Source organism: Neofelis nebulosa, chromosome 3, assembly GCF_028018385.1.
Source record: "Neofelis nebulosa isolate mNeoNeb1 chromosome 3, mNeoNeb1.pri, whole genome shotgun sequence".
Classification (NCBI taxonomy): Eukaryota; Metazoa; Chordata; class Mammalia; order Carnivora; family Felidae; genus Neofelis; species Neofelis nebulosa.
Genome location: NC_080784.1, coordinates 149,766,844 through 149,838,932, shown reverse-complemented (window position 1 = coordinate 149,838,932; position 72,089 = coordinate 149,766,844). Strand labels below are relative to the sequence as shown.

At 37.6% G+C, this 72,089-nt stretch overlaps 1 protein-coding gene across 4 annotated transcripts; it reads left to right on the top strand.

Moving 5' to 3' along the window:
• Window positions 1-17,269: 17,269 nt before the first annotated feature.
• MOB1B (MOB kinase activator 1B) lies at window positions 17,270-70,944 on the top strand. 4 transcript variants are annotated; one of them, XM_058722332.1, is made up of 6 exons: window positions 17,270-17,667; window positions 48,870-49,036; window positions 53,350-53,443; window positions 59,037-59,170; window positions 62,000-62,163; window positions 65,141-70,944. In XM_058722332.1, the coding sequence occupies exons 1-6, from the start codon at window positions 17,654-17,656 to the stop codon at window positions 65,216-65,218; spliced, it is 651 nt and encodes a 216-aa protein (XP_058578315.1). In that variant the 5' UTR covers window positions 17,270-17,653; the 3' UTR covers window positions 65,219-70,944. The 4 variants fall into 4 exon arrangements, with proteins under 4 accessions (XP_058578315.1, XP_058578314.1, XP_058578316.1 ...); XM_058722331.1 differs by lacking the exon at window positions 17,270-17,667 and adding an exon at window positions 35,312-35,403; XM_058722330.1 differs by lacking the exon at window positions 17,270-17,667 and adding an exon at window positions 43,215-43,328.
• Window positions 70,945-72,089: the final 1,145 nt, after the last annotated feature.

The window sequence follows — 72,089 nt, the reverse complement described above, 5'->3', positions numbered from 1 at the left end:
TTGATGTTTCCCCTTAGTAATTTTCCATCCACTGACCCTTGTCCTGTTCTTTGGTTGTAAATCCCCACTTGTCCATGTATTCAGAGTTAAGCCCAGTTCTATACCATATTATTTTCCTCTATTGCAATAGTCTTGAATAAAATCTGATTTTATCACTTTAACACAGCTATGGTGCTTTTTTTTTAAATTTTTTAATGTTTATTCATTTTTGAGATGAGAGAGAGACAGACAGACAGACAGACAAGAGCACAAGTGGGGTTGGGGCAGAGAGAGAGAGGGAGACACAGAATCCGAAGCAAACTCCAGGCCCTGAGCTATCATCACAGAGCCCAACAGAGGGCTCAAACCCATGAACCGCGAGATCATGACCTGATCCGAAGTCAGAGGCTTAACTGACTGAGCCACCCTGGCACCCCAGCTCCAATGTTTCTTTGACACTATGTTGTTACCCTGTATGGCAAAAAGGATTTCCAGATTATACTACATTAAGGATCCTGAGATAGGGAGATTATCCTGGGTTATCTGGGTAGATTCAATATAATCTTAAAGACCCTTAAAAGATGGGAGAAAGAGGCAGAAAAGTTAGACAATGAGATGTAATGATAGAAGCAACTGTTGGATTGGTAACAGGCCACAAACCAAGGATTCTGTGCAAACTCTGGAAGCTGGACAAAGCCAATAATTGGACTCTTCCCTAGATTCTCCAAAAGGAATATCCCTGATGCTACCTTGATTTCAGCCCAGTGAAACCCCTTTTGGACTTCTGATCTCCAGAAATGTAAGATCATAAATTTGTGGTAATTTGTTTTATAAATTGTTTTAATTTCTTTATAAAACAATAAAGAAATTAATAACATGGTCTTTTAAATAACTCCCCCTTTTTTTAAAGAAATGATAGACTACTACATTATTTTTCTGTACCTTTGCTTTTTTCTCTCTTACTAATATATCTGAAAGACCATTTCTTTTTCTTTTTTTTTTTTCTTTTTTACTTTTTTTCTTTTAGGTAATCTCTGTGGGCGTCAATTCACGACTCTGAGATCAAGGGTACCATGCTTTACTAAGTCAAGGAGATGCCCCTGAAAGATCATTTAAAATCAGTTAAGATAGATCTGCCACTTTTATCTAACAGCTGCAGAATATTCTCTTTACGTTTATTTCTCTGATTTTTAAAAGTTGTGTTGTGATCTTTTTCTTATTGAATTACAAGAACTGTTTATAAAGCAAAGAAATAAGCCCTATACCTGAAATATGTTGTAAATACTCCAATTTGTCAATCTAAAATTTTTGTTATTAATATTTTTCATTATTGGCAATTTCTTTCACATATCAAATTTACCAATATGTGCTATATCTGTGTGGATTTGGATTCTGGAGTTGTGTCAAGCTTGGAAAGGTTTTCTTCCTGATGAGATTATAAAAAATTCTTTAGTGTTTTTTCTAGCATTTTTATGGATTCAATTTTACTTTTAATCTTTGATCCACTTGAAATTCATTTATTTTTTTAAGTTTATTTTGTTTTGTTTTGTTTTTTTGAGAGAGTGAGAGAAAGTGCAAGCAGAGGAGGGGTAGAGAGAGAGTGAGAGACAGAATCTCCTCACTGTGAGCACGGAGCATGGAGCCCGATGCAGGGCTCCACATGAACTATGAGATCAGGACCTGTGCCCAAATCCAGAATTGGAAGCTTAACCAACTGAGCCACCCAGGTGCCCTGATCCACTTGAAATTTAATTTGGTATAAAAAATTAAGGTAGAGATCCAAGATTCTTCTGATGGCTATCCAGTTGTCCCTCACCATTTACTGAATAATCTACTTTTCTTGCAGTAATTTTATGTATTTTTTATCTATATCTTTTCTTTCTATTCTTTTCCATTGATCTAGCTTACTTTTCAAGATTTTAAACTTTGTATCTTTATAATGTTTTAATATCTGATAAACTGCCCCTGCCCCCACTATCTTTGTTTTTTAGAATTCCCCTGGCTAAACTTGTACACTTCAGTTTTTCTGGAAAATCCTATTTTTTTTTTTTTGAAATTTCCATCTTATTGGTATATTTGTTGGGTGGAGAATTGCATTAAATTTATAGTTTAATTAGAGCATTGATGTCTTCATATGACAGTGCCATCTTTTCATTTATTTAAATCTATTTTTAAATTTATTTAAATTGATTTGAGCAAGAACACATTGTGTAGTATGAAATGACATTCATTTAGGCTTTGAAAGACATTATTAACCATGGAAACTAAGAGCATTCTCCCCATAAGGTAGCTAGTGGCCTTTGATGTGGCCAGGGGTAAAGGGTATAGTCTAAACATTGATGAATTACTGACTAAGTCAGTCATCGCCCCCATCCTGGCAATTTGAATTACAAATGCAGAAATAATTTTCCAGTTGGGGGCAGGACAGAAGAAAGTAGAAACATTCATTATAACCAGTCCATATCAAATAAGGCCCATGAATTCTGCTGCTGAGTACTCCAGAGCTGTCTTGAGTCTAGAATCACTCACCAGTCTCCTTGAGACCTATGTGGCCCTATTAAGGCACCAGTTTTGAGGTTTCTTTGACATTCATCCTCCATTGTTCTTCTATGAGATTGTACAATAAACTCTACTATAAATGATCTAGTTGAGTAGATTTATAGTCTTAAAAAAAAAAAAAAAGACCTAAGAGCAGATACCTTACAATTACATGTCAGTTTACAAAGTGCTTTCACTTACATTATCTCATTTACTCTATCAACATCTCAGTAAACTAATGAACTTCAGAGATAGAGAAATTTTCAGGCATCGTATCATTAAAAGCAATTAACTTCCAAGGCAGAAAAATCCTACACTGACACTTTCAATAATCTGAGGCTGTCTCTGGATAACTTCTAGAGACAATTTTTTTTCAATGTCCTCTAAACATGGTTGGGTATGAATGTGAGGTCCCCAAATGCATAGCCAATTTACCACCAAGTTGAGGATGAAGTTGGCACACAGAGAAAGCCTGACTCAAGGGAACTGTAGAAAACTGGAGCTGGATCCACTGAATAAATGCCACCCTGAAAACTTCCAATCTTGAAACTTCATTTCTGTGAACCAACAAATATCCTTATTGTTTCAACCAAAGATAGTTTAGTTTTCTGCTGTGTGTAACTGATAGCATACTATCTGATTTGGCATCAATTACATTATTACATGCATTCAAAAAGCGGGAATAGGGCCTTGGGAGGAAGATAAGAGCACCCATGACTGGGGAGGGAGGGGTGTAAGAAGTCTGGACAAAGGATGTTGCCTCGTCAGTTCACAGGTGTGTGTAGAAGAGGGTCTATGGCAGCAGACGGATTGGAAGAGAAGAGAAGAAAAAAGAAGTAAAAGGAAAAAAAGGTAAAGATAACTTTCATGTACTTAGTAGCCCAGTTCCTTCTAAGTTGCTTGATACTTTTAGTTTTAAAAGGAAGCTTAGAGTATAGTTATAAATCTGCAAGTAAAAATAGTAATTTCTGCAAATTAAATTTTGAATAGCACTATAGTAGTGCAATGTTTCCCAAACTTCAGGTTTTCTCACAGCACATTTAGATATTTGTTATGTCTAAGTCATGTCATGTCTGAGTCATACTTTTACCTAATCCTTTCTTTTAAAACAGTAATGACCAAGGGTTATTTTGCCCCTGGGAGGGCACTTGGCAATGTCTGGAGACATTTTTGACATTTTGACCCTCCATAAATGGAGACCATTTATGACAAATGGGTGCTACTGGCATCTAGGACATAGAGGGCAGGGATACTATTAAAAATCCTATAATACACAGCATAGCCTCCCACAACAAAGAACTGTCTGGTCAGCAGTGCCAAAGATGAGAAACTCTGATTTAAATTAGCTTGTTTTTCTCCTAAATTTCGTAACAACTACCATTTATTGAGCAACAGTATTTTAAAAATATTGTTCTGCAAACTGAGGGTTGATGGGGGGTGGGAGGGAGGGGAGGGTGGGTGATGGGTATTGAGGAGGGCACCTTTTGGGATGAGCACTGGGTGTTGTATGGGAACCAATTTGACAATAAATTTCATATTTAAAATAAATAAAAATAATAAAAATAAAAATATTGTTCTAAGTGCTTCATGTGCAATATCTCATTGAATCCACACATTCATCTTATATATTAGTATTACCATTGAACTTATTTTACAAGTGAGGAAACTGAAGGCTACTTAATTTGTCCAAGGTCTAACAGCTAGCAAGTAGATGAACCTGAGTACTGTGATGCAGAGATTCTGAGCTTGACCAATAAGATCTACTTTACATCGCTACTGTAAATGAAAACCATTATCACATGCCTTATGTAATAGAAGATATAAATAAATTCAATAAGAGCACTATTTTATTAAGCTCTAGCTAAATATTGTTGCCTACTAAAGTCTCTGGGTCTAAAGCCTGTGGCTCTCTCTCTTAAAACTGGAGACTCTATGTTAAAGAGATGTTAAAGACATAGGCATCAAACCAAGACTTTCTCCTTCATATAATCAGAAGAAATAAAAATTAATTTAAAGGGGAATAACTTTCTTAATATGTGACTCAATGTTATATAAAGCTGTGTTTGTGTACTACTTATATTCCCAACCCTACAATAATACAAAGCCCTGGACATTTGATTCCCCATGAATTAGATAGTACCTGGGTTCAAATTGGGGGTCTCCTACTTACTCCTGGTGTTACATTAGATGTGATTTAATATCCTCACCCATAGAACTGGGACAGGGACATCTGCCTCAGTGGGTTGTGGTAAGAATTAAATGAGTATAGAACCTTGCAAGATTCCAGCAGAAAATTACACAGCCATAAAATAAATATTAGTTCCCCTCATTTCCTGAAAATTCTGTGGTCTCTTTCCAGTACTGGCTTAGATTCTCATATGCTCCCATGATTATACAAGCTCTCTAAGAGCCATGGCAGGATGGGCAGCCACAGTTGGCTCCAGAGTATTACCAGAAACAAAGAGCTGCTTTCAGTCCTATCCCAAGTAGCTACTAAGGCCTCTTGGGAGGCACAGCCTTTTGAGCCATGCTGCGTAGCCACCAACCACCCTTTCCCAACCCCCTGCCTCCTGTGATGGTTGTTGATGATCTGGGGAAGATTTATGGAAATTGTAAGCATGAAGGCCCTGTGACAGTGATTCTAATAGATGACACAGGTCCCTGGAGGTTGCCGGAGGCAGGAAAGAGTCAGGGGAGAAGGAGGAGGCTTTGTTCCTAGGAACAGAGTTGTGGTTCCATCTTAATGTCTTTGCACACACACACCTGCTCCAATTTTAGACCTGCCATTTGACCATGCAGTCACTGAGTTATGGCTAAAAGCTATACTTTAAATATTCACAGCACTTCCTATAGAACTAAATTTACAGTTCTGTGATATCAAGTAAAGCAGAGTTCAACTGAGCATTGGAACTATTGTCTGCTCGGTGGTCAGAACACCTTGTATCTTTATGCCATAACTCTTGAATTTCTTCCCTACTTGATTCTTGATACCTTTACTCCTCTAAAATATTGCTTTAATAAGTTGAGATTTCATGCCATAATTAGGGATAATGAATGAAAATGCAAATACAGCTAGAGTTAATGCATTGACAAATCCAAACTATCTCCCCCCAACTAGAATATAAACTTCTTGGGGTCAGGGACTTTGTTTTGTACCCTACTATATCCCCAAGTGCTAACATAAGTAACTAGTATATGGTTAGTACTAATAAATATTGTTGAATGAATGAGAATTTGTACTAAGGTAATTAGTTGTAGCAGTCAACATGTCCTTTGTCTACGTATGTATTTTCTTTTTTCATGCTTCAGAGCTTTACACATGTGGCATCATCTTTCTGTAATGCCATGTCTCTGCCTCTTACTCCTCTCTCACCCCTTCCTGATCTGGAGAAAGTCTATTAACCTTTTAAGTCTTGCTTCTTGAGACACCTGGGTGGCTCAGTCAGTTAAGCCTCTGGCTTCGGCTCAGGTCACAGTCTCACAGGTTTGTGAGTTTGAGCCCCATTATCAGGCTCTGTGCTGACAGCACGGGGCCTGGAGCCTGCTTCAGATTCTGTGTCTCCCTCTCTCTCTGCCCCTTCCCTGTTCACACTCTGTCTCTGTCTCTCTCTCTCTCTCAAAAGTAAGTAAACATAAAAAGCAGACAAACAAAAAAAGACTTGCTTCTTTTGGGGCATGTGGGTGGCTCAGTTGGTCAAGTATCTTGCCTATTGATTTCAGCTCAGGTCATTATTTCACAGTTCATGAGACAGAGTCCCAAATCAGGATCTGCCCTCACAGGGTGGAGCCTGCTTGGGATTCTCTCTCTCCTTCTTTCTCTGCCCCTCCCCTGCTCACACACACTCCCTCTCTCTCAAAAGTAAGTAAATAAGCAAGTAAGTAACTAAATAAATACATAAATAAATAAAAATAAAACAAAAAAATGCTTTATTTTGCACATGAAATCTTCCCGCCATTTTCATTCTAAAACTCTTCCCCTGTACTCAAATGGAATGATTGGTGTGGAAACACAGAGTAGAGCCTATAAATAAGGGATTTAGAAATAGTTGGTCAAGTTTCAAGGTGGGACGGATTAACCTGGGCTTCTTCTCTGCAGATTTTTCCTGGGGGTTCCTGGGTGGCTCAGTCAGTTAAGTGTCCGACTTCAGCTAAGATCATGATCTTGCAGTTCATGAGTTTGAGCCCAGCATCAGGCTCTGTGCTGATAGCTCAGAGCCTGGAGCCTGCCTTGGATTCTGTATCTCCCTCTCTCTCTGCCCCTCCTCTGTTCACATTCTATCTCTCTCTCTCTCTCAAAAAAAATAAGGAACAGTTTAAAAAAAAAAAAAAACTGGTCAAATCTGTAGATTCTTCCTGGTTACCCTGATGCTATACAAACCTTAAAAATAGTGCTATTTGGGGAGGGTTGAAATATTTCTCCCAAGGAAAAACTTGATTTGACTATCTGGGACCAGATTTCTATTGGTGAAGTGCAGGGGAATTATATTGTGTAAAGCAGTATCTCACATCTCTAGCTATAAGAGGATTGTGGCCTGTTCAGGTTGCTATGGTTGTGACCATGACAACTATGAAAAACATGAGAGGGATGCCAAGAAGAGGGAGTGGTAGTGGCCATAAGTGAGAGAGAACAAATGGCCAGGAGTAGGGACAGCCTAGGGTTCCTGGGGTCCAGTGGTTGTAAAGGCAGGGATTTAAGACCATATTGCAAGATCTGACTTCCACATCTCATTATTTACATTGATGCAAACCCTGAACCGCTCATAACTAATCTGTTTTATTCATCCATTCTGCTTTAAGTTACTCTGAGTAGGGGACTGGAGATGGGGGAGGCAACCTAAGAACAGAGGGCATAACCCAGAGGGCTGCAGCTCTTGAGAACAGGCACTAGCTTATTAAGCCAACTGTGAATTTGTGTGGGTGAAAGTAACAGCTGCTGATTCTTAGGATATTTTTAAGTTGCAGCCAGTTGGGATACTTTCTATGCCTATATATGGTCCTTCATGCTAAAGGGCCTCATGGAGATGGGTGGGCTAAAAACATAGACTCCTTGCAACTGCAGCATCATCTCTTGGTCTTTGGCACCACATAACCAGCTTGCTCTCTGGGAAACTTTAGCAAGGTTAAAAGTTAAGCAGCTCATCTGACATACACAGTAGTGACTTCTCCATCCCCTCCCCCCCCCCATTGTTGCTAGGTTTCTTTGAGATTAAAAGAGAGACTTATTTGTTTAGTCCCCATACACTTTCAAGCTGCTTAGCTACCACATCCTGTGCACAACATGTACTCCAGGCAAACAAACTTCTAAGGGTACGGCAGATTGAAGCAGTAAGCTAGCCTATCCAGAATGAGCCCCCCGGAGTCCATGTGCTATATGAAGCAATCCAAAACACAGCTGGTAGAGTTAATTTTAGGCTTTTTGACCTTGGCAATGTCCTATCAATTTGGGAAAAGCAGCTTTGAATAGGTTCAAAAAGGACCCTTTCTCCTCCTCCCCCCAATGCAGCTGCCTGGAAAAGTGTCTACAAGGTCTAAGTTTAGTGGGAAAAAACAATCAATTGTGGACAATAATAAACTTGACAGATAAAGACAGTCAACATTTATTGGGCAAGTGCATATAGTCCATGCAAGAAATCTTTTATGATTTTTGTGCTATGAACTAAGATTCTAAAAATTGTATACCAAAAGTAGCAGCTTCTAAAAAGTTCTAAGACTGGCTTCTTGAAAACAAAAAACAATTTCTATGTCATGGTGCTTCAAAACACCAAAACAGAGAAACTTAACAGAAGACCATGGGGGAATGGAAGGGGGAAAAATAGTTACAGAGAGGGAGGGAGGCAAACCATAAGAGACCCTTAAATACAGCGAACAAACTGAGGGTTGGTGGGGGGGTGGTGGAGGAGAGGGAAAAATGGGTGATGGATATTGAGGAGGGCACTTGTTGGGATGAGCACCGGGGGTTGTATGTAAGTGATGAGTCACGGGAATCTACCCCTAAACCAAGAGCACACTGTACACACTGTATGTTAGCCAACTTGACAATAAATTATATTTAAAAATAAATAAAATGTACATTGTAAAAATAATTAAAATTAAAATTAAAAAACCCACCAAAAGTGGGTTGGCAATGATGAGAGGGGAATAGAAGTTTTATTAATTTGTGCTGTTTAATGAAGCAACAGAAAGACAAATAAAGAAACTGATCCCATTCACAATTGCACGAAGAAGCATAAAATACCTAGGAATAAATCTAACCAAAGATGTAAAAGATCTGTATGCTGAAAACTATAGAAAGCTTATGCAGGTAATTGAAGAAGATATAAAGAAATGGAAAGACATTCCCTGCTCATGGATTGGAAGAATAAATATTGTGAAAATGTCAATACTACCCAAAGCTATCTACACATTCAATGCAATCCCAATCAAAATTGCACCAGCATTCTTCTCGAAACTAGAACAAGCAATCCTAAAATTCATATGGAACCACAAAAGGCCCCGAATAGCCAAAGTAATTTTGAAGAAGAAGACCAAAGCAGGAGGCATCACAATCCCAGACTTTAGCCTCTACTACAAAGCTGTCATCATCAAGACAGCATGGTATTGGCATAAAAACAGACACATAGACCAATGGAATCGAATAGAAACCCCAGAACTAGACCCACAAACGTATGGCCAACTCATTTTTGACAAAGCAGGAAAGAACATCCAATGGAAAAAAGACAGTCTCTTTAACAAATGGTGCTGGGAGAACTGGACAGCAACATGCAGAAAGTTGAAACTAGACCACTTTCTCACACCATTCACAAAAATAAACTCAAAATGGATAAAGGACCTGAATGTGAGACAGGAAACCATCAAAACCTTAGAGGAGAAAGCAGGAAAAGACCTCTCTGACCTCAGCCGTAGCAATCTCTTACTCGGCACATCCCCAAAGGCAAGGGAATTAAAAGCAAAAGTGAATTACTGGGACCTTATGAAGATAAAAAGCTTCTGCACAGCAAAGGAAACAACCAACAAAACTAAAAGGCAACCAACGGAATGGGAAAAGATATTTGCAAATGACACATCGGACAAAGGGCTAGTATCCAAAATTTATAAAGAGCTCATCAAACTCCACACCCGAAAAACAAATAACCCAGTGAAGAAATGGGCAGAAAACATGAATAGACACTTCTCTAAAGAAGACATCCGGATGGCCAACAGGCACATGAAAAGATGTTCAACGTCGCTCCTCATCAGGGAAATACAAATCAAAACCACACTCAGATACCACCTCACGCCAGTCAGAGTGGCCAAAATGAAGAAATCAGGAGACTATAGATGCTGGAGAGGATGTGGAGAGACGGGAACCCTCTTGCACTGTTGGTGGGAATGCAAATTGGTGCAGCCGCTCTGGAAAGCAGTGTGGAGGTTCCTCAAAAAATTAAAAATAGACCTACCCTATGACCCAGCAATAGCACTGCTAGGAATTTATCCAAGGGATACAGGAGTACTGATGCATAGGGGCACTTGTACCCCAATGTTTATAGCAGCACTCTCAACAATAGCCAAATTATGGAAAGAGCCTAAATGTCCATCAACTGATGAATGGATAAAGAAATTGTGGTTTATATACACAATGGAATACTACGTGGCAATGAGAAAGAATGAAATATGGCCTTTTGTAGCAACGTGGATGGAACTGGAGAGTGTGATGCTAAGTGAAATAAGCCATACAGAGAAAGACAGATACCATATGGTTTCACTCTTATGTGGATCCTGAGAAACGTAACAGAAACCCATGGGGGAGGGGAAGGGAGAAAAAAAAAAAAAAAAAAAAAAAAAAGAGGTTAGAGTGGGAGAGAGCCAAAGCATAAGAGACTGTTAAAAACTGAGAACAAACTGAGGGTTGATGGGGGGTGGGAGGGAGGGCAGGGTGGGTGATGGGTATTGAGGAGGGCACCTTTTGGGATGAGCACTGGGTGTTGTATGGAAACCAATTTGACAGTAAATTTCATATATTAAAAAATAAATAAATAAATAAATAAATAAATAAATAAAAAATAATTTGTGCTGTTTATAAATATAACAGGAATTTATATGCAAGGAGTAAATACATACCAGCTATTTCTCAATGCACAGGATCTAATTCTCTGACCAAAATAAGTGAGGTCCTGGGGCACCTGGGTGGCTTAGTCGGTTGGGCGTCTGACTTCAGCTCAGGTCATGATCTCACAGTTCATGAGTTTGAGCCCTGCATCAGGCTCTGTGCTGACAGCTCAGAGCCTGGAGCCTGCTTCAGATTATCTGTCTCCCTCTCTCTCTGTCCTTCCCTGACTTCTCTGTCCTTCCCTTGCTTGTGCTCTATCTCTCAAAATAATAAAAAAAGAAGGTGAGTTCCCTTTCATATATGCTCACATATAACATAGGCTTTTCCTTACTGAAACTTACACACTTTTTAATTTTGCTTTTGTCTGATTACTTGTATTTCCCAATGACCTATAGGACTCATGATGTTTTTTGCTTCCAGAGGCCCATAATAGACAGTAAATGCTTGTTGAGTGGACGAATGGTATGTACGTCATCATTCTCTTAAATCTAGCATTTTATTGCACAAACCTCACCTTTAAAAGAATGAACAGCTTGAATTGGAGGGAATTGGGTTAGGGTTGGGATCAATAGAAGATTTCTTCTTCCCTTGTTAACACATTAAATAAGCTTTGTGTTTTGATACTTTATGGCTTTTAGTGATAAATGATTGCACCCAGAGACACCAAGTTTCATGAACCAATTTTTTACACTTCTTTTTAAATTTTTTCAAAAGTTTGTTAATTTTGAGAGAGACAGAGAGAGCAAGTAGGGGAGGGGGAGAGAGAGAATCCAAGGAAGAGAGAGAATCCCAAGCAGGCTCTGCACCATTAGCGTGGAGCCCAACATGGGGCTTGAACCCATGAACTGTGAGATCATGACCTGAGCAGAAGATCATGACCTGAGCAGAAGTTGGATGCTTAATGGACTGAGCCACCCAGGTGCCCCACTTTCATTCTTTTCTATTATATCAGAATAATATGCCCTTGAGAAGCATTTATAACCATACACTGGTTTGTGTATAACTATACATGTTTGTCTTTAATGAAGCAAGGTATGGAATTAAGATCTAAAGGGCATTAATGAGGGTTAGGTTGAACTGCTAGCTATGTTAAGTGGGATTGTGTAGCATGCCAAAATTCATTTAGGATATATTCATTCTAATTTAGGTCATTATGGAAATGGGCAGAAGGAAATGGGATCTACTGAATTCAGCTTGTATGTACAGCTATGTGATTTTGAGCAAGTTACATACATAACCTCTCAGCATTAGTTTCCTAATCTATACATGGGGGGAATAACACCTAATACCAACCTTATGGGGTAGTGTAAGGAACAAATGACATGAGGATAAAATATATGAAAAGCTTAGCAGAGTGACTAGACCATGAGAAATAGTCAATACGAGGTAGCTAAAAAAACAATCTTATGCAATAAACCAATTAGATAGAATAATTACCACATCAATCTAGATGTTATGTAACCAAAACACTCTTGCACAACAGAATGCACTTGATCAGGTTACTAAAGATTTGTTGCCTAGGTGTACTTTTTCTATTGCTGTGCAGGTATCTATTCTTTCCCAGTCAGATCACATTTTAGAATCAGAAGGAATCAGCTACTTAAGAAATACTGAGGCCCAGATTTAGCCACGGGGTTTGAATTTGGCATTTCTTCTCCCTGGTATTAACTGCATTTCCTTTTAGTTTTATATATAAAAGAATATCTTTATATAGGCAGAAAAGGCTGGGTGATATGAGGGCAAGGAAAGAATGCTCTGGTCCAAAAAAAATCATTGTTCTTTTTTTTTTTTTTTAAGTTTTTTTTTTTTTAATGTTCATTTATTTTTGAGAGAGAGAGAGAGGGAGAGAGAGAATGGATAGGAGAGGGGCAGAGAGAGAGGGAGAGAGAATCTCAAGCAGGCTCCGTGCTATCAGTGCAGAGCCCCATGTGGGGCTCAAACTCACAAACTGTGAGATCATGACCTGAGCCAAAATCAAGATCTGACGCTTAACTAACTGAGCCATCTAGGCACCCCCAAAAATCATTGTTCTGTATCAGCAAATTTTAAATTCCCATCACTAATTAATACTTCTTCTAGGCCTTTACAAAAGGAGACCTGCTATTTATTTGTTTTTCTTTTTATTATGGAATATTTCAAAACTAAACAAAAGTAAATAGCACAGTTTAATGATTCTCATATTCTTATCACCTGGCTTTGACAATTATCAACTCACAGCCAATCTCATTTCATTTATACTCCTACTTCCCTCTTCCACATTTTTCTGAAGCAAATTCCAGGCATATTATTTCATCTGTAAGTATTTGGTACATATTTATAAAACATAAGGGCTCTTTAAAAAAACATAACTACAACATCATCACCACAATAATTAGTCCTTAATCATCAATTGCCCAGTGTTCAAAACTTTCGGATGTCCATAAATGACATAAATATTTGTTATTGTTCTTTTTCACATTGCTTGTTTGAATTAGGATGTAAGTGAAAGTACACCTGACAACTGGTGGGTATCTCTCTTATGTTTCTTTCAACCTCTAGGTTTCTCTTTCAGCTCTATTTTTCCTTTGTAATTCATTTGTTGAAGACATTGGGTCCTGTATCATTTCTCCACAGTTTGGATTTTGTTGATGAATCCATGTGGTGTCATTTAACATGTTCTTTACCATATTCTCCTGTTCCCTCTATTCCCTATAATTTAATATAGTTGATCTAGAGGCTTAACCAGATTCAAGTTCTCTTTTGTTGGCAAGACTTTTTCACAGGTGATGATACATTCTTCCATCAGGATGCATACAAAGTATGGTTTTCTCCCTGTGATACCAGCAGCCATGATTAATGCCTAGATCCAGTAATTTATTAGGGGTTGCAAAAATGGTGATATTCTAATAATAATTAAATCATTCCTACTGTTTTTTTAAATTTTCTTTTTTTAACGTTTATTCATTTTTGAGAGATAGAGACAGAGCGCGAGCTGGGGAGGGGCAGAGAGAGGGAGACACAGAATCTGAAGCAGGCTCCAGGCTCTGAGCTGTCAGCAGAAAGCCCGACATGGGACCTGAACTCACGAACCATGAGATCATGACCTGAGCCAAAGTCGGATGCTTAACCAACTGAGCCACCCAGGTGCCCCTGTTTTTGTTTTTTTGTTTTTTTAACTGAAATGTTTCTATAAGGAGAAATTTCCTCTTGCCCACTATTTGGAAACTTGGCTTTAATTAGTGTTATCTTACCTGGGAAGGGTAACATGTTAGTAAACACATTGGAAATGATTAATCTGATAAAAAGTATGATGAATCATCTCTAAGGTTGTAGAAACCATTACCTTGAGGGAAAAGGAGATTATAAATACACCTGAAGTAGGTAAGTGGTGATCAGAAACCAGAGATATCTGGGAAGAGAAGTAAAGAATAAACAGATGCTTACAGGTAATGCTCTGCTATGCCTATCCTTATCGGGAATATAAATTCCTATTTGCAAGTCCATCTTATGGTTTCAAATACTATTTACTTACTGAGGTCTGCATTCATGCCTGTAGTTTGGATCTCTCCCTCTGCTTTGCGCAGTAGTCAAAACTCTTCGAGACCTCACTACTTTGATGTCTAATAGACATCTCAAAGCTAACTAATCTAAAATAGAACTTTGTTTTACCACCAAATTATCACTCAGACCTTCCCTATTTCAATAAATAGCTATTTCCATCAGTTGCTAAAGCCAAAATAATAGGAATAATCTTTGACTCCTTTCTTTCCCCAACCTGCACAATCACCAAGTGCTGTTGGTTTTACCTTGAGATTATTAATTTCTCCTATTATTAATGACACTACCCTAAACCAAATCACAACTGAGAAACAAATGGACTATTACAATAGTCTTCTGGTTTCCCTTCTGACATGTGGGCCCCCTCTGGTCCATTCTCCACAACAAGGGAGAATGATCTTTCCAAAATGTTAATCACGGATCATGAGCTGATAATTGTTGAAGCTGTGTGATGGATTCATCATATTTCTTCCCCTCTATATATGTTTGAAATTTTCCAAATTAAAAAAAAATGAAATGTTATTCAGATTATTGTTTTACTTCTCTGCTGACTTCTTAATGTTCTCAGAATAAAATCCAAATGCCTTGCCTAAGCTTGTCAACCCCAGCCTGCCCTGTCTACATGTCCAGTCTTCTCTTATGCTATTCTTCTTCCTCACTCTGCCCAGGCCATAACCTTTCAACTCTAAGAACTCTTTAAGCTCTTTCTTATCTTAGAGCATTTTCACTTGTTGTTCCCTCTACCAGGAAATGCTCATCCCCTAGTTCTTTGCAAGGCTGGCTCCTTCTCTTGTCTCAGGTCTTAGCAAAAATGTCACCTCCTTGAGAGGACTTTATGAACCATTCAATCTAAATTAAATCCTCTTCGGGGCACCTGGGTGGCTCAGTTGGTTGAGCTTCCGACTCCGGCCCCGGTCATGATCTTAGGGTTTGTGGGTTTGAGCCCCACATTGGGCTCTGTGCTGACAGCTGGAGCCTGCTTCGGATTCTGTGTCTCCCTCTCTTCTGCCCACACTCTGTCTCTCTTTCTCGCTCAAAAACAAATAAACGTTTAGAAAAATTAAAAAATAAATAAATGAATTAGATCCTCTTCCTTCACCATTATTCTCTATGACATTATTCTGCTTATTTCCTATCTTACCAGAATGTATAACTATCTTGTTTGTTTATATTTATATATGTAAATATACTTATAAATTTGAATGGATCTGTAAAGATATTTGAAAGCATATACCTACACATGTTCTGTTGTATTCTATTCTATTCATGCTATAGTCTCAATTCTTTGAAAAACTGGTAAATACAAACTTTAATAATCTTTCATAAACAAAGATTTATAAACAAAATAAGTTTTTGACCAGGAGAGGAACTTCTTGAAATTTTAAGAGAAGAGTGATATGAAATATGGATTGGTGAAAGTGCAATTGCAATTAGAAATGTCCATTTGAATAAATCTCTATTTGGTTCTAAATTTCCCAGTGCTTTCGAAGCCGAATAATTTTAAGTGACAGCCATGGTTTGATTTAAATGTCTAACCTCTGGAATTATATTCCATATTATTAACATGACTATCATTTTTAAGACCAATATATTTAAGTTTTATCAGCTGTTAGTTTCAGGCAACTCTCCTTGTGGTATGAAAAGAACTCAGCAGGTACTTTAGCAGATTCTCTCCTCTGCCAATTGTTATCCTGATTCAGTGTCATAGGATTCATCTAAATTGTGTTTGAACAAAAGCAAAACTATGTAAGACAGCCTGCCAAATCAGGGAGCAGATGGGGACTGTCTGCCAGTCATTTGATGGATGTCCCTGACATGACAGACTTTTAGAACTGGAATATCTTAGAGATCATGAAATAATCCAAGACCCTCCTTTTCAAAGGTGTGAACTGTTGTTCTAATAGGTTAACTGATTTACTCTTCCCAAACATAATTTCCTAATCTGGTAATTCAAGTCTTACTTTCAGAAGACCCTTATGGAATTACATAATAAATTAGTACCAAATCAAGATCTGGGCTTTTGTTATAAATCCATTATTTTCACTATATTGAGATAAATCCTTTCCCCCCTTCTTTCCTGCATCTTTTGAGTATTTAAGTCTTCCCAAATTATTCCAGTGACCTCTGCCGTTCCCAAGATTATGTCAAGATTCCAATATTTTCTTCTGTATTTTTTAAACGGTTTGATTTACCAACATGCCAAACTAATAATGCACCAACTCAAAAGCATATAGTTCATATTGGTACTTCCTTCATGTCAGTTAGCCCAAAGTGGGTTAATAGCTGCACATTATTTAAGTTATGTTCAGGTTCTTTGAAAACTTACTTGTGGACTTGATGCATGTTTTAAGTAAAGAAGATGGACATCTCTTGTGTAAAATAAATGGGTACTTAAACTGATAATGTTGTGGTAGGTTGGTTATAGTGGCAATGCTGATTAAGCATTTATGGGGCCTAAGCCAATTATAACCATTCGGCACTCTGTTGCACAAAACATTCTAGAGGCTAGAATTGATTCAGTCCCCTTTATAGAGAGCCTTGCATTTCACAGTTAAGGGGTTCAGAGCCAGGCTTTATAATCCATTTAAGAATGCTCCACATTGAATATGTCACCACAGCAGTTTTCCCAACTGCTGATGACACCATAGCTTGCCTGTTGAGACAATAATGGATCCTGACCTCTCCTAGTTCAGGGTTTTAAAATACAACCATAAAACAACAGGGACCTTGAAAACCCATTTAGACCCTTTTCTCTCCTCTGGGGGAACCACACCCAACCCATTCCAAACACGTTAAACTTCCTCCTGTTTTTATATACTAGCAAAGAGACTCCATAACCTTTTACCATCCTGTGCCGAACACTTACAGAGGGCATAATTCTGGTGGCAATTCCATCCCTCACTGCAGAACATCCCGCAGCTGAAGCCCACTTCCTTCCTGACTGCTGAAACCCAGCTAAGCAGTTCGGAGCGCTTTGCCACGACCCGCAACTAGGTGGACAGTCCTTGACCAATCTGGTGGCCCCAGTGCACTCGCTGGGCGTGGTCCGGGGCTGCAAAGATGTCCAGAACTTGAGGGACCCGGGGCCACAGTGGGAGAGGGAGAGTCGGCGCCCGCCGCTCTCGCGAGAGTTCGCGGGGTGAGGGCGGTGAGGGACTGGAGACTAGGAGTAGGGGGAGGAGGAAGAAGAGGAATCGGAGGAGGGGGAGGCGCGACAAGCAGCTCAGCAGTCACGGCGGCTGTTCTTCGGAGAGCAGGCGTGTGGCCCTTTCCCCGCCTTCTTTCCCTTCCCCTCCCAGTGAGTGATTCAAGCCGTGCGCTTCCCACTTCCGCCCCCTCCGCCTGCCATTGGAACTAGCAAAGCCGAACAAGTTGGGGCCGTCGAACAGCTGGCGCTTCCCTTCCTCCTCCTCTCCTCTTCTTCTCTCCTTCCCTCTTCATCCCTGGCCGCCGCCGCCGCCGCCGCCCGGAGGCCTAGAAACCGCAAAGACCCCAGCCCACGCCGCGGCAGACATGAGCTTCTTGTTGTGAGTAGCCAGGCCCCGCGCGCGCCGGCTTTGTTCGGTCGACCAGGGCCGCGGGCCCCAGCTCGCCTTGCCCCGAGCTGCCCGGGCTAGGCGTTCCCACTGAGCAGGTCTCCGGTAGCCCTTCTGGTGCGCTGGCGCTGCCTGAGGGCCGTCGCCTCCCCAACCCGCTTCAAGCTCGCTTGGAGTCCTCCAGCCCCCACAGAGGCTCTTTCTCCCCGGACCCCGAGTCCCGACACACCCCGGTGCCTGGGTCTGCATTCTCCATCTCCCCATCTTTCCCTTCGTTCCACTCTTGGGTTTGTTGGTTTGCACGCTCTGCATAGATACCTCCCACTCCTCCGCATGACCTTTATGCGTCGCGTGCCAGGTGGTCTTTCTCCGTTTCGCTTGCCCATTGCTTTTTTCTGGATTCGAAGCACACAAGATCGGGCGTTGTGCTTTTCCCTGTCACCCCAGCACCTTTTAACTTCCCTCTTAGGTTTTAGGAGTGGAAAGTTGGAGTAACAAGTCCTGTGGATGTAACACATCCTTAATGAGGCGGCTTTAGGGTCAGGATCCCCAGGTGACAGCCCAGGGTCTTGGAGTGTGGAGCAGCTACTTGGTTCACCGAGGTGCCCTTCCTCCCAGTATGCTCCCCAGAAAAGTACGGGCTTTATCTTTTTAGACAGCCACCAAGCAGTCCGGTAGTGTGCTCTGGGTTGATTAGGTCCGCTGGGGAGTTATTTTGCAGATCATTTGTAAATGCCAACTTAACGTCACATTTAGTGCTGGTCGCTATTTCATTTACCTTTATTGCAGAAGAGTTTGGGGGGATGGACAGAAAGATGGGATGGCCAGATGGGGGTATGGAGGCAGCAGACAGCCCCAGGTCGTCTGAACACCCTTGGAATTCCGCGTTTGAAGGCTTCGTTGTGATTCACTTTTGTTTGATCTGTGGTTAGAAAGCTAATAAAAACTTGGAGGTTGAAACTAACATCATATACTCCTTTACTGTTGTGGACAGAATAGTATTTTTCTTCACAACAGTAGCAATAACAGTTCTGTTCCCATTCTCTTCTTTCCCCACCTGTAATTTTTAGTCATCACATTGGCACCTGGATCCTGAGAATTTAATTAACCCTTATTTTCACAGGCCCCTATGTAGAATATTAATTCTTTTTCGAGTGTTCAGGCAAAACTGAGTGACCACAGAAGGCTAACTGGCAGGCCAGCTTGCTAACATTTCTCATGTACACAGGAGGCCTGGCTTGTGTCATCCTGCCTAACACATGTGAGTTTGTGAAATCTCTTCCTTAGGCTCATCCTGGAAGTTGATTTTGAGTTTGTCATGTAGGTAGTGATAGGAGGATTGGGGGACTTCATGAAAGTCCTTGTTTCCCATGTTAGCTTGAAACGAGATTTCCAGGTATCTCAGCTTGAAGCTTCTCATCTTGAGTGTATTTTTACACTGCTGATGTTTGATTTCTTCAAGAATTAAAAGCTGTCTTCAAAATAGCAATGTAGATGATGTCTGTAACTGCTGCTAATGGACTTGTGTCTCTTGGAACTCTGAGCTAAATTGGTTGAGGCAGGGAAAAACCATATTTGGCTGAAACTAGGGATGGAGAAAGTTTTGGTGGTATTTTCTGAATACACCTAGAATAGTATCCTATTTATACAATGCTCAGTATGTAATAGTTACAGAAATGAAGTGGATAAGTTTATTCTGAAGCATATTAGTTACATAAGAAAAGTCTTGCCATAACTGATGTATGTAAATATATGGCACATTAGAGGGTTTGTACTATTTGGGGTACAATTTTTCAGTCAGGTCTCATGTAGCAGTTAATATATTCCCAACATTGGATTGTGTTTGACAATCCAAAAAAGTTAATCCAACACTTTTGGTTTTGGTTTTTGTCCACTAGTAGTTCCAACGCTAAATTGAAGATCTCATAGATATAAATAATTATTCTCAGAAATGAAAGAACAAAGTTTTGGTTATTTCATCTATATGTTATTTGGTATAGCTTCCTGAATATTATTTCTCCACCAGGAGTTGATCAGAGAAATTAAGAGTTGCTGTTTAGGAGTTAAATATAAGTATTTTCTGGGCATCTGGGTGGCTCAGTTGGCTAAGCCTCTGACTCTTGATCTCAACTCAGGTCTTGATCTCAGGGTTGAGAGTTCAAGCCCACGTTGGGCTCCATGCTGGGCATGGAGCCTACTTAAAAAAAAAAAAAAAAAGTGTGTGTGTGTGTGTATACACACATTTTTCTCTAGTTCTTAGAAGCTTACTTGGAAGGCTACTGTAAATGGTTGTGTCTGAGGAAGTAAGGGCAATGTGAGATATGTTAGTTAATGAGGATGCTGACTCATAATTCCCAAGGGCTTTAAGACAGAAGGAAAGAATTATTGTTTAAAAAAATAATTTATTGTGCCAGGCACTGATGTAGGCACTGGGTATCATTTATGAACAAAACAGTAAAAGATTCCTGTATTAGTTCAGTTTATGTTTTGGTAAGTGACCATAAACACTGAATATCAGTAAATTATACCACATGGTAGGAGGACGTAAGTGCCAGGAAACAAAGTAAAGCAGGGTAAAGAGGTTTTGGGATGGGGAGATGAGGTAGATTAGGTAATACCCAAAGGGTGTCCAGATAATCAGCAGCAGTGATACCTTTTGTAGTTTTTGTGCAGATGCACAGAATAAATTTGTACAGCATGTGTAGATAAGATTGGGACAAAGCTTTGGGTGTGCTGCAGACTGGCCTTTGGGAATCTTTAATAAGCTAAATTCCCAACTGATACATAGAGAAACTTCACAGGAACCTAATTTAACTTAATAGACTCAAATCTTTAAACATTGTCAGCACCTGCTGTGTGCTAAGCATTGTGGACAATGTGGGACTCCAGAGTGATCGATCGCTTATAAATCGTCATCTGTAATAGATGCAGTACATGGGGGTCTAAAGAATATGGAGCAATTTGTCCGATTTGGGCTGGAAGAAAGCTTTGTGAAAGAAGTGATGGAATATATAACAAGGGTTTTCTGAAAGGGGAAGGGGAAGTGGAAGATTTCAGTCAGAGGAAACGTCATAGAGACATGAATTTGCTTGTGAATTGTCCATTTTCAGGTTTGTCCGAAAAGCTGTAGAATCTTGGAGCTAGATGAGATCTATAAGTAACATAGCTTACTCAACCTCTTTTTGGTAAAGTGGCAAAATCACCAACTTTAGGTTATTGGCCTGATTATTGGCATGGGTTAAATCAAAATACATCCCTCTTAGGGTTTTTCCTCTCTTGGCATTTTATGCATATAAAATTCAGGGAAATTTAGGATCAGAGCTCTTAACGTTCACTCAAAGTGTGTTCACTGAAAATACTGAGTATTCTCTATATTTCTTGCATTTTGGAATTGCTAGTCTCTTCTGACCAGTGAAATTTTACAGAAATATTTAACTTGAAAAAGACTAAGGCCTTATTTCCTAATGTAGGGCTACTTGGTTGAAACAGAGTTGAAACAAACACTTGTAGTTAACTTTAAAATGGAAGTCTGTAGGAAAGGTGGTTTAGGGATGTGAATGAGTATAAACCAGATGTTTCTGTATAGGCAGAAACAAAGAGATAGATAGAGACAGGAAGGAAATTTTTATTAAGCATTATGTGAAGTAACTTCAATGTAAAGAATAGAAATTTAGGAAAGGAGACCCAGGGTTATAGCTGTGTTTATGTGTCCATCTCTGTCTTCCTTCTCTTTTTTCTCCCTGCCCCCTTCCCCAGATCCGTCTTTGTTTTTTGTTTTAAATTTTAAGCTTATGTATTTATTTTTGAGTCAGAGAGTGGGGGTGGGGGGAAAGAGAATCCCAAGCAGGCTCTGCACTGGTAGTGCAGAGCCTGACATGGGGCTCGATCTCATGAACCATGAGATCATGAACTGAGCCTAAATCAAGAATCATATTGTCTCAGTTTTGGCTAGTGGGAGTCCTATTCAGGCTGGCTTTTGTGTCCCTTTGACTTGTCTCTGTCTTTTTGTGAGCACTACCTAACTTTCTGGCACAACCAAATGTTCCAGATTTATCCTACACTTTCTCTGCCCTGGCCCTGGAAATGGTTATTTCTCTAAAGGTGTAGGTTCTGTTCATTGAAAAATAGTATTTAGAAAACAGAATGTGGGTGATAGATATGCTTGTTGGTTCAGATGCGTTGCTGCTCCCAGACCTTCTCATTGGACTGTGCTAGAAAATAACATATCCACACACATTTACATGTGCATATATTTTTTTCTATCTGTGTATATCAAGTACATTAACTCTAATACCTGCAATGCTGAGCCAAGTAGCACAGGGTTCCTTCTAGCCTTCTCCCTTTACATATTTTTCACTTCCTTCTTTGTTAGTGAGAAACTAGGCTCCCATAATCCTCAACATACGTATTTGCTCAAACCGCTGTGTATAGCCATTCTCCTAACCCAACTCTTCCTGGCCACCCTTCTTGTGGCTTGGGCCTGCGCATGTCATCTGAGCATGTGTGGGCCCCTGCTTCCACCATATCATGGTTGAAGGCAGTCTCAGACTCCACTGGGTATGGTGTGAGTGTGACAGTAATCTAATTTTTTCCCTATGAATCCTGTGTTTAGGATCAATACCTCAGACATGTTGGGAGGATTAGAGATACCGAATGGAAAAAGCCTAGCTCAATAAATTGTAGTTAAGTGCAGCAGTTCATTATCAATAACTCAGCAGTGTTATGACTGCTGGTAGCCGTTATTATTTTTTGTAAGCATCTTCATCATTTCTGATTACTTAAATCCTAGCCAATTTCTGTAGGTTTCTAATCACATGTATCAGTACTACGATTTTCTGCAGTTAGAGCTTAAAAGCAGGGGTTTGATTGAAGGTAAGCAAATATTTGGGTAATAGTTTACCTCATAGCCAAGTAGCCTTATAATTACTATTTATAAAGGAAAGGTTGGATTTTCTTTTATTGCTACTATTTTATCTTTCAGCCTAAATCCTTTTGTTCTCAAATTGAAATTTGATGGGAATAGTTCAATAGTTGTAGTATTGGCTATTAGAGGAATATTTTTTGTGTATGTTTCTTTGTAGAAATAGGTGATGGAATAACTTAAAATACTTTCTTAATACTCACTGTAAATATGGAATAGTTAAGTGGAAGCAATAGAAGTAAAAACCTTTTATGGCACATTTTCCAGTATCTTGGTGCCTAGATCATGTTTCAGGCAGATGAGCAGCAGCATGGCCTTTCTGCTCTGTAGAGAGTCTGTTTATTAATTAGTGCCCTGTAGCATTAGATTTAACTACTGAAATAGCTTTTTGTTTAAAAACTCCCTGTGGTTATAGTTTTTACTCACATATGCCTTGTTCCTAACTCTTCCCCACATCCTGCCAAATATTTAGCTGGCCCTTTTGTTTTCAACTCTTAGAAATTTCACTTTTGAATCCGTGAACAACAAACTGATTTGTCAAAACTGAGTTCTCTCAACTGGAACATAGCATTGTTTTGAGGACTGATGCTTAGGTCTCTAGCCTATGGTTAACTCCCAAAGGGTCTTTATCAGTCAGCCTATTTAATTCTTTAATCGATCCTTCACCGACTTTGTCAGGTTTTTTTTGTTTGTTTGTTTGTTTTTAAGTAAACTCTGCCCTCAACATGGGGCTGCAACTCCCAACCCTGAAATCAGGAGTTGCTTACTGTACTGACTGAGCCAGCCAAGCGCCCCAACCTTCTCAGTTATTTTTTTTTAATTTTTTAAAACTTACATTCAAGTTAGTTACCATATAGTGCAATGATGATTTCAGAAGTAGAATCCAGTGATTCATCCCCTACATATAACACCCAGTGCTCATCTGAACAAATGTCCTCTTTGATGCCCCTTACCCATTTAGCCCATCTCCCCACCCCAAACCCTTCCAGCAACCCTCAGTTTGTTCTCTGTATTTAAGTCTCTTATATTTTGTCCCCTCCCTGTTTTTATATTATTTTTGCTTCCCTTCCCTTATGTTTGTCTGTTTTGTATCTTAAATTCCACATATGAGTAAAGTCATATATTTGTCTTTTTCTAACTTATTTCACTTAGCGTAATACACTCCAGTTCCATCCATATTGTTGCCAATGGCAAGTTTCATTCTTTTTGATTGCCAAGTAATATTCCATTGCATATGATATATACCATATCTTCTTTATCGATTCATCAGTTGATGGACATTTGGGCTCTTTCCATACTTTGGGTATTGTCAATAGTGCTGCTATAAACATTGGGGTGCATATGCCCCTTTGAAACAGCATATCTGCATCCTCTGGATAAATACCTAGTAGTGCAATTGCTGGAGGGGTTTTTTTTTTTTTTAATTTCTTTTTTAAGTTTATTTATTTATTTTGAGAGAGAAAGAGACAGCATGAGCGGAGAGGGGCAGAGAGAGAGGGAGAGGGAGAGAATCCTTAGCAGGCTCCATGCTGCCAGTGCAGAGCCAAATGTGGGGCTCGAACTCATGAAACTGTGAGATCATGACCTGAGCTGAAACCAAGAGTCAGACATTTAACTGACTGAGCCACCCAGGTGCTCCCCAACCTTGTCAGTTTGTAATTTGGGAAATGACAAACATCAAGAACCAAAATGAAAGTTTTGTTTCTTTCTTTCTTTCTTTTTTTTTTTTTTTTTCAAACTACAGTTACAGCCAACTATCCAAAAAGTACAGTTACAAGTTGCTAAACATTTGGAACCAAAATGTACCTCAATTGAGAGGTATTGATTTTAGCTTTTGCTTAAGTGGGAACATAGTTTGGGTGTTGGGACTACATTGTTTAGTGATAACTGTAGGTTCTAGAGATACCTTTACCTTTTAAAAAAAATTTTTTTTTAAATCTTTTATTTTATTTTTGAGAGAGAGACAGTGTGAGCAGGGGAGGAGCAGAGAGACACACACAGAATCCAAAGCAGGCTCTAGGCCCTGAGCTGTCAGCACAGAGCCTGACGTGGGGCTCGAACCCACAAGCCGTGAGATCATGACCTGAAGTCAGATGCTCAACTGACTGAGCCACCCAGGTGCCCATACCTTTTTTTTTTTTTAATGCCATTCAATATTTAGAAAAAAAAGTACCACTATCATTTTGTATTACCATTGGGAAGAAAGGCTGCTGTTGGCTCTTTGGTGACAGAAGACACCCCCCCCCCCCCCAGGACTGAGGAGATCCAAATCTCTATATAATTATAATTCTTGATAAGTCTGCTTTGTACCCTTAAAGTGTGGAGCTTTGGCATCACCTAGGAGCATGTTAGAAATGCAAGATTTCAGGCCCGAAGCCTTGAATTAGAATGCATTTTAAGATTCCCTAGGTGAAAAGCACATTCAAGTTTAAGAAGCTTTGGATAATAATAGTAAGTGGATAATGCCTGTATATTGCGTTAAATGATTCAAAATAAGGTAAAGAAGAAAAATCCTTCGGATTCACTATAATACTACCTCTGTTCTTAAGAGAATCTGTGAGGCCCTGACAGTTTCTATTCTTGACCAAACTTAGGCTCTTGAACCTTCTCCTAGGCTCATCTGTGCACTTCCTTAAAGTCTAGTTTTAGCAAGAACCTTGCTTGGTCAGTTTAACCAGACACCCCCTTCCTGCAGCCTCAATATCTGATTTAGCTTCCTTATCCTCCACTGTCCCTCAGGTGATGTTTGATCGTCCTGGCTTGTCTTCAGCAAGAATCCCCTTAGGTCGGTTTAGCCAGAACCCTCCTAACCCTGATATTTCCTCCTAGTAATTTTCTGTCCATTCATCCCCATACCCTGCTTCTTGGCTATAATTCCTACTTGCACATTAGACACCCCCCTCCCCCCAGTAAAATCCCATCCCATTGCAGTGGTTCCTATATTTATTTCATTGTACTCTCTAAGAAGGTTAGGTCCCTTGGTTGTCTTTGCATACTTGTGATTATTTAAATTATTAGTTAAGGTCCCCTTCCCCCCTTCTGGACTGTAAGTTTCATAGTGTTTGTTCACTGTTTTATTTCTCAGAATGTTAGTATATTGCTTGGCAAGTATGTCGTGTGTGTGTGTGTGTGTGTGTGTGTGTGTGTGTGTGTGTATACAATTTTTTTTATTGACTAAAGGTTGTCATGGAAACAGTAGTAGTTAATGAGTGAGGAGACCTGAGTTTCAGAGTCTTTGTTCTGTCACCAGCCATGTGACCTTGGGCACATCACTTAATTTCTTAGCTTCTGTTTCCTCTGTCTACTGGGTGGAAAGGAATGCCTAGTCTATTGGGTAAATTTGAGAATTGAAAGAGAGAGTGTATATGTAAGTTTTCATAAACCAGAGAGTCCTGTACAAACACTGTTATTATCCTTGCTTATGAAGTTCCCAAACCCAGTATATAAACGCTTTCTGCATTCCAAATTTTATTTAGCTGTGTTACAAATGAATGGTATTATTGCATAATACAATAAATATTTACTTGGACGCCTTCTGTGTCTAAAGCAAAGTGTTTGCTGGTGGTGGAAGGAGAAAGGTAGGGGGTCAGAAATAAATAAGATGTGGTCTCTGGCCTCAAGTATCTTTGAAGACCAGTATGTCATGTGGATATACTCCTCAAGAGTTGTTTTTAACTCATTTTAAGTCCACTGGCTAACGAAGGTTAAAGATTATTGATGTTTCATTGACTATACAACCCTTTTGGATATAGGAATGAAATAGTTGCATTCCGTGTTTATAAAAGTCACAGGATGTATCCATTGTGTTCATACATACGGAACAGCAGGAATTGTGTAGATGTGTGCTTCTGTATTTTTAGGTAGAGGCTGTTTCTAGTGGATGGATGTGGGTTCCTTCCCTACTTGATTTTGCCACTGCTGCCGTAATTACTCTGCTGTAGCACTGCATTTTAAAAAAAATTTTTTTTTCAACGTTTTTTATTTATTTTTGGGACAGAGAGAGACAGAGCATGAACGGGGGAGGGGCAGAGAGAGAGGGAGACACAGAATCGGAAACAGGCTCCAGGCTCCGAGCCATCAGCCCAGAGCCTGACGCGGGGCTCGAACTCACAGACCGCGAGATCGTGACCTGGCTGAAGTCGGACGCTTAACCGACTGCGCCACCCAGGCGCCCCTGCATTTTTTAATAGGGAAAGGGAGTGGCTGGAATTCTTTGGACCACTTTTTTCTTGCAGTTCACTTGGACTTTTCAGGTAGAGATTGGAGTGTGCTGGCAGTGGTTGGCAAAATCCCAAGGCATAGAGAGCCTCTGTGATGTGGTGTTTGCTTACCACTCCAGCCTCATTTGTGCCTTCCTGCCATGCTCTCCCCCATGGAGCCCAGCCATTTTATTTGCATTTCTTTCAACATACATTCCTCCCTTGTCTGCCTGCCTTTGTAAGTGCTATTCCTGTTCTTCTGGCTGGACTGCCCTTCTTCCCACCCTTATTTCTTCAGTTGAAGAGCCAACTCTTTTCCCCTGACTTGTGACCCCTTTACAATTTATTGGATAACATTTCAGATTCCATATTATAGCCCTTATCAAAAACAACTGTACTTATCAGTTTTCTGGCCTTTCTTTTTCATCAGAATGCGTGACCTCCTTAAAGGTAACAGCAATTTCAAAAGCTGTATTTAAATCTCTACCACCTAGTATAGTGCCTCGTATGTATTACACACTCAGTAACAAAAATTTTTTAAAAAATCAAAGACATTTTCAAGTATTTTCATGGTGGTAGGTGGAGGTCTTAGTGATTCCTTTTACTCTGCTCTAATTTTGACCTTTAAGAGACTTCTTGGGAAATATAAGTAGGTGCACAGAAAGGTTTGGAACACCTATTTGTTGGATGTTTATCTCACAATTTTGTAGAGACCTTGTTGTCTTACCCCTTTTTCAGGATTGGTATATGCCAGGCACATGTTTCCTACCTGCCACTGTGAATTGTGTTCCAGTAGCAGTGAGTGAGAGTGCCCCTTTCCCTGTATCCCACCACCATTGCACCACTGAGAGTAATGTCAAGAAAACTTCTTGGCTTCTTGGGCTTTTCATATTAATACCAAGTAAACAAGTTAATGATAAAGATTCTGCCAAAAAATCTGTCTCCTTTATTTCTAATGATATAGTTAGGGTGCTTGCTTCCATTGCCATCAATCTTTTTCCTCTTTAATTTTAAAAGGGAAAAGTAGTATGTTAAACACATTGATCAACAAAGTCACAAAATTAAGTTTTAAAATATTGATGACTTCTTAGGAAAATATTAATTTTCTCCAAGATCTGTATGGATTATAGTCCCTAAAGGGAGATTTTACAAAATGAAATATTTAATTGGATTTCTTATTTCTTAGTTATCTTTCTGATATTTTAATGTAGATAGCAAATAATGAACATGTTTGGGAGGCAGGTGGCATACTTGGAGCTGTAAAAATGACGTACAGATTCTGGAGATGGATTTGAAGCTGCTTTTCACCTATTCCTTTTAACATATTTGTTGCTTTTCTTATGGAGTCTGATAGAGATCTCTGCCAGGGTTTTCCTCTCTGGATTATTTCAAGGTAGAGAGTTTTTTCTCCAAAATATAAGTAAATAGTAGTGTCCAATTGCTGTTGAATCTGATGAAATGTTTATAGTTTTGAGCATTTACAGGTCAACTGTTACAAGCATGAGTAAGTGATATGATATGACAACTCAGAACACTTTATCATTTTATCAGTAAATACTTTGTATATTTGTATATATGAGAAACACTTCTAACCTTAATGAATTTGTTCCTTTTTCTTATGGTAGTTCTGATACTTACATTTCACTTAGTTCAAAAAGAAACGGGACAGCAAGGGAGGATTTTTACAATTTTATACATTTTTTTCTTTTCCTCCTCTTTGATGGTTTTCTTTTGTTTATGTTAACCTTTCTTAGTTTTCAGTGGCTATGGCTATAGTTAAAGCCTGCTGCAGGTACTGGGGAGCATTGCTGAATTCCAGATAGTGCAAAATGTCATTTTTGCAGTATTAGGATTAAAGGGACTTTTTTTTTTTTTTTAATGTACCATTCCTGGAGTTTTATATAGCTGTTTCTCTGCCTTGTGTTCCCAGGTTTGACCGCATCTGTATTATTTTCATAGGGGCTTTCCTGACATCACCCTGGTAATGATAGCTGTTCTTGTTAGCTTTCATTTAGAGGATTGATTATCCTGTGCTTGGGTGCCATAAGCTCATGGTTAAACCATTGGTGAGCTGAAAAATGGAAACCCTTGCTTCTCAACAGAAAGGGAGAATGAAACAGTCTTGAAGAAAAGAAATATTTTATCTGCATTCGTCTGTAGAAGAATTCAGTTATTCTTGGGACACCTGGATGGCTCATTTGTTTAAGCTTCCAATTTTGGCTCAGGTCATGATCTCGTGGTTTGTGAGTTTGAGCCCTGCATCGGGCTCTCTGCTGTCAGCGTGGAGCCCGCTTGGGATCATCTGTTCCCTTTTCTCTCTGTCCCTCTTCTGTTTGTGCTCTCTCTCTCAAAAATAAATGTTTTAAAAAATATTAAAAAAAAGAAGAAGAATTCAGTTGTTCTTGTGATCTGCAGATGTACTCTAAAACAGTATGTCTAGAGCCTGTATAGGCCCCTGTATGTCAGGCTCTGAGAGGCAGGACTTAGAAATTAGGTGGTGACAGTACAGAATTTAAGTTGGGCAAAGTCATTGTACTTTTGTGCCTTTTTTTCTTATTTATAAAAAGAACAGTTTTATGTTTAACAATATGCAGTCTTCATGGTGTCTGAGATTTCTGGTGACTTGTGGAATTGGTGAGAATGAGATCAAATCTCTGGGTAAATAATTTACAGTTTTAGGGTTGGAAAAGATTCCAGTTCACCCTCTTATTTTTAGACAAACCAGTTAAGACTCTGGGATCTTGTGATTTTCTAAGGCCACTCTGTTATTTGTGTAAACAAATCCTAGTGAGATTTGATTACACCAAGAATTCCAAGTCTCTTGTTATTTTAGTTGTATTTTTTGACATTACATGATTACTTACTCTTTTTACAATTGCTTATTTAAAATGTACAATATGTAGATGTAACTTAAGCTTATGTCTGTGGAAGGGCCTTTGCTATAAGGGATAAAGAGATAGTATGGCTATATTTAACTGGTGTCAGTTATGGAGAGCTGACTATGCACCAGTGGTTCTTTACCTTTCTATACATATCATTTAGTTTTCAGAACCATCTTACATGGTAGGTGATACAATTTCTCTCTCTTTTAAAAATTTTTTTAATGTTCATTTATTTTTGAGAGAGAGAGGAGGAGACACAGAATCTAAAGCAGGCTCCAGGCTCCAAGCTATCAGCACAGAGCCCGACATGGGGCTCAACGTGCGGCTCGAACTTAAGAACCAACCACAAGATCATGACCTGAGCCGAAGTCGATTCTTTACCGACTGAGCCACCCAGGCCCCCCGTGATTTCTCTTTTTTGTAATCATAATGATTAAGTAGCTTACCTAAAGTCACATAACTAGTACAAGCCAAATACAGGATTCCAGGATAGCCAACTGCAAAAATCAAGGTTTCCACTATTCCATGTGAAATAGATAATGCCCCAAGTTAAACAGTAATGGTAGATGGCTTTTGTCGATCCTTGTGTCCGGTATTGCATTAGTGTTTTTTATTCTCTGGTTTCTAATTCTTGAAATGACTGCAGCATAATGCTGTCTCCATTTTGTAGATGAGGCAAATAAGGCTCTAGAGAGGTTAAGTGACTAAGTCTACGTGTCTCACTAAGTAGTGGAGGCACAGTGTTACTCCAGGGCTGTAGGACTGTAGTTGGCAGCCAGCATCCTCCCACTACTCTGTGCTGCATGCTGCTTTAACAGATCTCAACTCTGTACGTATTTCATTCATAGCTTTAGGCTTTCTCAGGGACCATTGGTATATCAAATTGATTGAATCTGGCAGTTTCTAAGGTGAATGAATGTTTTTGAAACAATTTGATAATAGCTAAGCAGCCACCAGCTAATGAACCATTAGGATGAGAAGTCTCCACATGTATAGGTGATTTTGGCTTACTGATTTGTGGTGTACTGGAAATATTATGAGTCATAGATATATTGCACAGTACGCTTTTATTTTATTTTATTTTATTTTATTTTTTAAAGTTTATTTTTGACAGAGAGAGTGAGCGTGAGCTAGGGAGGGGCAGAGAGAGAGGGAGACAGAATCTGAAGCAGGCTCCAGGCTCCGAGCTGGCAGCACAGAGCCTTACGTAGGGCTTGAACTCACAAACTGTGAGCTTATGACCTGGGCTGAAGTCGAATGCTTAACCGACTGAGCCCCCCGGGCTCAGTCTCTAAAGATAGAACAGTTTATTGACATTTCTGTAAATAGTCTATTTTATTGCCAAATTTTAATAAACATTCACACTGTTTTTTAATTAAGCTTTTATACTTTTAAAAATTTATTTTTGTTGGTATTCTACATGTACATGATTTAGAGTTAAATAGTTCTCTAAGGCTTGTTATAAAAACAACCTCTTTTTTCCTGCTTCAGAATACAGCCATTTGAACTCTTTTACCTGATTGTTTTAATTTCTTATCTCTAATTTATAGTGTTACTTAATTTTTTTCATTTCTAGGCATTAATTATTGAATTATTTTTCTTTTTTTATTGAAGTGTAATTGACATATAGTATTACATTAGTTTCATGTGTGTAGCAGAATGATTCAACATTTGTGTACATTGCAAAATGATCACCACTGTGAGTCTAGTGTCATCAAAGTATGATACAGTATTATTGACTCTATTTCTTATGCTGTATATTATGTGCCTGTGACTTACTTATTTTATAAGTGGAATGAACTTTGTAATTTTTTGATCCCCTTCACCCATTTTGCACTTGCCCCAAGCTCCCTCCCCTTGGCAACCACCAATCTGTTCTCTGTATCTATGTGTTTGGATTTTGTTGTGTTTTGGTTTTTAGATTCCACAAGCAAATGAAATTATGCAGTATTTGCCTTTCTCTGACTTATTTCACTTAGCGTAATACCCTATAGGCCCATCCATGTTGTGGCAAATGGTAAGATTTTATTCTTTTTTTATGGCTGAGTAGTATTCGTGTGAGTTTGTATTACCTATTAAAAATTTTTTATTTTTATTTTAAAGAGAGAGAGCATAGGCAGGGGAGAGGGGCAGAGGGAAAGAGAGAATTTTAAGCAGGCTCTGTGCTCAGTGCAAAGCAGGATGCAGAAGTTGATACCACGACCCTGGAATCCTGACCTGAACCTGAATCAAGAGTTGGATGCTCAACCAACTGAGCCACGCAGGTGCCCCTGCCAATGTTCTTTATCCATGTTTCCTTTGAACAACACTTAGGTTGTTTCCATATCTTGGATATGCTAAATAATGCTTTAGGAAACATAAGGGTGCATATATCTTGTTGGTTTCATGCGTTCCCCCTTGGGTGAATACTTAGTAAGTAGTGGAATTGCTGGCTCATATGGTAGTTCTATTTTTTTTTTTTTAAGTTTATTTATTTATTTTGAGAAAGAGGGAGAGCACAGGCAAGGAAGTGGCAGAGAGAAAGGGAGAGAGAGAGAATCCCAAGCAGGTTCCGCACTGTGAGTATGGAGCCTGATGCAAGACTTGAACTCACAAACCGTGAGATCATGACCTGAGCAGACACCAAGAGTCAGACGCTTAACTGGCTGAGCCATGCAGGCGCCCCTATTGTTAATTTTTTGAGGAACTTTCATACTGTTTTCCACAGTGGCTGTAGCAGTTTACATTCTACCAACAGTGAGCACGCGTTCTCTTTTCTCCACATCCTCACCAATACTTGTTGTTTCTTGTCTTTTTGATAATAGCCATTCAGACAGATATCAGATGATTATCTCACTATGGTTTTGATTTGCATTTCCCTGATGATTAGTGACCTTGAGCACTTTTTCATGTGCTTGTTGGCCATCTGTCTTTTGTGAGCCACCCAGGGACCCTAGTTTCTCTTTTTTATATAGTATCCTGTTCTTATTTCATGAAGCAATATTTTTTTCCTATCAGTATTATATAGTTCTTTTTGGAATGGGTCATTTTTATTCTTCTGCATCTTTTATTCTCCAGGTTGCTTTTTTCTGTTTTAGTGTCTTCTTTCATGTTAGAGGCTCCCTGCAAATGCCTGGTAACTCCTTTGCTTTCTGCTTTTATTTACATGTAGGACAATTGAAAATCGAATTGGAATCTGTGTGCTTGTGTGTGAAGGGCATGTTAACTGTGGTCTTTGCTGAAAGGTGATATGGCTAGGCTGTTTCTTTGAAGAACTCCTGGTATGAATCTTTTTAGGCCTTTTTACATGGTGTGGTCAGATTTGCCAGCAAGAGCTCTTCTGGTGTTTGCTTTTTTTTTTTTTTCAAATTTTTATTTAAATTCTAGTTAGCATATATGGTAAACGGTTTCAGATGTAGAATTTAGTGATCCATCACTTACATTGCTTGGAGATTATTATCCTGGCTGCAAGGTTTTTGGTATCCTGAAGGAGCTGGAGGTTGGGGGCTATAGAGGTCTCGATGTTGATTTTTCACACTCATCTAATCTCTCAATGTTAGGTATGGTACATTTGCCTCCAAGTGTGCCTTATCTCCCAAGCTAGACACCGTCTCTGTTTTGTCCTTTTGTAGGTAACCCTAATCTTTTCTCAGGAGGGGGGTTGTACAGATGCCCACTGTGTATATTGCAGAGGGAAGCTGGGTGTGTAATTTCTTAGACTGTGAAAGTCTTGCTCTATCTTCACTCCCACTTCCAGAGTATCCTACTTATTTAATTCCTGAACCTTTTGTGGGATCTATGGTATAAATTGGGTAGCTTCTAAGTTTAGGGTTAAGTTTCCTTAGGTATGTTAATTCAGTTATTTCTTCATCTACTTTATAATCTTAAAATTTTTATTGTTGTCTTCTCTTTCATTCTGTTCTTACAGGATTATAATTATAATTTTTTTTTAAATTCACTTTATTATCATTTTGAGTAGGGAGTGGAAGCTAATGTGTATTTGTAGCCTACCATCTTCAACAATTCACTCTTCAAAATAGTCTTCTTATAAGTTCTAATTCATTTTATTGCCACATTCTGTTAAGTGTTGACAGTTGTGTGGTGTCTGTAAGTGAAAGGAAATTATGTCACTGTGTTAAACTACTCTGTGCTTTTTGAGTTGCTTTTGTTTCAGTGATGTCTTAGTGGGTAAGGAGTCTAAACGTCCTTTTTCCAACTAACAGTTCAATAACTCATTTTTACAAGAAAACAGATTAATACAAATTTGAGCTGTATGTAAGGAACTGTCTTTTATGTATTATTTATTATCAGTCTTCACTGATAATCCATATTATTCAGGTTATGCTTCTGAAGTTATGCTTTAGCAAATCTCATTTAAATCTTTAATGTCTTTGACTTCAATTACTCATTGGTTAAAATTTATCTCCAAATCAGGAATGATTTCTGCTTATGTAAAAACAAACAAAAACCAGTCAATTGCATTTGAAATTATAGGAGGAAACGATTTATAAGTTTTGTATTCATGTTCCTGATATCTTTCCCCAGCTCCAAGAAATAAAAGAAAAAAATTTTCCCATTTTCCTGGACCCTATCTGTATTTATAGGCATCACCATGAACTTCCTTATTTTCTTAAGACTATTAACTTAATGCACTGAATTTCTTATAAGTGCTGTCATTTTGAACTTTAAAGTATGATACAAATATGATCAAAGCTTTCTTTAGAGTCACTGTTTAATAAAGAATAAACCGTAGGATATAAACTATAGATTATTTTTCATTGAGTAAAAAGGGTCTGTACTTACTCATCCTGAATGTCTGTGTTTTATTCAAAAGAATACTTCTCTAGTATTAAAAAATAAATGTGGAGCTCATGGAAAATTTCACAAGAACATGAATGTTCTTGTGATAGCCTGAGATAAAGGAGACAGATTAGGACAGGAGTTCTTTATCTGGGTTTTTGGACATGTTTTAGCACCTCCCTGAATTCCTATGTGCAAAATATTTTGTCTCTTATGTCTCTAGGGAGAAAGTTCTTAAATGTCTTTCAGATTGTCAGAGGCTCAAAACACTTGAACTAGAGGCAAAAAAGTCAGTAAAGAAAAAAAATAATTGTTTATATGTTTAAGAACATCATGGGAGGTATATTTCCATATTATGTAGCTCAGAGATATGTCTTAGGCTCACGTTCACTGCTTTAGGTTTATCTTTATTTTTGTTTTATTGAAGTATGATTTACAAACAGTGAAATGCTCAGATCTGAGGTATATAGTTTGATAGGTTTAGACAAGTGTGTATAAACTCTGTGTAACCCATACCCTTTTCTTTTTTTCTTTTTTTCTTTTTTTTTTTAACCCATACCGTTTTCAAGACCCAGAACATTTTCATCACCCCAGAAGTTACCTTAACTTTTTAAAGTAAGAGCAAAGGCCATTCTTTGTAGCTCTTTGATTTAAGGACAGACTTCTTCTTTACATAGTCCTGGAGAATCTATTAGCTAAATTAGTTGCTCAGGTTTTTTTTTGTTTGTTTTTCAAGGTAAGTTCAGTGCCCAATGTGGGGCTTGTACTCACAACCCTAAGTTGTGAGGGTTGTGACTGAGCCAGCCAGGCCTCCCATAAATTTTAGTTTATTTATTTTGTTATTTATTATTTTTTTAAGTAGGTTCTATGCTCAGTGTGAGGCTCGAACTCAGGACCCTGAGATCAAGAATCACATGCTCTACCAGCTGAGCCAGTTGGATATCCTGTGAGTTGCTCAGCTTTTATGGGGGATCTACTGTTCATACTTGCTGCTCCTTTTTCTCCACTGGACAACGTACTTTTTAAACTATGATGATCTTTTAGGTGAGCAAAGCACTGAGATGATAATTAACTACTTCACCTCCTAGGATCCTAAAGAAATTAGCTCATGTGAATTCTTATAGTTAATCCTGTTCCTCACTTCCACAATGGTTAATCAGTCAACATCTGATACAACTAACATAGTGACTGAAAGAGCTTTAATAAACTTTCCTAAAGATAGTAGTAGTTCAAGGGGTAGCAACTCTTAGAAAGATTAACAATTATCGATCATTTATTGCATTAAAAGTAGCTTCTGAAAAAATACCTACATGAATAAGAAGTGTAGGACCTGCTCTTAAGCACATGGCAAAAAGGAAGACAGACTAGTTAACATAATTTTCAGTTAGGTAAATACAGTAACAGAATACTGTACAGAGTACAGTTGTGCTTGAAAGGAGACATGCTAATTCTTTAAGGGATGGCCACGGGCAGTTTCTTTGAGAAGGTACCTAAGTAGGTTTATGTGTGGATAATTGAGAGAATTGGTTATATCAGCCAACTTCTAATTTTCCATCTGTCAGTACCTTTAGTGAGCCTTAAAATGGGTAGAGACTAGAGATTTGGTAGAGATTTGGGAGCCCTTCTGGAGAAAATGAATACAAAATTAGGTAGCAAAGTAAATATTTAGAGTAAGAAAAAAATCATAATAAATTACATATTTAATAAAGCCAAGTCAATGAATATCACAAAATATAGAAAAATAACATTTTTATTAATTAACTGCCCGATATACCTTAATATATTTTTGTATACATTTTTGACTGCATACTTTTTGACTTCTTATGTCAACAATTTGTAAAATAGGATTACTGTTTTCTGTAGAGAGAGTAGATTATTCTATAGAGAGAATAGATTATTTCCTTCTAGCATTACTGATCAAAATGTGTTTATTATTATTGATAACTTTCAAGAGTTTCAGATCTATAACTCATTGGTAATGTCATGTACTATTTTAAGATTGTTGTCAAATTTCAGTATATCTCGACTAAGTTTTTTCCTTAGCTGATGTGTAGTACAGTGTTCTTATGTCTCTGCCAATACCCTATGGAGCTCATGTCTGGATGACTGTGGTCCTGCACATTAATGTGTAAATGACACCAAATGAGGCAGTGCTTGGGTGTAAGAATATTCCCGGAAGTCATTCCTGTACCTAGACTAGCAGTAATTTAATTATGCATGGAAATGATTGAGAACTAGACATATCCTGTGAAACCTACATACTTCTCCACCTCAACCTCCCTTTAGCAAAATGCCCAGAATACTGCATTAGCCGAGGCGGAAGTGAGATGGAGCAGGAGTTAGAGAAAGCAGTCTTAACCAGTTGCAATTAGCATTCCTTTGCAAGTTTTGTGAAAATATACGACCATGGGAACACATTGTTAGGACTGCTTCCAGTACCTTGGAAGGGACCATCCCATTGAGGATCCCTGAAATTTAAACTGACAGTGTCAGAGTAAATTCAGTCCTACAGTCTTAAGCTGTAATTTTGTGCTTGCGTTTATTAACTGACTACCAGAAAGATGTTTTAAAACATAATATGTATACCACTATACATATGTAGTAATGTAGTATGTACTATGCTGCTTATGTCCGTTATGATTGAACCTATTTTTGTAAGCCCAGGATATGAGTTCAGCAGATTATGCCAAAATACTTGCTTTACTTTACCATTTTTGATCTGGAATCTTTTATCAGTTTAGCTCAACAAAACGTTTATTAAAGATCTGTTACAACCTAAGCCTTCTGCTAGATTCTGGAGATGTAGTGCTGACTTAGAAATAGTTCATACCTTTGAGAAACTCATGGTACATTGTAAAATAGAGACACGTGATAGTGTCCTGTGTGAACACAGAGAAGGCTTCCTTAACACAGTCTAGGTTATCAGAGAAACCTCCTGAGGAAGATGATCCCTGGATTAATTCTTTAAGGATGACTAGACATTGGTGAAAAAAGAAAGTTCGGTTAAAAGTATATGAGATAAGGAGGAGTAGGCTGTATCTGATTTAATTTCATATTTTTTTTCCTAGTCAAGTTGGCTTTATCATAAGAATTTAATTTCCCAGCATTTAGACCACAAAACGATGTCATTGATTGCATTGTATACCTCTTGCTTTACTGCTCTGTATTTGTAGGCAAATGATAGACTATAGGAATAGTAGGTGAATCTTTGCCCTATTGTTACCTTGAGATCTGTATCTGATACAAAGATTGTTCCAAGGGGCACCTGGGTGACTCAGTCGGTAGAGCAGGTGACTCTTGATCTCAGGGTTGTGTGTTTGAGCCCCATGTTGGGCGTGGAGCCTACTTAAAAAAAAAAAAAAAAAAAAAATTGTTCCATTGGTGCCAAGACCGCAGACTTTATTCTTTATTGAATCCTTTATAGTGGGTTGCTATTTTGGATTAAATCCCAGAGTAATTCTGCTGTTTTGCTTTGGAAAAAAAGAAAAAGTAATCCTATTACCACAAGTAAATGCATATGAGCTTTTATTTATTTATTATTTATTTATTTTGCATTTTAGCTTTTAAAGTATGATTAAATTAGTTTAAGCAATGGGAGGATATGGAAACTTACTTAGTTATTAAATATATATAAAATAAGTTCCAGAGATGAAAAGTACACCATAGAAAATATAGTCAATAATTTTGTAATGTATGGTGACAGATGGTGACTACCCCTTTTGTGGTGAACATTGAGTAACATAGAATTGTTGAATCAATGTGTTCTACACCTGAACCTAACATAACATTGTATGTCAATTATATTTCAGTAATAAAAAAAGTATAAAAACAACCTCTTGCCTCCTCTCCCCCCACTGGGAGGAGTAAGCTTGCTTAGAATTGCTGAGATGTCTTGACAGTTTATTTCTTATTACTTTTTTTTTTTATGTTTATTTATTTATGTTGAGAGAGAGCGTGAGTTGGAGAGGTTGAGAGAATCCCAAGCAGGCTCTGTGCTGTCAGTGCAGAGCCCGAGCCCAGTGCAGGGCTAGATCCCACAACCGTGATCATGACCTGAGCTGAAATCAAGAGTTGAATGCTCAACTGACTGGGCCACCCAGGTGCCCCAGTTTCTTTTTTTTTTTTTAACATTTATTTATTTTTGAGAGAGAGCGAGTGAGCTCACAAGGAGGGGAAGGGGCAGAGAGAGAGAGGGAGGCACAGAATCCAAAGGAAGCTCCAGGCTCTGAGCTGTCAGTGAAGAGCCCAACACAGGGCTTGAACTAACAAAACTCGAAATCGTTACCTGAGCTGAAGTTAGATGCTTAACCAACTGAGCCATCCAGATGCCCCTGACTGACCAGTTTTTAAACCAAGGTTTAAGTAGGGCAGAACTGCAAAGGGCCCAAGATTGAAAATGAAATTTTGGTTATCAGGATTAGGAACTATCCCCAATCCATCTGCTGCTTCTCTTGCTGCAGTTAAAATCTTTCAGATTTGGTGTGCCAAATAAAGATGATGGATCCGTTTTTTTTCTTTAATATTGGTAACAACTTGCTCTTTGCAATAAGAACAAGCTTTTCTCCCCCTTCAACATTATTATTTAATGTTAAGTAAACATTTGTTAGGAATCTGTTGTATCCCAGGTTCTGTGTTTGGTACTTGGGATTCAAGGGTGACTAAAACATGATTCGTATTCTTGAGTAACTCACATTTATGTAATCAAGTGTGAGAAAGAAAAACGTAAACAAATAAGCATGAGAGGTAGTGTTTTAAGCTGACTTTTTGTGGATTAGTATACGTGTGGCAGTAGAATTGCTGTGGCCTGAATGTGTTCCCCCAAATTTATATGTTGAACTCCTAATGCCCAATATGATGGTGTTAGGAGGTGAGGCCTTTTGGAGGTGATTAGAAGGTGATTGGGGTTAGTACCCTTATAAAAAAAGACCCCACAGAGCTCCATAGCCCCTTCCACCATAAGAAGATGCAGTGAGAAGTGGGCAGGCACCAGCTTAGAAGAGGGCCTTCACCAGTACCTGACAATGCTGTCACTCTGTTGTTGAACTTTCAGCCTCTGAAACTGAGAACTAAACTTTTATTGATTATAAGCCACTCAGTCTTTTGTTATAGCAGCCTGAATGGACTAAGGGATAAAGTAAGGATTGGTGTTTTACTTACACATATACCTGCATGTAAATATGCATTTACATGTAGTCATTCATTCACTGGACATTTTATTATTTTATTATTTTTTATTTTTTTGAGAGGAGAGAGAGTGTGTGTGCATATGCCTGAGCTGGGTAGAGGGGCAGAGGGAGAGAGAGAGAGACTCTTAAGCAGGATCACACTCAGCACGATCATGACCTGAGCTGAAATCAAGAGTCGTCTGCTCCATCAACTGAGCTACCCAGGCGCCCCTCATTGAACATTTTAAAGCTGTTAGTTCCTGTGTTGTGGATTTGCTGTGTAAAGCTACCTTAAAACTAAGGTGCTTTAAATGTATTCACTCATTTAATTGTCATAATGGTTCTGCATAACTGATGATATCGTCTCCAGTATACTATCTAAAAGAGAATAAACACAAAAATACACACATAAGGTGTTGCAGGAGCATTAAGCTACAGTGAGACACAAGAGAGAATGGACAGTTTTTCCTGAGAGTTTAGGAAAAATTTTCTAAAAGAAATGATGTTTAAGCTCCCTAGATACCTTTGGTTGAAATACCGGTGTTATTTGGAATTACTGCCAACTCATTTGCTAGATCAATATTCATTCTGAGTTCTACACATGCAAGTTTTGGAGTCTTCTTTTTAACACTGCAGCACATTGTATAGGGTTCTGAAAATGGAGTCACTGCTATTGCATAGAAATCACCCAGACATTTGACTCTGGGCACTTCCTAAAGTCTCTTGTGGTTTCACTACCCATTTACTGACTGGGGTAATGAATTTAGTGCTGGGCAAAGGAAACTGCAGCCTACATACGACTCAAAAGCTCAGAGGGTGATCGGAGACGAGCTATTAAACTTTAGTGTCTTTGCCTGTAGCTGAGATAATGCCTCAGATCACTTCACAGATGTAGAAACTAATTGGCCTTTGTGTGTGAAGTGCTTTATTATTTTCCAAGGATTAGATTATAAAATTTTATAGGGTATTAAATAGTGAATTGCCCAACCCTCTACTTGTTCTTATATGAAGTCACTAAGTTATACTTTATAAAGTTGAAGAGTTGTGAACCTGCTTCACATTGAGAGGCAACCCAGTTAGCAGTTTAATATACAAGTACAATATTCCCTAATAATGTGTTAAAGAGCAAGATGTTAAAATTTGGAAGAAAAGTTTCCATGACTACAGATGTCTGGGAAGCCCTAGGCTAAATCTTGAACAATTTTCTTTACTACTATAGGACTTTTCTTAACTTATAAAATATGCATTTAATAATATACTAGTGCCTCTTTTGGCCCTGTGCTAACCAGTGAAGATACTGAAATTATTAGTTACCTTCAGTCTGATCTTTCCTCTGAGCCTGAGTCTTGTAAATACAACTGCCTACCTAACATATCCATTTGGATGTCTGATAGATATCTCAAGGTAATATGTCCTAAACCCATCTTCCAAAGCCTATCTCCATAAGTGGCCCATCTTCTATCTACTTGAGACTAAAAATCTAGGAATCCTCCTTGATTCTTCACCACTGTCCACAAATGATGAAATCCAGTATTGAGTCTGTTGGTTCTTCCTATAAATATTGGAATCTTCTTCCTTCCATCCCCACCAGGAGAGTAGGGATTCTTGCTCAGTGTCGTGTCTCGGCTTAGAACAGTGCTTCTTAGAACATAAGTGGTGGTCAGAATATGTTACTTGGAATGCAGAATGCAAGCCTGGATAAATGGATGAAAGAGACTGATTTATTGAGGTGGTGAGGAGAATTATTTTTTAATAGTAAAGATTTTTCTTTAAAAAATGTTAAAACACGGAACTATAATTTACACACCATAAAACTCATCTTTAAGTGTACAGTTTAGTAGATTTTAGTATATTAAAAAGTTACACAATCATCAGGACTATCTAATTCCAGAACATTTTCATTAATCCCCCAGAAGAAATCTTGTGTCATTAGTAGACACTCTTCCATTTCTCCCTTTACAGCCCCTATTTTCTGTCTCTATGGACTTGTCTGTTCTAACGTTTTGTATAAATGGGATTATACAATATGTGATACAACATATTTTGTGTCTGGGTTCTTTTCACTTAGCATAGTATTATCAAGATTCACTCATTTATCAGTGCGCATGTTCTAAACTAGGTTTTTTAGACTTTGTCCCTGTATCTCATCAACTTTTTTTAAAATCTATTTTTTTATTGAAGTATAGTTGACATATAATATCCTTCTAGTTTTAGGTGTATTCTCATCAACTTTTTATTTTTTTATTTTATTTTATTTTATTTATTTTTATTTTTTTAACGTTTATTTGTTTTTGAGACAGAGAGAGACAGAGCATGAACCGGGGAGGGGCAGAGAGAGAGGGAGACACAGAATCGGAAGCAGGCTCCAGGCTCTGAGCCGTCAGCCCAGAGCCCGACGCGGGGCTCGAACTCACATACTGTGAGATCGTGACCTGAGCTGAAGTCGGAGGCTTAACCGACTGAGCCACCCAGGCGCCCCTCTCATCAACTTTTTAATCTCACCAGAATTCTTCAATTTCTGGCCTGCTGATAGCCTTTTTTCTTGCTTTCCAGCGGTGTTAAGGAACTTGTTACTCTGTCATTGATGATAGTAGCAGTAGCACTACTCATAATAGTGGCTTAAAAGGAATGTTAGGCAGAAATGTAAGTAGGTATGTCTGTTCAGATTGCTAACTTCCTTGAATTGAAGGTAGTCTTTTTGATACTCAATGTTTTTAGCTTAGAGTCTTTAGCTTTATTGTTTTTAGAACATGTTGTACTTGATTTTGGCAATTTCTAACATTTTTTGCTGGTGCATATCTGCCTTTCTGAAAGCATTAGTATGTTTGGCACCCTTTTGGAGGAAATTGTTCTCTGGCGGGATTTTGTTTTTCCTTAATGGCAGTGCTAAGTATTCATATAAATCAGTAGAGGTATGAGGAGAGGAGATAGAATTAGGTAGTTTGAAGATTGTTTTAAAAATGTGCCTAACTGGGGCGCCTGGGTGGCTCAGTCGGTTAAGCGTCCGACTTCGGCTCAGGTCATGATCTCGCAGTCCGTGAGTTCGAGCCCTGCGTCGTGCTCTGTGCTGACAGCTCGGAGCCTGGCCTGTTTCAGATTCTGTGTCTCCCTCTCTCTCTGACCCTCCCCCGTTCATGCTCTGTCTCTCTCTGTCTCAAAAATAAATAAACGTTAAAAAAAAAAAAATGTGCCTAACTGATAACTCTCTCATTATGAATTAGTCTTGTGTTTTTTCATAAGTGACTTGATTAAACTGTGGTGATATAGGAAGAAAATTATTAGAAATAATTGGATGGAAGGTAAAGGTAAGTAAGCATCATGCAGTCTTCAGTAGTGGGTAAAAGAATGAGCTTTCAAGATTTCAATCCTAGATTTAAATTCTGGCTCCTTTATTTACCACTCTTATAATCTTAACTTAACTATAATCTTAACTTAAGTTCTTTAAACCTCAGTTTTGTTACCCATAAAATAAAATAATAGCATATACATCATAGTTAAGAGGATTAAATGAGATACTGCATGTAAAATCCTTCTCAGCACAAAGCCTGCAGTAAATGTTAGTTAATATTAATCATCATTACTATCCTGATGTAGGAGTTCTCAGCCTGAAGTTCACTGGAACTGTCAATTAAGAAATATTTATCAAGTACATGATCTTTAGTATTGGACTTAGACCTATGGAAGGAGCTACTGATGTGAATGACAGGTTGGTACCTAGAGGTGAAGCAAAGAGAACTAATATTAGTGGAGGTCTTACCACAGGGTTCAGTAGTAAGGTGGATATTATTTTTCCCATTTTACAGATGAGGAAGCTGAAGCTTGGTAATGTCAAATAACTTGTTCAAGATAATTGGCATGTTCTTGGGTGTCAAAATATACAAACATCTATTCTTCTAACTCTTACTGGTTCCCCTGTTTTGAGTTTTCTATATATCTCTCCCCTCCCCAATTCCTATAGCCTTAAGATTCTCCTGTTCAACTTGGGAAGTATCAACTTCATTGATAGTTGGATTGGACAATAAAGGGTTAAAATAAGGGGATGATAAATGTGAGTGTTGAGATGGTGAGAAATGGCTTATAGAAGTTAACCTAGTGTCACTATGGGGGCTAATCTATTCTTCAGGTTCTCAAAGAGCAAATAAATAATGCTGTTGAAATTTACAAAAGGTAGATCAAATTGGATTACCAATTGTAAGAGATGTGGGTTCAGGGTTTTCCTTTAGGACTCAGTTATTTGTCAAACCATCCTGTCTTGCTGTAGAAACTGATCGGCCTTAAGATGTGAATAAGAGGACTGACTAGGAGAAACAATCCTGAATCTTGGTTGTTTATTTGGAAAGAAAAGACCCCTGGGTAATGCCATGATTTATCAATGTAACATCCTTATATATAATGTGTCATTCACTGTCTAATCAGAAAGCTCCAAATTCTCTTAAAGTTATGATACTGTGTTAGCTATTTTCATACATTGTTAATGAGATTGTAAAAGGGTACGACTTATTTGGGGAGAAAAATAGGCTTATGTAAAATTAAAAAATGTGCGTGTCCTTCACAGCAGTTTTACTTTAGCAATTTATTTTTCATATATACATGTGCACAAGGTTACTTACCGTAGCGTTGTTTATAGTAACAAGTGACTGGAAACAACCTAAATGTTTATCATGAAGTGACCGATTAAAATATGTTATACATTGGGGCGCCTGGGTGGCTCAGTCTGTTGAGCATCCAACTCTTGACTTCAGCTCAGGTGGTGATCTTGCGGTTCATGGGTTTGAGCCCCATGTTGGGTTCTGCACTGATAATGCAGAGCCTGCTTGGGATTCTCTCTCTCCCTCTCTCTCTCTGCCCCTCTCCTGCTCTCTCTCTGCCCCTCTCCTGCTCTCTCTCTCTCTCTCTCACTCTCACTAAATAAATAAACTTAAATATATATATATATATATATATGTGTGTGTGTGTGTGTGTGTGTGTATTATACATTTGTATAAGGAAGTACTATTCAGTATTAAAAAGAATAAATTAGATCTGCTTCTGCCTTAATATACAATCATCTCCTGGATATTAAGTGAAAAACATCATTTAGTATACTATAGCATGCAACAATTGTGTAAAAAAACAAAAAACAAAAAAAACGGGTCCAAGCATTTTTATGCTTGTATAGGCATAGACTATTTGGAAGGATATATAAGATCTTAGTTCTGAGATTCTTCAGATAAGCAGATTTCTTCTGAGGAGGGTGGGTTGGGAGGGTAACATACTTTCTGTTATTGAAAATGTCTTTGAATATTTTCACCAAATATCTTAAAATGCCATGTGACATATATGCATTTGGGCATACATTGTTATTATAAGAGCCTTGTACTCATTGATGAGGACTTTTGCATATATGCTTTCCTCTTTGTGCTTTTGAACTTCGGGACTCTGTCAGTTGATCTTTTGACCTAGGAATGAGGACTAGTACTGACCCCCCCCCCCCCCCCCCCCCCTTCCAGGGTATGGTGGATACTAGAGGAAGTTTCAGGTAGCTGTTGAAAAAGCTGAATATGCTTTTTTTTTTTTTTTTTAATTTATTTTTTAATAATTTCTTTTTTGGAGAGAGAGAGCACCTGAGTGAGGGAGGGGGGCAGATAGACAGGCTCCATGCTTAGCACAGAGCCTGACACAGGGCTCAATAACACGACCCTGGGATCATGACCTGTGCCAAAGTCAAGAGTCAGATGCTTCACTGACAGAGCCACCCAGGCACACCAAAGCTGAATATGTTTTTTTTTATTTTTTCAAGGACAAAGTTAAGGGGGTGCCTGGGTGGCTTAGTCGGTGAAGCGTCCAACTGTTGGTTTCAGCTCAGGTCAAGATCTCTCGGTTCACAAGGTCGAGCCCCACATTGGGCTCTGTGCCTACAGTGCGGAGCCTGCTTGGGATTCTCTCTCCTCTCTCTCTGCCCCTACCCCACTTCTATGCTCTGTCTCTCAAAATAAATAAACTTAAAACAGATTTAAAAAAAATAAAGGACAAAGCTGAGTTCTTTTTTTTTTTTTTTTAATGTTTATTTATTTTAGAGAGAAAGAGCACAAGCAGGGGAGAGGCAGTGAGACAGAGGGAGGCAGAGTCCGAAGCAGGCTCCAGGCTCTGAGCTGTCAGCACAGAGCCCGACACAGGGCTCAAACCCACAAACTGTGAGATCATGACCTGAGCCAAAGTAGTATGCTTAACCGACTGAGCCACCCAGGCACCCCCTGAATATGGTTTTTAAAAAGAATATATAAAAAATATATAGTATTGAAATGGTTAGGTTATATTGCCTGAATAAAGCAGAAGGGTCAGAGAGAAAGAAAACTAGAGAACTTGAAAACATTTTTGAAGTTTAAGTGTACATGGAAATGAGGAACAGAGAAAGAAGTCAGTAGTCCACAGGGAACTAAGATCACTTTATAAACATTATCTCATCTCTTAAATTATACCTTTTTGTAAAAAGTTATTTTCCAGACTTTCAAAAAACCAAATAAATTGAAGCCCAGATGATAATTTGTGGTTTCCTAAGTAACATAAAAAGAAAGTGGCAAAATGAGGAATAGAACCTTGTTTTCTTGATTTCCATGATTAGCATTAGATCACCCAAACCTTCATATGGGACTAGCACCAAAAAATAAAACAGGATTAAAAAAAAATCCTTTCATAAACTTGATGTGTAAAAGCATTTGTTTCTGAAATAGGTTTATATTCCCCCCACCCCCCCCCCCCCACCCCCATCCAGTCTTAGAAGAAGAGGGTGGGAGTGGTGCTTGAATACTGCTTTGGATATTGTGCTACCTTTTGCTTTGTGACTCTGTCATTCTGGTTCGGGAACAGGAAGGACAATGAAAAAACTAACATTTGCACAGCACTTTACAGTTTTAACCAAACTTTATTTCACATATATTACTTTTCTCATTTTGTAGCAGATCTAAGATCTAGACAGTGGTGATGTTTTGTTAAATTAGGCTTTCACTGCTTAAGAAAGAATAGGCTCAAGAAAGTTGGGGTACTTGCCTAAGATAACATAGCTGGCCTTCACAAAATCGAGCTCAGATTTTTTTTTTTTCTTTCTACTCAAGACTAAAGTCTTATGAGGTAGATTTACTTAGTTTTGTGGAAGACCAATTCTGGGTGGAGTATCAATCAAGAAAACATTTGGAAGCCTAAGACTTCATGGCAGAGTGGGTCAACAAGTAGATGGTTTTGGCGGGCAGGTGAGGCTCTGACCCTCCTCTGAGTGCAGGCACAACTGATGTCCTTAATAATCCTCATGTGTTCCGCCAACGCTTTTCAGAACAGCTTGTCACGTCCTCAGTTGCTGCATTAACTGGAACAGTGGCTAATTAAAGAGAGTGTATTCAACTTTAACACCCTGCCTGAAGACATGCACCAGATTAGTCATAGGAGAGCTATTTTTGTCATTAATCACACATAAATCAGTAAAATGTCTTTGTAGAAAATGTTGGTGAGGTTTGTTTCTCACACTAAATTTTGATAAACAAAGGGTGAGAAGAGCAGGAAAATAAGTCTCAAGTTTGGTGTAGGCATAATGATCTTTATGTTTTTATATTTTAGAGATGCTGGGAGAGGATTTGGTGTTTAATGCATTCTCTGATTAAACTGAAGAAGGGTTTCGGTCCAGAGCCTCTTGTCTTTTTTTTTTTTTTTTTTTTTTTTTAACTTTTAAAAAAATGTTTATTTATTTTTGACAGAGAGAAAGAGAGCATGAGTGGGGAAGGGGCAGAGAGAGAGAGGGAGACAGAATCTGAAGCAGACTCCAGGCCGTCAGCACAGTGCCCAATGCGGGGCTCAAACTCATGGACAGCGAGATCATGACCTGAGCTGAAGTCAGACACTCAACTGACTAAGCCACCTGGGCACCCCCAGGGCCTCTGTCTTAATATTTGATATTTGGATTTACTTTGGGGCACTGGAAACCCACTGGGTGGTTTTAAGCACAGGAGTAATGTCTGATCAGTGCTTTTAGAGTTACCTTGGCTGTTGAGTAGAGATACCTGGCAGAGGGAGGGGGCAATAATATGAAGAACATCAGTGTACTCTAATTAAACATCTGAACAGAGACTTCGGTTTAAACAACAATTCCATTGCCTTAGAATGAAAAATACCTGTCATTTGAATTCCATATTTGGGTTGAATTTGATACTGGGTTCTTAGTTTATCTCAGGATCCTCAGTACTTTTTGAAAGCTCCTGAGGTAATTATAATATGTGACCAGCACTGAGAACTACGCTTTATCTTGGCGAAAACAGGAGAGATCATGGGGCTAAGCATGGGAGAAGGAGGTAATGAGTGAAAAGCTATGGAGAGCTTGCAAAGTGTAACTGTCTGTTCTTGGAATTCCCTTTCCATATTCATATGTTCACTGAATGTTTTTGGTGGTATGAATTTAGTAACATGAAACTTTAGAGTTCGCACATACCCAGCCTCTCCTTGTTCTAATTCCTTCTTAACTGTTCCTTTCTATATGAAGAGAAGAAAAGGGAAGTATTGAGAAGGAATTACCAGGATATAATACAGTTTGATAAAAATTTGATAGTATTAACAGAAGAATCCATCTCTTAAAAACTCTTAAAAACATTTCTAATACTAGTTTCATTCGATCCATTTAAAAAATGTGTGTGTGTGCATGTATCCACACGAACTGAGAAATTTGAGAAGCCAACCATATTAATGTCTAGCTACTTATCTGCATATGTGGAATTCTGGGTTAAGATTGCTGATGTTTCCTATAACTGGGCAGAACATGTAGCTTCTCATTCTCACTCTGGGATTTTTGTGTTTTATTGACATAAAACTATCTTTAATGAAGGAAATAAATTACTTGTAGTAAAATGAGGGACTTAGAATAGGGGTGAAAAGGAATAAAATGACCAAAAATGATTATAGAAGTACTATTTTGTTTTTATAGATTACAACCAATAATCCTGAATCTAATTTATTGTGAAACACTGGATTAGTTATAGCTAAAAATTATCTTTCTCCTTGGGAGTTGCAGTAGGAATGTAAGGAAGATTTGTAGGAGTTTGGGGTATCAAACATAGTAGTTACCACCATGATTGCACTGGGATTTAACGTAGCCAGTACAATTTAGGGCTGTTTATTTGTAGACATTAAGATCACCTCAATGTTATTTTATTCAGTAATACAGTACAGGCAACTCTGTTGAAAGTTGTGCCTTAAATATTGAGGTTCTTCGTTTCTTTTCTATTCACAGTGGTAGCCGCTCCTCTAAAACATTTAAACCAAAGAAGAACATTCCAGAGGGTTCTCACCAGTATGAGCTCTTAAAGCACGCAGAAGCCACACTTGGTAGTGGTAATCTCCGGATGGCGGTCATGCTTCCTGAGGGGGAAGATCTAAATGAATGGGTTGCAGTGAACAGTAAGTAGCCTGTTTCTCAGTAAGCTCTTAATTAGGTTAGTAGCCTCATTATAGGTTAGTGTTGGAATGCTGTCTGTTCTAGGTTCTAGTTAGCAACTTAATGTCACAGGATAGTGATACCTCAATCCACTTTAGCCTTTGTGTTATTTTATTTGCGAATATGGAGTTCTATGAAGTTTTGGTCTCCTGTTATAATGTAGTACAAAGCACAGATTTACCATCTTCGGTGGAAAAAAATAATAATAACAGCAATTAATGTTTATGGAACACTAATTCTATGTCTTACCCTCTGTTATCCTTTCTACATGGATTATTTTTATTTCATCTTTATAGCATCATGATGTAGGTGCTATTATTTCAGTTTAATATAGATAAGGAAGGTAAGACAGAAAGATTAGTAATTTGCCTAAGTTGTATAGTTATCAAATGATAGAACCTGGGCTCAAATATAGAGCTTTAGAGTTTTAGAGACTACATTTTTTTTTTTTTAAGTTTTTCTTTTAATTCTAGTTAACATATAGTGTTACATTAGTTTCAGGTATACCATATGGTAATGCAACACTTCCATCCATCACCCGGTGCTCATCACAAGGAGAGACTACACTTTAATCACTATGCTAAATTGCCTCTCTCAGTAGTACACTCAGTTACTTATCTATGCCTTTTTTTTAAAAGGAAATTCAATAATGATCTTATGAAATTAGTAAAATATGTTTATCAGATACTCTGTTTTTGGAGTAGACCTTTTAAAAAATTTTAAAACCAGTGTAGTTAACCTACAGTGTTATATTAGTTTCAGGTGTAAACAATAGCGTGTTTTCACCAATTCTATACATTACTCAGTGTTCATCAGTATAAGTGTACTACTCTTTAACCCCCTTCACCTCTTTCACCATCTGCTCCCTGCCCCACCTCCCCTCTGGCAACTGCTAGTTTGTTCTCTACAGTTAAGAGTCTGTTTTTGGTTCGTCTCTTTTCTTTTTTCTTTCCCTTTCCCTTGCCTTTTCCCTTTGTCTTCCCTTTTTTGTTTAGTTTCTTAAATCCCACATAGGAGGGCACCAGGCTGGCTCAGTCAGTGGAGTGTGTGACTCTTTTTTTCGGGGTTGTGAGTTCAAGCCCCATGTTGCATATAGAAATTACTAAAAGAAAAAATAAATTAAAAATTCTACATATGAATGAAACCATATGGTATTTGTCTTTCTTTGGCTTATTTAGCTTAGCATTATATTCTCTGCATCCATTCATGTTGTTGCAGATGGCAAGATTTCATTCTTCTTTATGGCCGAGTAATATTCCATTCTCCCTCTCCCTCTCCCTCGCTCTCTCTCTCTACATGTATATATATACGTATATATATATGTATATATATATACGTATATATATATATGTACGTGTGTGTATGTGTGTGTATACACACATACACACACACACACACACACACAAAAACACCATATCTTCTTTATCCACTCATCTATGGACGGACACTTGGGTTGCTTCCATATTTTGGCTATTGTAAATAATGTTGCAATAAACATAGAGGTGCATATATCTTTTTGAATTAGTGTTTTTGTATTCTTTGTGTAAATACCTAGTAGTGGAATTACTGCATCATGTGGTAATTTTGTTTTGAATTTTTTGAGGAACCTCCGTACTATCTTCCACAGTGGCTAAACCAGTTTGCATTCCCACTAATAGTGTATGAGGGTTCCTTTTTCTCCATGTCCTCACCAACCTGTTGTTTCTTGTGTTGTTGATTTTAGCCATTCTGGCAGATGTGAGATGATATCTCATTGTAGTTTTCATTTGCATTTCCCTGATGGTAAGTGATGATGAACATTGTTTCATGTGTCTGTTGGCCATCTGTATGTCTTCTTTGGAGAAATGTCTGTTCATGTCTTCTGCCCATTTTTTAATTGGATTATTTGTTTTTTGTGTGTTGAGTTTGTAGTTTTTTATGTATTTTGGATACTAACCCCATACTGGGTATGTAATTTGCAAATATTTCCCCCATTCTGTAGGTTGCCTTTTAGTTTTGTTGGCTGTTTCCTTTCCTGTGTAGAAGCTGTTTTTTTTAATGTAGTCTCTGCAGTTTATTTTTGCTTTTATCTCCCTTGCCCCAGGAGACATATTTAGAAAAATGTTGCTATGGCCAGTGACATTACTGCTTGTGCTCTCTTCTAGGATTTTTATGGTTTCAGGTCTCACATTTAGGTCTTTAATCCATTTTGAGTTTCTTTTGTGTATGATGAAAGAAAGTGGTCCAGTTCTATTTTCCCAGCACCATTTGTTGAAGAGGTTGTCCTTTCCCCATTGTATATTCTTGCCTCCTTTGTCATAGATTAATTGACCATATAAGTGTGGGTTTATTTCTGGGCTCTCTATTCTGTTGATCACATTGATGTATGTGTTTCTCATGTGCCAGTACCATACTGTTTTGATCACTACAGCTTTGTAATATAATTTGAAGTTGGGAATTGTGATGCCTCCATCTTTGCTTTTCTTTTTCAAGGTTGCTTTGGCTATCTGGGGTCTTTTGTAGTTCCATACAAATTTTAGGATTATTTGTTCTAGTTTTGTGAAAAGTACTAAATAGAGATGGCATTAAATCTGTAGTTTGCTTTGGGTAGTATAGACATTTTAACAGTATTTGTTCTTCTAATACATGAGCATGAAATGTCTTTCTGTTTCTTTGTGTCATCTTCAATTTCTTTCATAAATGTTTTATAGTTTTCAGAGTACATATCTTTCACTTCTTTGGTTAGCTTTATTCCTCAATGTCATCTTATTTTTGGTGCAATTATAAATGGGATTTTAAAAGTATTTTATTAATTTTTATTTTTAATTTATTTTACTTTATTATTATTATTAATTTTATTATTATTTTTTTTGAGAGAGAAAGAGACTGCAAGTGAGGGAGAGGCAGAGGGTGAGGGAGGGACAGAATGCCAAGCAGGCTGTATGCTTAGCAGTGGGGGGAGGGGGTGGGGAGCGCCCACCACGGGGCTTGATCTTACAACTGTGAGATCATGACTTGAGCCAAAATCAAGAGTGAGATGCTTAGCTGACTAAGCCACCCAGGTGCTCCTACATGGGATTGCTTTCTTAATATCACTTGGAGGAAAACATATTCATTCATAGTCAATATGAATGAATGTTGAAAAATCGAAATATTAGGATTATTACTGCACCAATATTATTATTACCAATAGGTAAATTTAATAAGATTGTTACTAGAGTCAATATAAAAATTATAAATAGCATCAAAAATATTGCAAACCCAGGAATAAGTCCAATGAAACATAGAAAACTGTTCCTTTATGATAAGTGCTTTTTGTGCTCTTCTTAAGAAATATCTTTGTGAGGGCACCTGGGTGGTTCAGTTGGTTAAGTGTCCGACTTTGGCTCAGGTCATGATCTCCAGGTTCGTGAGTTCAAGCTCTGTGTGGGGCTCTGTGCTGACAACTCAGAAGACAGCCTGTTTCGGATTCTGTTCTCCCTCTCTCCCTGCCCCTCCCCTCCAAAAATAAATAAACATTAAAAAAAGGAAGAAATATTTGTGTAAGTAAATGGGGGGGAATGGGTGAAATAGGTGAAGCAGATTAAGAGTACACTTATTGTGATTAGCACTGACTAATGTGTAGAATTGTTGAATCATTATATTGTACACCTAAAACTAACATGCTTCTGTGCTTGCTGTTTCTTGTCTGTTTCTGGTCTCCATTCTGGTCTCCATTCTGTTCCCCATTCTGTTCCATTGGTCTACTAAGACCACACTATTTTATCCATTGTGCTTTACAAATTTTGATGTTCATCTTGTTCTTCCTTAAGAATGTGTTGGATATTCATAGCTCTTTGCATTTTCAAATACATTTTAACTTTTTTGATGGCTATGGACCGGCATCCCACTATCATTTAAATTTGCAATTCCATGATCGCCACTCTCTTTTCATGTGCTTTTTGACCATCTGGAAGCTTCTTTTGTTAACGGCTGGGGTTCAAAATTGTCTCACATTTTTCTATTGGGTTGTTTTCTTTTTGATTCATAGGAGTTCTTTATATATTCTGAATACAAGATTTTTGTTGGTTATATGTGTTGCAAAGAATTTCTCCCACTCTCTGCTTTGATATTTTATCTGCTTAAGGGAGCCACTTAACAAACAGAAACCCCTAATTTCAGTGTAACCAAGTGTTGTGATTTCTTTGTATGCTTTTCATCTGTTCTTTGTGGAGAAAAGAACACTGATAAATCTAGGATTCTGCTTGAGTAAAATTAAAATTTAATTTTTTACTTATAACTGGTATTTGCTTTGCAGCTGTGGATTTCTTCAATCAGATTAATATGCTTTATGGAACAATCACAGATTTCTGTACAGAGGAAAGTTGTCCGGTGATGTCAGCTGGCCCAAAGTAAGACATGGTTCATAATCACTTCTCATTTTTACTTAAAAGTTCTTAGATAGAAAGAAAGCTTCTGAACATATAATTTCTTTGTGTAGCATCTCCTTCACCAATGTAGCACAATTCACCAATGACGGATACATTAAGTCCAGATTTCTTAGCCTGAGTTTTCTGGCTCTCCCTGTATAATCCTCCTTTCAACCTTTTCTCTGTTTGCTTATGAATCTTCTCTGGTCTATCCAAGCTAGATTACTGGCAATGCCTTACCGTTCCTTCCATTGCATACACTCTGAAAACTTGCTTACTCCATTATTCTCTTGGATATTTTTCTTCTCTTCCAATCTCCCTCTAATCATCTGGCAATATTTTTAAAAAATCCTACCCATCTGCAAGGCTCACATCAATTGCTTCTAAACCTTTTGATTTTTTCAGACTAGATCTGATCTATTTAACCTTTTTGTCTTTGTGATTATATTTCTTTCTTGCACTGTTTATACATGTCTTATTTAACCTATTAGATTCCTTCTTTGTTTAAATCCTTTTTGGTGCAAGAACAGTGCTTGCCACTTGGTTAGCACTTGATAAATGTTTGCTTGGATGGATAGATTCTTGAAACTGGCCTTTATTACTACTGTGGCTGATGATAACAATGGCTGCTACCATTTATTTAGTGCTACCTAAAATGTCAAGCCTTTCATGCATTTTATCTTTTACTTCATACAACCCTATGAGGTAAGAAAAGAAATGGAGTCTGAGAAAGGTTAAGTAAGATGTTCAAGGTCCTATTATCTAGAAGCAGGCAGAACCAGATTTAAAATACAGGTCTCTTTGAGTCTAGTGCCTGTACTCTTTTTTTTTTTTTTTTTTTAATTTTTTTTTTTAACATTTTATTTATTTTTGGGAGATAGAGAGAGGGACAGAGCATGAGCAGGGGAGGTGCAGAATCCGAAGCAGGATCCAGGCTGTCAGCACAGAACCTGACGTGGGGCTTGAACTCATGAACTGTGAGATCATGACTGAAGCCAAAGTCAGACGCTTAATGGGCTGAGCCACCCAGCCACCCCTAGTGCCTGTGCTCTCAATTGCTACATTGTGTCATTTTATAACTTTAAGAAAGATTAATTGGTACTTATGAGACATAAAGAGAGAAGTTTTATTTTTAATGCTGACTTTTTGTGAAGTATATGCTTCACACCAAAAACAAAACAACATTGCCCAAACTTACTAGTGCTTAGGGTATTATCATTTTAAGTAGCGACCTTAGATTGCTCATCACTTATTTTAGAATATTTTTGGTAACTTTTATTTTATGTATTTATTTTTATAAATTTTTCTCATGTTTGTTTATTTTTGAGAGGGAGAGAGAGAGACCGAGACAGAGCACAAGCAGGGGAGGAACAGACAGACAGGGAGAGCATCTGAAGCAGACTTTGTGCTAACAGCGCTGAGCCTTATGCAGGGCTCAATCCCACCAACCCTGAGATCATGACCTGAGCCCAAATCAAGAGTCTGACACTTAACTGACTGATCCACCCAGGCACCCCTAATTTTGGTAACTTTTAAACTACAGTGTCAGATTACTTACTACCCAAGAGATTCAGTTTTAGTACTTCATAGTCATACTTTTATTTTTTGACCAGATTCACATACTGAGCAGAGTATTACTTGGAGTTGTCTACCCTTATTCTTCAAATTAATTTCAAATGAGCTTAGCTATTTCCCAGAATCTTTTAAAAAAAACTGACAGTTTGCCATCATCAAAGATGTTCAAAAGAATATGATTTAAGTATCTCTTAAGGTAATTTTTTTGGAAAAGAACTTATTTTCAGACTATTTCAAACCTTGAAACTTCAATAATTTTAAGTGTACAGAAAAGGTGCCAGAACACAAGGAACTCCCATATCTTTTTTTTTTTAATTATTAATGTTTATTTTTGAGAGAGAGAGAGACAGACAGACAGACAGTGCGCACGCAGGGGAGGGTCAGAGAGACACAGAGACAGAATCTGAAGCAGGCTCCAGGCTCTGAGCTGTCAGCAGAGCCCGACGTGGGGATTGAACTCATGAACCGTGAGATCATGACCTGAGCCAAAGTTGGATGCTTAACCGACTGAGCCACCCAGAGGCCCCTCCGTATCTTTTTCACACAGATTCCCTAATTATTAACATTTTACTGCATTTGTTTCATCACCTACTCTGTATATGTACTCATTAACAATTTTTTCTGAACCTTTTGAGCAAGTTATAGACATTAATGCATCTTTACCCCTTCATATTCAACTGTGTATTTTCCAAAAACAAAGTTAGTCTTCTGTATAACCAGCATACAAACCCTCCACATCCCTTCCTCCAGTCCATAGACACTATTCACATTTCATTACTGCTCAGTTTTCCCTTTCTGGTCCAAGATTCTACCTAGGAATATGTATGGCATTTATTTGACTTATCTTTTCAGGTACCTTCAATTTGGAACAGTTCCTCAGTCTTTTCCAGTATTTCTTTTCTTTATACAGAAAAGACTTAACATAGCAGGCCTGACTGTTACCCCTCGAAAGGCCTATTTACACAATTGATCCTTGGATAGCATCTGAGAACCTGGGATTTTGAAAGGGTTCTCACCTCCCTATTTGTTAAAACAGGCTCACTGTGCCTAGACTGTTTGTACAAACAGTATAGCTTATGCTTTCCTTCTGGGAGTTTAGAATTTTAATATGTGCCATGCAGAGGGTGCATCTTGACCATTTCTCAATAAAAAATCTGGACAGTGAGTCACTAATGAGCTTACCTGGTAGATCGTATTTAACATGTGTTATCATAGCTCAGTCTTGGGGGAATTAAGTGTGGCCCTTGTGAGTCCACTGGGAAAAGACTCTTGGAAACTTGTGCCTGGTTTCTTCTGGACTTTGCCCTGTTTGCTTTTTCTTTTTGTTGATTTTGGTTTGTGTTCTTTCACTGTAATAGATCATAGCTGTGAGTACAACTGTGTGCTGAGTTCTGTAAGTCCTCTTAGCAAATCGTCAAACATGGGGGTGGTCTTGGGGACCCCTGATACAGTCTGTCTGATGTTTCCTTGTGACCACATTTAGGCTTTGCTATCTTGGCAGGACATCATAGAAATGATAAATTTCTTCTCAGTGGATCATATCAGAGGGCACACACAATATCAACTGTCCCATCACTGGTGATATTAACCCTGATTACTTTATCATCTGAGTGTTTGCAAGGTTTCTTTACCTCAAATTTGTCATTTCCCCCTCTGAAATTGATCAGTATTTTATTGTGAGGTTTTCTGATATTATACCAATATCCTTGTTCCTGTGAACTAGGGAGAATTACTACCACTTAGAATACTGGTCTGATCACTTTTCCTGCAGAAACCTTATCTAAGTAAGCTGGTTAGGAGGAATGTATCTAATTTTTCAAAAGTAACAGGCACAGGATCTCTGTAAAGATACTGGAAAAACAAAAAATGATCTTCCTTGTCTCCTTTCCATTCATCCATCCTTCTTCCCTCCCCTCCTTCTGCCTTTCTTTCCACCTGCCATCCCTCCCTCCCTTCCCTTTTTTTTTTTTTTTTTTGAGAGTCTTATGCCCATTTTTAGTGCTGAGAAGATGCATTTGTCATCATGCTTTGCCATCTTTACTAGAAGATGCTTGGGATTGTACCAAGGAGAGGCATTTGTTAGTAGCTTAGTACTGGCCCCTTGTAAAGTGGTATTGAGTGATGGCTCAGAGGATTTTGTCAGTTATTATTATTAACCAAGAAATGATGAGTATTTTGTAGTTTGCAGTTGATAAGTTTATACCATGATGATGGAAATAAATTTGAAAGAGAATGGTCTGTCAGAGGTGGAATAAAAAAATCAATGTGGGCAAAATAGAATTACAGGATGAAGTCATTCTTAAGTATAGACATGACAAAAGAATAAGAATGGATCGAGGAATCATAGTGATCAACTGTAAAAGTGTAAGCAATATATAGTTTTATTTTTCAAAAAGCTTTAGGATATTGAAAATAAGTGTGTTTAAAAACTTCAGAATATTGAAAATGATTTTTAGGTCAACTGTGTCCATTTTTTATTTTTGCATTTAAAAATGAATATGGAACACCTGATCACTAATAAAATGAAAAATATGATTGCAAGGAAAGGCAAAAATGTTAAGGTTTCTTAACATGTGGGAGAAAACATGGATGAGTCCTGTCTTTAAGTGAAGAGTAATGATGCTAAAAGTTATGTGGTTCATGATCTATGTCTCCTAAGAGGATCAAACAAGAATAGTCTTAAGTGTCCCTCGGGACTTTAGTTTCATATTAGGAAGAATCTCTGGACTATGAAAGTGATTAAGCAGTGGAACAGGATGCCAAAAGTTGGAGAATCTCCTCTTGAAGACCTACAAAGTAGACTTGATAATCTACCCTGTTGCCCAGGGTTGGCAGTAAGGTATGCTGTTAGAATGTTTATTGAGGTGTATTGTGTTTAGGTTTATTGTTCAGGTATAAGTAGCTATAATTAAATAGATTCCTTATTTATCCTATCTCAAGATAATTTTTACTATTTAAAATATTATGTAGTATTTCCCATTATATTTTATTTCACCTCCTTCGTTAGACTCACTGACCTGTCATTTTGTTAGTCTAAATTGGAACAGGGTTAGAAAAACAAAACTGATTCAAAGAAAGAAGCTAAATGGTAGCCAGGTAATCTTTTGGAAACTAAAAAAACGAAATGATAGTTCAGTTTGGAGATTTTTATGCTTTGGAGTTGCAGCTGTGTGTTTATTCCTTATCTTAAAAATCAGGTTGTGGTTGCATGTGGGTATGCGTTTGTGTATAACTCCATTACCAGTCTTGCCATACTGTCTTTACTTACTCATTTATGAGCCTATCTCCTCTACTAGTCTATTTTCCATAACAGTATGGAAAGTGTCTTTCATTTTAGTGTCCCTTGGTCAAGAACAGTATTCCTTGATACAGTATTTCTCACATGGTCGGTGTACATTAAGTGTTGATTATACCAAACGATAGTGTTCTGTTAATACCCAAATCCTATAGGCATCTTTATTTGAGTTGCCATTTTTCTTTAAAGGCAAATTTGGCTTTTCAGCCAAAGGTACTCAAATACTGAATCATTCTCTTCTTCATGCATCTTCCTTGCCGTTCTCTATCCTTAACCCCAAATTTAAAACTACAAGTAAAAATAATTGTACTGCAAAAGAAATGTTTTTCAAAGAAAAAAAAAACCATAAAGATTAAAGATGGTTATTACAGAAGTGGAGATGTGGAAAGTTAGCTAGGTTTTCTACCATGGCAATGTATGATTCTAAAATACAAATGCTGTATATAAAGAAAAACTTAGAAAAGTTGAGATTGATGGATCAGCTTAGTTTGGATCATGCTAAATCCAAAATAGTCCAGTCAGTAGCAGTTTAAAAACTCTAAATTTAAATGCCAAATGCAAAAGATCTTTATTTGGAGGAGCAGATTGTTTAAAACATGTCCTGTATATACATTCATGATATACATACATTTAACAATATAAAAATATATGCTTTTGTATAGGTATACTCTGCTATTCTGTGTGCCTGTTATCTTTCCAATACAGATATGAGTATCACTGGGCAGATGGAACAAACATAAAGAAGCCTATTAAGTGCTCTGCGCCAAAGTATATTGATTACCTGATGACTTGGGTTCAGGACCAGTTGGATGATGAGACATTATTTCCATCAAAAATTGGTATGATTGTTTTGTATAATTGGGATCCATTATGCTTTATATAATTTTATATGTTTTTGGAACTTTCTGGCTCTCTTCCAGGAACCATACTAGCCTATCATATCTATCACAATATTTCTAATCTTACACATTTAAGTGCCTTATCTTTTCCATACCAAGTTTATCATGAACATTAAGTTAAACCTCCCTGTAATTTTAAACAGTGAGAATGTCCGTATATCTTGGATAGTAACAAAATTTGGCCTGTGTTATAGAAAAAAGAGACTGGATACTGAGTAGGCAGTCAATATCATCTGCCATAGTCCTATCCATTTCTTGTTTAGGGAAGAGTTTATGTAACTTATATTCAGTTTTACAGTGTATTTTCAGCAAAGAGGGAGTTTGAATTTATGACCACAGTGTGAATCTTACAGACTATGAAATCAAGCTAGGTGAGAAGAAAACCAGAAGATTTTGAGGGGTTGGCCTGTTAGCAACTTGAATGACATTTGCTTTTTTTTTTTATTTGCTCTTAAGGGCTGACCTTTCAAGTGGAAATTGTTCATAGCCAGCTAGTTCATATGATTTTACCCTCTCAAACTTCTTACAACTTGTGTTTTCTGAAAAAATTAAGGACTTGTTCTATCAACGGACAGCTTTTTGACTACATTTTATATTTTTATTTATTTATTGAAGTTCATTCATTTATTATTTCTGAGAGAGAGGGAGGGAGGGAGAGAGGAGGCACACAGGTAGGGGAGGGTAAAGAGAGAGGAAGACACAAAATCCAAAGTAGGCTCCAGGCTGTGAGCTGTCAGCACACAGCGGGACTCAAACCCCAGAACTGCGAGATTGTGACCTGAGCGGAAGCTGGACGCTCAACCGACTAAGCCACCCATGAGCCCCTATATTTTATACTTTCAGAGTTTGTGGTGGAGGAGACCACAATGTAAATAGTTGCTGTTATTATGGATTGTTTTAAACACATTTATTGAATGTTTAAACTACCTTGGAGCCTTTGTAATAAAAGGTCTATTTTTCAGGACTCCCTTACATACATCATAATCATTTTTGTTAAGTGCCTTCACCTTATCTTTTATCTCCCATAATATATTTTGTAACTTTTTATTTTGACTCAATTTCAGACTTTTAGAAAATTTGCAGTTGTGCAAAGAACAGGATCCTGTATATCCTTCTTCGGATTTTTTTTTCTTCTTCTAGATTTTTTAGTTGTCAACTTCTTACCATATTTGTGTGTGCACTTTCTCTCTCCCTCCCTCCCACCCTCCCTCTCCTCCCCTCTTTTCCCTGTCTCTTCCCCCTAACTACATATTTTGTTTTTCCTGAACTGTTTGAGAGTAAGTTATGTGTATGATGCCTCTTTATCCAAATGTACTTCAGTGTGCATTTCCTTAGAAAATCACAGTATAACTATCAAAGTCAGGAATTTAACAATGATGCAATACTGTTGTTTAACTTACAGGTGTTTTTCAGATTTTTCACATTTCCCCAATAATACCCTTTATAGCAAAAGAAAATCTTTGACATTTGCTTTCATTCACTTGTCATGTTTCTGTAGCTTTCTTTAATATGGACTATGTGTACTTCAGTCTTTTTAGTCCTTCATGACATTGATGTTTTCGAAGAGGATAAGCATACTATTTTATAGTGTCCCTTCATTTTGGTTTGTCTTATGTTTCCTTGTGACCTATAATATTTTTAAGTGAGTGTCATGTGATGACACTGAATCCAGGAGTTTTAATATTTGCCTTATGTTTTGCCAAACTGTATCATTTTGCCAGTGTAACAAAGGACATGAAATTTTGTATTTTCCTAGTTTTGTATTTGGTTAGTGCTGTAAAAGTGCTCTAATTCATAAAACAATAAGCCTCATTGAGAGGGACTATAGCTGATTTCAGAATAAATGCACGTGGGTGGCTCAGTTGTTTAAGCATCCAACTTTGGCTCAGGTCATGATCTCGTAGTTTGTGAGTTCGAGCCCCATGTCAGGCTCTGTGCTGACAGCTCAGAGCCTGAAACCTGCTTTGGATTCTGTGTCTCCCTCTCTCTCTGTCCCTACCCGACTTGTTCTCTGTCTCTCTCTGTCTCTGTCTCTGTGTCAAAAATAAATAAACATTAAAAATAAATAAATAAATGTAGACCTGGAGTAGTAATGAAATAATTTCCGTAGAAAAAATATAAAAAAGTGTTGCAAGCATTTTATTTATTTTTTTTTAATTTTTTTTAGGTTTATTTATTATTCTTGAGAGATAGAGACAGAGCATGATCAGGGGAGGGACAGAGAGAGGAGACACAGAATCTGAAGCAGGCTCTAGGCTCTGAGCTGTCAGCACAGAGCCGGACGTGGGGCTCGAACTCACAAACCGTGAGATCATGACCTGAGCTGAAGCCGGACACTTAACTGACTGAGCCACCCAGGCGCCCCAACAAGCATTTTAAGTAAAACTGAACATGGTTAATACATTGTATTCAGCACATATTTGTATTGAGACTTGATGTTAAGAAATCTGAGGATATAAGTGTGAGTTTTAGCTTCATTACCATCTTAGGCATAAATTTATTTCCTTTTAGTAAAGTGGTAAGCACACAAGAAGCATTAAAGGGTGATGCTGAAGTCTAGTTCTTATTCCATGGAAATTTTAAAGTTTAATTTCATTCGTGATATGTTGAGAACTTCTGAAAAGTACAGTGGGTATTATTAAGTAGTAATTCACAAATATTTCTTTAAAGGGTTGTCTTGTTAATTTATGTTGCCATTTGTTGACAAACTCATATTGCTTTGTTCTTGTCTCTTGTTGTTAATAAGGGGGTTGTTTATCTATTTATTAGGTGTCCCATTCCCGAAGAATTTCATGTCTGTGGCAAAAACTATACTCAAACGCCTCTTTAGGGTTTATGCTCACATTTATCATCAGCATTTCGATCCTGTAATCCAACTTCAGGAGGAAGCACATCTCAATACTTCTTTCAAGCACTTTATTTTTTTTGTCCAGGTAAGTTGGAGACCTTTCGAGTTCTGATTTTCTTTTCTTTCTTCCTTTTTTTTAAATGTTTATTTATTTTAGAGTGAGAGAGTGTGAGTGGAGGAGGGGCAGAGAGTGAGGGAGACACAGAATCCAAAGCAGGCTCCAGGCTCTGAGCTGTCAGCACAGAGCATGACTTGGGGCTTGAACTCACAAACTGTCAGATCATGACCTGAGCTGAAGTTGGACAGATAACCAACTGAGCCACCCAGGCACCCCAGGAAGCTTTTTTTGCTCAGTAAAACGCATTATGTGTAGAATTCAAAGGTGAATACTGCATCCATACTAAAGGTATCCTTTAGGATAAAATTTGCCATATCTCTCTAGTCTTTATGCTCTTCTCTACTTGCCATGATGATAAGGCCTTTTGTTTATAAATTCCACTCATCTCCAGGTTGGTGGCATGCAAGTCTAAAATGGATCTCAGAGGTCTTGCCTTGACCTTGCTTCAGTTAACAGGCCATAATGGAGCGGCTGAATTAGGAACCTGGCTAATTGGCAGGCCTTCAGATGAACTTGGCCCCTTTACCATTTTAGCATTCCTCCTAATCCTCTTAACCCTCAATTCTCAATTCCTGTCTACCTTGGATCTTTTTCTTTTTCTTTTTTTTTCCTTTCTTTCTTTTCTTTTTTTTTTTTTTTTAAGCATATTCTGGCCTGGAAATGGGCTTTGTATATAACACCTTTTTCCTCCTCCTTTTTAAAATCACATGCTGAATAATTTTTAAGTTAGGTACTGTTCATTATGTCCAAAAGAGGAAAAAATTGCCCCAAAGAGTATTGCTATTCCAGAGGTCCATTGGTCTTTTCTCTGACTCTGGTTGACCTCCTCCTTCTCACTTTAGTTCTCAGGGGTGTAGACTAAGAGGAGTCCGATATTCTCATCCTGCTGTAATAACTAGACAGCAAATAGGCAGGACTGAAAAAGAGGTGGAAAATGGTTAAGCTGATGAGCTTCTTTTTGGTTGAGGTTGAGAGGGTAGATGGTAGGCAGAAGTCCAAGTCTTAAATCTCTGTTAGTTTTGTTTATCTGTGGGCATATACTCACAAATGCCCTCCCCTCACCCCATCTCTACTAAAGAAAAATGTGTCTATTTTCCCTCTGTACATACCCCCACACTAAAAGCACACATTTCATGTCTCAATTTCACCTATATAAACATATTTTAGATTATAACTTGCCAAAACTGTTGCTCAGAGGAATTACTTTACCATGGTATCCTATCTACAGACACCTATAGAAAAAAAGAAAATCTTATCCCAAAGTTTGCTTCTGTGCTTTGGTTTAGACAGAAGAGGATTGCTAATGTTCAGGTTTTAGTGATTTAGGAGAGGATATTCTCCCTCCAGAAGGGTTACTTTTATCCTACTGTATGATCTTATCTGAAAATGCAATGTTATGTCTCAGCTCCTAGCAAATATTGATACCTAGCATTAAGCACATCTGAGCTTATTGAAATGTATTTCAAGACACTGTGACCTTCTTAAAGGTAGTTCCATTAGTATACAGTCACCCCTTGTTGGTGTAAGAGGGACCTCTGCCCTAGACCTCACTGTTTAGAGAATCCTGTTCTGGTCATTCTCCAGCTGTATTCTCACAGAGTAAGGGACCCACAGGGCAAAGAACATACTTCCCAGATCCCTCTGGTTTGTGCTCTGGTAGCTGATCTCAATTTTCTTTCCACATGGTCCCAGTTATATTTCCAAGTTCTGCATGGATCTTTTCCTTGGGTCCATTCTTTCAAGGGATGATCATATCTCTGATACGTGTACCTCTAGATCTTAGGGGTAGCGAGATGGCAGCAGTTTGTGAAGGTGTGTGACCATTGCCTACATAAACCAGCCAGGGTGTCCACACTCCTGCAAGTGAGGCTCCTTAAAGTTCCGGGTAGAGCTGGGGGTTGGAAGATCAGGGAGGTTTGCTGAGGGTCAGGGATAGGCTCTCTTCATATTACTCCTTTCCAGTGCAGAATCCTGAGCAATCTTGAGAATTCTAAATTCGAATCTGCTTTCCTGGTCACTTTGAAGGTATATTTGTTAAGGTAGGAGGATAGAACATGTTTTATTTAACAATGTTTTAGCTTAATGTAAAATTTAATAGTCATATGCTATATATCCATTTGTGTTCTTAGTCCAGATCCCACAAATCTTAGGGGTAGGCTTGCTCTTAAATGCTTCTAATTCTTTCCCCCAGTACTTACTATAATGGTTGACATGATCATCTCAATAAGTGAATGAAATTGGGAGCTCAGAATGCCCTACCATGGCAGAATATGAGATCAGAAGTATAGACAGCCTATATTTATTTAGCCTTACGGTGTTATAGTTGTGGGGAAATCTGTTCAACATTGAAGCTCACAACGACAGGAGTGGAATTCATAAAGAAGCAAAAATTAAATCCAGGCTTTCTAATTTGTTTGTTATAGGATTTTGTTTATCATTTGTGGACTCCGTGTTGCTTATGTTACTTTCATGCTATATCTCATGATAGCTTGCTGATGTTTAACTCTTTTACTCTTCATGTTCATGTAATGTTGAAATTTGCCTGAGATGCTAGAGTTTTTGGTCCCCACTTGTCTGACGATATCTAAATGGTTATTCCCTTTTAACAGGAAGCAGCACTCTCATTTATTGAGTATTCACTTTATGCCAGGAATTACATGAAGTGGTTAGCACACAGTATCACATTTAGTTCCTACAGTAATTTTACAAGGTAGGGGGATTTACCCTAGTATTACTACAGATGTGTACAATATCAGAAGTGCGTAAGTGATTTGCCTAAGTCAAGACACAGAGTGGGGGAATAGGAATACATTTTTTTGAAAAAATGATAAGACCCTTATTTACTTTGAAAGCTAATGTCCAACAAATGTTAATGGAAATCTGCTTTGGGATGAGATATAAATAATACATTATTACTATTTTTTCCTGCCTTTATCGTGTGTAGGAATTCAACCTTATTGATAGAAGAGAACTTGCACCACTCCAAGAACTGATTGAAAAACTCACCTCAAAGGACAGATAAAAGGACGCAGAGCTGTGCAAATTGTTCCTCAAATGAAGTGTGTGGAGTTTATTTGGATTTGGTTGTGTTTTATTTTTGTCTCGGTCGTTTTTGTCATAGGTTTAGGGGGCTTGTTTGGGTTTCTTTTTCTTTATTCTGAGTAAGTGAAACCATATTCAATTGCTAGAGGAAGCCAAGAACCATTCTCTGTAAATTTGATAGGGGTAAGTTTTGTCTTAGTGGCATATGGTGTTTTTGTTTGTTTGTTTGTTTTACTTGGTTTGCTTACTTGCAGAATTTTTGATAATACTGTGTGCTGAAAGAAAACGCTTGCTGATTGGACTGATGACAGTTGGGGGTTCTGTGTTGTGTAAATTGTGGCCAATTTCTGAAGTCCCCAAAAGACTTATGTTTTTAAGTGCCTTGGTAGGCTCACTTCTGAGGTGCAAAGCACAGACATAGAACTGAACAGGGCTTGAACAATATTAGGATTACTACCCAGGGCACTTACTGATGCATGTTTTAAAATGTCTATGATAAAAGCCATAGTTTACCAAAATTGGTGATCTCCAGCTTTTACTACATTAAAGAAACACAATTTGTAAAGGTGTGCATGCAGAATGTACAAAATTAGTATTTATTAATTATTTTTGATATTGATGGTAATTCTGTTCAACAAATGTTTAAAGTTCTACAAGCAGGTCTTTCTTCCATCTCTTGATATCTGTGATATTGAAACTAAAGGATGTTGAAGTGTAATACCTATTGCATTTTAGCTTCTTTCTACATGTTAACTGCACTCTAGGTGTAAAAATTCAGGTTTTATATAGGTTTGCCATCTTCAGAGGTGATGCTGAACTGTGAGGTTTCTTAGCAATTGCCAAATGAGCCATAAGTCTAGAGAATTCCCTTCTACTTTGAAGAGGAGGGGATGGATAAGAGTGTGTGTTTGGTTGGGAGGGTTTGTTTGTATGGGGAGCTATAGATGGAATTATATGATGAGTCAAGTTCAGAAAGTCTTGTCTTAAAATCCTTGAGTAGAGTGGCATGAAGTTTTTAACGAATTTCTTGTAAACAAAGTCTTAGAGACTTCCTTTTAGGAATCAACTTCCATGAGAAGTTAAACATAAATTATTAATTTTAGGTGTAGACATTAAACATGGAATTTAAGGACTGTTTGGGGGAAATAGATCACTCTCCAGCATTTCCATTCAGTGAATGGAGCTGGTGTTTGCCTGTCATTTAAAAATGATACAGTACCCTTCTCTGCTTATGATAGGCCCAATTTGAAGCATTCTGACTTCTGATTTTTCTACTGTGAAAGGAAATCTTTTTCTTTGCAGTGATATCAAACAATGTAAGTGCTAATTTAGTAGTTATTAACTTTTACATTTTATTTGTCATGGCTTTCTAGTGAATTATTCCCATAAGTAAAAAGTTCAGAAAGTTAATTTTTAAAATAATTTTAACATTTTTCACTTCAATTTTAGTCTTGAGAAGTATCTTTTTCAGACTTCCTTTTGATTTTGTCATTTCTGGTAAGATCTGTTTCCTTCAGTTACAAATATGTATTCTTCCTTTAGTGTGAAATATATACCTTTTTCCTTGTGGAATAGAAATCTTGCTTTGAAATTATATAGACTAAAAATGGTCAGTAAGCGAGAATCTAAAATTAAATAAATCAGTCTGTCTTTGTCATTAACAGGGAGAGCAGTGATATAATTTAATGCCATTACAGTTATGATGACTAGGAACTGCCTTTTTCTCCATTTCATTTCTAACAATCATTCTCCAAGTACCAACAGTAGAAGTAATGGGAGAGCCTGGCAAGTATGTTGGACGTTCATTGGTAATGGTTATTGATAAACTGCAGTGAGAAGTAACTGATGTCCTTAAAACAAATATTTTATTACCTAGGTAGGTAATATCAATCCCTGTAGGTTGATTCAGAAATAAAATTTGGCATCAAGTGACATGGGGTCCTATTTATTGATGAAAATGAAGCATGATTATTCCAGTAGTCTTCTATACTGCGTTGGACTTTGTATCATCCTAGTAACAAAGGGGTTGCAAATAGCCAAGTGTAGAAAATACTGAAAAATCGTTCTTGCTCTTTTAAGCCTTACACAGTAGTACACTGTAAAAATGGAAGGATGTTTCTATAAAATAATGTTTAGTACTAGGCCCTACTTTCCTACTCTGTGTAGATAGGAGTTTGTTGTCACTGTGTCAGAATCTCAGGTGCCTGCTTCTGAGTATTCCTTTAAACAGAGGTATTATTAGGAAGTAAGGAGATAATGTACGCATGGATATGGTAACAAAGTAGAGAAGTTCTCCCAGGGAGAGGCCTGGCATTTACATGGGGTTACATGGCCACAGGTAAGGAAACACCCACCAGAGCATATGAGAAATAACCAGTTTAACAGAACTTGCTTTGATTTGATTAGTTTCCATGAGCGTTAATAAGATGCCCTTTATAAAATAAGGATCAAATCCTGGTTTTGCAGCACTTTGCTTACGAATGTGTATTGGATTCTTCCCAGATCTCTTAATTTAGTTTATAAATAACCAAGATAATGATTTCCCCCCTGCTCTTTATACAGAGATTTAAAGCAGAAGTTGGTTTTCTCATCCACTAATTAAAGCATAAAATATCAAGTAATAAGTTAACATAGTATTATTATCACAATGCTTTGGTTAAGTGTTGAAATGAAGCAAGTTTTAGGAGTTATTTTAAATGATGGAAAATTAATAATCCAAGAGTGAAAATCTTTCGGTAAGCAGTAGATGGTGCTACTGGCTCTCATTTGCTGACTTGATTGTTCTGTTGCCCATAAAAACCATGGCATTAGACTTCATTAAAAGAGTAAGCATGTGTTAGTTGGCTGGTAGAGGCTTTGGAGGTCAGTTTACTTTACATCGAAAGATTTTACATTGCTCTTTCTATTTGTGTTATTTGTAAATGGTAAAGGGTGAGCATAAAATGTATTGGCTGGGGGAAGACAGGTTTAGTGTATAATATATCTCAGATTAAGTTACTGCCTGGCTTATCAGGAAAGATAAAACACTACAATCTCTTATCTTCAGGAAATACAGATGATGTGGATATTTATATTTTACATGTAATCACCAGACTCCATTTTATGTATTAGCATTTTCCTTGCTTATGGGAAAATAGCAAAATGACATTTCTTTTATACCTTTGTGTACACCCTCTCTGAGAGAGGTTTTGATAACCACTGAAATGGTGAAATGTGAGATACAATTATTAAGTTAGTTGTAGGACTTTCTTTTCAAATAAGTATGTCATACCTTAAACATCCAAATGAGAGTTGATCTTCAGAGTGGTTCCTGTGGGAGCATTATTCTTTCTAGCTATGCTTTGAGGGTGTAATGTTTTTGGAGCATTTTCAGAGATGCCTTGAGAATTGGTTTATGACTATGCAAGAAAATCTATTTCATCATTTTAGTTGCACCGAAGACTTTTTTGGCAGCTTAGTAAGACCTAGCTCATTCACCAAACTTAACTCTACTTTGCTGTTTTCTTAGAACTAAACCATTAGGGAAGTTCAAAAGACTGCCATTGGCTCTGAATTTGCAGAAGAGAATGTTTTGAGCATTGGTAGCACCATTTAATAAAGGAATAGTTTCCTGATGTCTCTACTTTGAAGTACACAGTGTCATTTGGATGTATAGGTTTTATTTAATTTTTACAAATTTAGTTTAATTACCTTATTGTTAAATATAATAATTAAAAAATCAAGGTCTGTCTCTTGTTTTCTACTTTCGTTCCTTTCCCTGATAGCTTCTGAGTTTTATCTCAACTACTATAAGATAATTTTGATTGAAGGGACAGTATGAAAAAAATGGATCCAATATTTAATATAGAAGTAGCTTAAGATAACAATAGCCTTTACCTTTGTCCTTTTTTTTAAACATTATTTTCACTCAAATGAAAAGACTGCAGATCATTGTACAAAGAAATTGGAATAAATTTTATATAATAATTATGCTGAATGTTAAACCTGTGTATCACAGATAAAATATTTAAAATTGTATAATCATTTCATATATCATTTATAACTTTAAAATTTTTGAATGTCTTTTTAAAAGATATGGGACCATAAGTATATTTGTAACTTGAAAATGTGACTGCATACCAAGGGGAAAAGTTATTTTGAAATTTTCGGAAATATTAAAGAATATACCAATTTTTAGACATGCTATTCTAGATCCACTCCTAAAATAATTTAAATAGTAGAGTTTTGTCATAATGTTAAGATTCACCCACAGCAATTACTGTTTTTCAGTTTAATGGTGTATGATATTACTAGAGGTAAAGATATCTTAAGATTTATTGGAAAAATTTAATTTTAAGGTATAGTAACAGTTCTGACTACAAACAATTTAAACTTTTAAGATGTTCCTAACAAGTTAATCATAGAGAATAATTTATTGTAAAGGTATAATACTATGTTCCATGTCTGCCACTTATAGCTGAACAAAACCTAAATTTTGACAAAAGACAGGAAATGCATATTAAAATATTGAATAATCTCAGTTTTGCAAGTATGATGCCAGTTCCTTTTCTGTGTGTAATGCTATACAATAGAGCATTTTGGGTTACAGTTCTCAAAGATAGATAATGAAAGCACTGGCCTGTTTTTAGCTCTGTTGGCTTGTCATCTCCTTTTCCTTAAATTACTTCCTTACGCTCTTGACTTCCCACCTCTCAGCCTCCATTGCACTAGGAGAACAAAACAGATGGGTTGATTGTGCAGGTCCTTGTTGTTAGTGGTTCTGAAGCACTTTCTGTAATCCACTGACAGAAGTGTTGGCAGGTGCAACTTACATAAGCATTTTTGGTTTGTTCTGGTTGACAGCTTTCTTGAAGTTATGTCACTGAAGCTGAGATTATTAGTAATTTAAAATTTTTGTTAATATTTAATGTTTCTTCTGTGTATTAAATTTTTATGTGTTGGTGTTTCTTACAGGTTTGTACATATTTTCATTTTCATTTTCTGAGATAATAGATTAGTGCATTTCCATATTAAGAACACATTTCTCCTTAAATTGTTCTGCAGAAATAACTATTTTTGGGGGAAATAGTTTTTTACAGTCACTAAATTGTGTTATTTTTGTACATGCATAACTAAGGTGGTAAGGGCCCTAATCCTGTAGGGAATGCTTAACTTTTGTTCTATTTGAATTTTTCCATATGTTATTACTTAAAATTATCAAGGAACAGTGTCATGAAATCTAGGTTGAGAGAGAGTACAATAAACATGACAACTCTTAAAGTTTGAGTAGAGATAATTTCTGATGACAAAAGCATAATCCTGCCAGTGCCATATAATGGAAGCCTATTCACATTGTGTAATTGCAGAGAATGTGCAAGACAACGGATCCTGCTCTCATGGAAACACACAATTCTCTTTATTTTTAAGTAGTTGGATGGGGAAAAATGGTCTGAAATATGAAATGAAACATGAATGCTATATTGAAAAGTGTGCCAAGATTACTCAAATTCTAGTTATTACAGATCAAAGTTTAACTGCTTCGTCATTTTACTTTAAAAGGGATACTGAATGTCAGAAAATCTGTAATATGTTTAATTGAAAGATGTAAATAATGTATACAGACTTGTATGTGATGGGATGGGAAATATTTAAATTCTAGGTTTTTTCTAAAGGAAGAAACTGAGTGTTTATTTAAAAAATTAATAAATAGTTATGTTTGGCCATGAATCCTGCATTATTGATTATTTTTGCTGTAGATGCTCCCACATTGAACACATTCCTAGAAAAATATTGTAAGTTTGGAGTATGTTGAACATTAAATTTTTTCTAATGTTTATAACAACCTCAGAGGTTGGTATCTCAGTGTCTTGCATGCTAGAAAACTGAAGCTCGGGAATTGTACAAATCACTGATTAGGACCAGGATTAGAATCCAAATAGTCTTGACCCTGAAGCTAATGTTTTTGTTTGTTTTCTTTAAATATTCTACTACAACAAATAATTATTTGTTGACCTTTCTGTCAAGCTTTTATCAAGTATTTTATCTTCATTATAGGCCATTAAAGAATATTAATAAACAGGAGCACCTGGGTAGCTCAGTCAGTTGAGCATCCGACTTTAGCTCAGGTCACGATCTCCCAGTTTGTGAGTTCAAGTCCCACATCTGGCTCACTGCTGTCAGCCTGTCAGCACAGAGCCCACTTCAGATCTTCTGTTCCCCTCCCTCTACCCCTCCCCTGCTTGTGCTATCTCAAAAGTAAATAAATATTTTTTTTTTAAATATTAATAAACAGTATTGGAGGATCTTCATTTTACCCTGATACCTAAGTTCTAAAAGAAAGTATGTATTTTAGAGTATTCTCAGAGTATCATATTCTAGAGAGATTTATTAGAAGCTTTTGTGTTTGGAACATCATGTCACCAAAGTATTCCAGTGTCACTAATTGGTATTTGTAGAAAAAGCTAGGAGTACACTTCTCTAAAGAAGACATCCAGATGGCCAACAGGCACATGAAAAGATGCTCAACATCACTCCTCATCAGGGAAATACAAATCAAAACCACACTGAGATATCACCTCATGCCAAAGTGGCTAAAATGAACAAATCAGGAGACTATAGATGTTGGAGAGGATGTGGAGAAACGGGAACCCTCTTGCACTGTTGGTGGGAATGCAAACTGGTGCAGCCACTCTAGAAAAGTGTGGAGGTTCCTCAAAAAATTAAAAATAGATCTACCCTATCACCCAGAAATAGCACTCCTAGGAATTTACCCAAGGCATACAGGAGTGCTGATGCATAGGGGCACTTGTACCCCAATGTTTATAGCAGCACTCTAAACAATAGCCAAATTATAGAAAGAGCCTAAATGTCTA

Excerpts from the sequence above, each read along its gene's own strand:
- MOB1B (XM_058722330.1), top strand. The coding sequence starts at position 43,273 with ATGATCTTTAGTATTGGACTTAGACCTATGGAAGGAGCTACTGATGTG. Across the intron at positions 49,037-53,349 it reads TGAATGGGTTGCAGTGAACA|CTGTGGATTTCTTCAATCAG; the intron begins GTAAGTAGCCTG and ends TTTGCTTTGCAG. Across the intron at positions 53,444-59,036 it reads GTGATGTCAGCTGGCCCAAA|ATATGAGTATCACTGGGCAG; the intron begins GTAAGACATGGT and ends TTTCCAATACAG.